This window comes from Heteronotia binoei, chromosome 8 (genome assembly GCF_032191835.1).
Source record: "Heteronotia binoei isolate CCM8104 ecotype False Entrance Well chromosome 8, APGP_CSIRO_Hbin_v1, whole genome shotgun sequence".
In the NCBI taxonomy this organism is placed as follows: domain Eukaryota; kingdom Metazoa; phylum Chordata; class Lepidosauria; order Squamata; family Gekkonidae; genus Heteronotia; species Heteronotia binoei.
Window position 1 is genome coordinate 119,755,692 of NC_083230.1, and position 71,515 is coordinate 119,827,206.

At 45.4% G+C, this 71,515-nt stretch overlaps 2 protein-coding genes across 2 annotated transcripts; both read right to left on the minus strand.

Moving 5' to 3' along the window:
* Window positions 1–4,727: 4,727 nt before the first annotated feature.
* Window positions 4,728–34,177, minus strand: CEP78 (centrosomal protein 78). Its single transcript, XM_060245999.1, has 16 exons — window positions 34,140–34,177; window positions 30,161–30,444; window positions 29,165–29,340; window positions 29,010–29,082; window positions 26,820–26,923; window positions 25,265–25,439; window positions 22,928–23,041; window positions 20,832–20,896; window positions 19,597–19,702; window positions 15,689–15,824; window positions 14,876–14,921; window positions 13,580–13,723; window positions 11,607–11,684; window positions 9,600–9,763; window positions 6,732–6,885; window positions 4,728–5,620 (listed from the first exon to the last, which is right to left on the minus strand). Exons 2-16 carry the CDS (start codon window positions 30,411–30,413, stop codon window positions 5,141–5,143), a joined length of 2,268 nt encoding a protein of 755 aa, XP_060101982.1. The 5' UTR covers window positions 30,414–30,444; window positions 34,140–34,177; the 3' UTR covers window positions 4,728–5,140.
* An 8,189-nt stretch (window positions 34,178–42,366) lies between these two features.
* On the minus strand, window positions 42,367–52,647 carry LOC132576641 (3-oxoacyl-[acyl-carrier-protein] reductase-like). Its single transcript, XM_060246007.1, has 6 exons — window positions 52,491–52,647; window positions 51,933–52,053; window positions 50,585–50,721; window positions 48,923–49,057; window positions 42,976–43,324; window positions 42,367–42,643 (listed from the first exon to the last, which is right to left on the minus strand). The coding sequence occupies exons 1-5, from the start codon at window positions 52,630–52,632 to the stop codon at window positions 43,146–43,148; spliced, it is 714 nt and encodes a 237-aa protein (XP_060101990.1). The 5' UTR covers window positions 52,633–52,647; the 3' UTR covers window positions 42,367–42,643; window positions 42,976–43,145.
* Between the last annotated feature and the right edge of the window lie 18,868 nt (window positions 52,648–71,515).

Below are 71,515 nucleotides of genomic sequence, written 5' to 3' on the forward strand. Positions count from 1 at the left end.
CTAAAATTACGTTCAAGTCTTAAAAGTGCAAGGGGGAACTTTTATTATAGCACACAAAGTAGTGAATTATCTTTAGAGGCTTCATTTCAGTAACATCAAAAACTTTGTGTTGTTTTAATTTTAGTGAAAGTAGTGATCTTTAACCCCCTGGTTCTCAAAAGTGAAACTTTTGGACCCAATGAGTCTTGATGGCTTTTTGCTGCTAGGAATCTGTTTTACTTTCTGCTAAAGAAATACTCAAGGCAGCTTACAGAATTTAAGCTATTAAACAAATCCAGCAATAAATATACTAAAATCAAAGGACTAGTTACTTTCAATTTAGTTGTACGTTAAAAGCACAGGTCAATAGGACAGGCTTCACATGATGCTTAAAAAAGAATAAAGTAAGCACTGTTTTTCAAAGGAGTTTAATAACTGGAGTGCTACTACAGAAAAGGTCTTCTTCTTTAGGGGAGGAACAGTGGCTCAGTGGTAGAGCATTTACTTGGTAAGCAGAAGGTCCCAGGTTCAATCCCCAGCATCTCCAACTAAAATGGGTCCAGGTAGGTAGGCGTGACAAATCTCAGCTTGAGACCCTGGAGAGCCACTGCCAGTCAGGGGAGGGATGGTGGCTCAGCGGTAGAGCAGGTCCCAGGTTAAATCCCCAGCATCTCCAACTAAAAAGGGTCCAGGCAAGTAGGCGTGACAAACCTCAGCTTGAGACCCTGGAGAGCCGCTGCCAGTCCAAGTAGACAAGACTGACCTTGATGGACTGAGAGTCTGGTTCAGTATAAGGCAGCTTCATATGTTCAAATGATGGTTCAGGGATGGTGGCTCAGTGGCAGAGCATCTGCTTGGTAATCAGAAGGTCCCAGAAAGTCAATCCCCGGCATCACCAACTAAAAAGGGTCCAGGCAAATAGGTGTGAAAAACCTCAGCTGGAGAGCCGCTGCCAGTCTGAGTAGACAATACTGACTTTGATGGACCGAGGGTCTGATTCAATAGAAGACTGCTTCATATGTTCTAATCGCTACCCATTTAACTTGTAAGTGCAGAAGGCATTTGGCACAGGACTTTTGAAGCAGGTTTTAAGCGATGGGCATATGGAAGAGGTCTTTAAGAGACCTTGGTGCAAGATCATTTCAGCTTTACAAAGCAAAGACAGCCCCTCGAATCGTGCTCGGAAAGAAACTGACAAGCTGTGTATATTCAGTATAAATGCCTTCTACTGAATCAGACCCTGGGTCCATTGAAGTCAGTATTGTCTTCTCAGACTGGCAGCGGCTCTCCAGGGTCTCAAGCTGAGGTTTTTCACACCTCTTTGCCTGGACCCTTTTTTGGAGATGCCGGGGATTGAACCTGGGACCTTCTGCTTCCCAAGCAGACGCTCTCCCACTGAGCCACCGTCCCTCCCCCAAGCTTTTGACACCGGGGCAATATATTTATGACAGCCAGTCCAAGTCACGTTCTGGCCCAGCGGAAGTTCCCACTCATCTTCAAAGGCAGCCTCATGTACAACCTATTGATGTAATGGAGCCTGGATGTCTCTGCAGTAGCAACAAAATATTCACGACATACAACATGCTCAGCTGGTGCTATAGACTCAGAGAATATATAGAAAGGCAGGCCCTGTTCAAACAGACCAACAAAATTACCACTTTATTTAAAAAAAAAGGGGGGGGATGAAGAGGCCAATCCTGGATTTCTCTGCACTCGGCAACAGATAAGCGAAATGGATTAACTGCCCGCTCTTCACTGCAGTCTCCAGCCATGTCAGAAATGCTGCTGGGGGAAGGGGACAGCTGGGAGAATCCACAGCTTAGTGATCATCATCGTGGTCTCTGTGCAGTCCCACACATGGGTCTTGCCGCAGGCAGGCAACGGATCCATTCCTCAGAGTCTCCAATAGCTCGCCTAGAGCGTTTTTTGGCGCGCTTTCCGCTCGCCCTGGGGAGCAGGCATCGACTACGCATGCCTGGAGCGAGCAGGAGGCGCCATTCCCACTCAGTTTCTTCCTTTCCACCACCCGGACAACACCTACCTTGCTGTGTTCCTCTCTCCTCAACTCGTCTTCTCCTATTGGTATCGTCGTCTTCTTTTTTCTCTTATGTCCATTCTTCTGTCATGTTTCGTCCTTAAAATTTTTTTTAAAAGCCCTTTTTCCTGTGCTTTCCTTTCCCTTTTTTCTCCCCTCCCTTGTCTGGAGTGTATGGAAGGGAAAATTACTTTCAAAGTGTCGGAGGTGTGGATCTAAAATCCCTACTTCAGACAGACATTCGTACTGTCTTTTCTGCTTGGGTGAAGCTCATCACGTAGATACTTGCCCCCATTGCGCCAACTTTGGTAAACAGGCGCGAAAAAACCGAGCGGCTAGACTTCAAAGTTTCCTGCTCTGAAAAATCTCTCCGGGCTATGCCCAGCTCTGATTTGCTGCCTCCCCCACACCGAGTGGGAGATTCGGCTGCGTTTTTCACAGGAACAAAGTGGTCCTGAGAGCGGATCCTGCTTTCTTACCCAAGGTTGTTTTGAAATTTCATCTTTCAACTTCTACTTCATTGCCCATGTTTTTTCCTAATCCTAAGGACTCTGGACAAAGAGCTCTACACACCCTCAACGTCAGAAGAGCTTTGTCTTTTTACCTCTCTTGTACACAACTTTTCCGTAAGGACCCTGACTTGTTTGTGGCCTACGACAATCCTCAAAGAGGATAAATTTTGGGTATCCATCGCAATCCGGTTGTGTTACGAAGTTGCTAAACAACCTTTACCTACCTACCTCCAGTAGAACGTCTGGAAGGAAAACTTTCTCCAGTAGAACACGGCACTTGAGCCCGAAAGATTCTACAAACCCTAATGATGTTACCAGCCGCGAAAACCTGAAATCTTTGTTTTAATACTGTTTTAATTGTTATATTGTTTAAGGTTTTAATTAATGTTTAATATCTGTAAATGTTTTTACTGTTGTGAGCCGCCTTGAGCCTGCTTCGGCGGGGAGGGTGGGATATAAGTCCAATAAAATAAATAAATAAATATAAAGCATCACCGAAACCTAGACAACACCTACAATTTTGTTGTGCTTTTAGACCAGGAGTCCCTAACATGGTGCCAGGTGGTCACCATGGGTGCCTTTCCTGGTACCCATCAAGAAGTTTTTGAGAGTGGGTGGGCTCAGGTGGGGCTTTTGCCCAAGAAAGCTTCTGGTGGACTACGGACATTTGATCAGATGTGAAGATTTTTAAAAAATGTTGCCTTGGCAGCTACTGTTACCATAAGAACATAAGAGAAGCCATGTTGGATCAGGCCAGTGGCCCATCCAGTCCAACACTCTGTGTCACAGAAGAACATAAGAGAAGCCATGTTGGATCAGGCCAATGGCCCATCCAGTCCAACACTCTGTGTCACACAGTGGCCAAAAAAACCCCAAGTGCCATCAGGAGGTCCACCAGTGAGGCTAGAAGCCCTCCCACTGTGCCCCCCCCAAGCACCCAGAATACAGAGCATCACTGCCCCAGACACAGAGTTCCAACAATACACTGTGGCTAATAGCCACCGATGGACCTCTGCTCCATATTTTTATCCAATCCCCTTTTGAAGCTGGATATGCTTGCAGCCACCACCACCTCCTGTGGCAGTGAATTCCACATGTTAATCACCCTTTGAGTGAAGGACTTCCTTTTATCAGTTCTAACCCGACCGCTCAGCAATTTTATTGAATGTCTGCGAGTTCTCCTATTGTGAGAAAGGGAGAAAAGAACTTCTTTCTCTACTTTCTCTATCCCATGCATAATCTTGTAAACCACTATCATGTCACCCTGCAGTCGACGTTTCTCCAAGCTAAAGAGCTCCAAGTGCAAGGGTCTTCACAGTGTGAGTGAGCTATTTTGTATCAGTCGTTTTGTGGTTTCAGCCACCGTGCTTTGTCAGAATTTCAAAGATGCCTGCAGGCTCAAAAAAGATTAAGGGACACCTATTTCGAGAGTCAGAAATCATTATTCTCTGTGGCTTGTCCAGTTTTCACAGGTACCAGCAATTTCTATCTTGGATGTGACTCAAAACATAACTATCTGGGGGGAAACAAGCACATTTCTTAGCTGTTCCTAACATCTCCAACATTTTGCCTCTTATCTATTCCAGGCAAAGACTCAATTGTAATACTAATACAACATCACACTGCAGTCTCTACCACTTTCGCTCTAAATTCTGCCTTACAGTTTCCATGGGGTATCCAGGCCCATCGCAAATTACATCATTCAATAACAAGAGTCTACAGAGAATTGCCATAGCTAATTAAATGAGGTGCTGGAGAAGAATCTTGAGAGTCCCTTGGACTGCAAGAAGATCAAATCAGTCAGTCCTAAGGGAAATCAACCCTGACTGTTCCCTGGAAGGCCAGATGCTGAAGCTGAAGCTCAAATACTTTGGCCACCCAATGAGAAGGGAGCACTCCCTGGAGAAGACCCTGATGCTGGGAAAGACAGAAGGCAAAAGAAGAAGGGGACGGCAAAAGATGAGATGGCTGGACATCGTTACTGATGTAACTAACACAAATTTGAGCAGACGTCGGAGGATGGTGGAAGACAGAAGGGCCTGGTGTGACTTTGTCCACGGGGTCGCAAAGAGTCAGACTTGACTGGACGACTGAACAACAACAACAAAATTAAATGAAGTGAAGACAATAACTTTGAAATGCTCAGTTTAAACAATGCAGCTCCTCTCGTTTAAAGATTCAGTCATGGAAAAAAGGCACAGTTTAAAAGGAAGTTACACCTCTTTAATCTTTACATTTGACACCCGATAATAATAAAAAATGTAGCTTGTAATTTAATACTCTAAAGTGTTATGCACTAAAATTGTTACCAAACTACTTGCCAACATGATTCATGGAAAAGGAAGAAAATACTCATTTCGCTCACTCAAACCTGTATCATTTAAAAAAAATCATGACTCATTTTAGAATCATCCAAGTAATAGTTTATAAAACCATTTAGGAAGTAAAATTGTTTTGGATACTTCCAACAAATATTCTTGCTCAAGTTACTTAGCAAGAACACAGACGCTAAAGGAGCTTTAAAGTTTTTAAAGCATATATTTATTTAAAAGATCTACACATCGAATGAATGATCCGCAATCCAATACTCCTATCCACTGGGGATTGGGAGTTTTCAAATACTTCCTATAGAATGGATGTTTTCTTGTATTTCAGAATCGGACTCTATCGTATCATTTCTGGACGGATCATTTTGATGTATACTTTGATCTCCTCTAGCAGAAAAGCTTGTATGGTGAAGTCTTTTGGAAGAAGATTTCTTGCTATCGCCACTAGCAACGACACTGTATTTGTTATTATTCCCGCTATACAGATTTACACTGGGCTGAGAGACTGAACGCTCAGTAACTGGCTGTCTAAGAGAAGACACTCTTTCTTCCAAATCCATGGGTTTGCTACTTTTCTCAGAGGATGCCGACTGGCTGTTTGGGGGTGCATTTTCCTCAACGCCTTGCTGTAAACTTTGCCGGGACTGACCGGTAACCTGATGCTGTTGTACATCTCCCGTAGCAAGTAGGAAATTATTTGCATCTTGAAATGGGACCAAATCAGTCTGAAAATGAGGAAGACCCAGAAGCGAAACTGAACCAGAATTCTAGGGAATAAAAATGAAAATCAAAGTTAGAAAAGTGACAGAATTCTTAATGAAAACGATAAACCAAATAGCTTCCTGCCTACAGCATACCAGGCTTGTAGATCTAACGGCAAATAATTTCTAAAAACAAGGCATTCTCAGTTAAAAAGGCACACCTGATAAGGTCAAATATAGCTACTACTTTGCTGTGCTGTTGTCTGCACACTAAAAAAGCGAATGCAGTTGGGAAGTTTGAACACAAATCCTCAAAAAGAAGAAGAAGATGAAGAAGATATTGGATTTATATCCCGCCCTCCACTCCGAAGAGTCTCAGAGCAGCTCACAATCTCCTTTACCTTCCTCCCCCACAACAATCACCCTGTGAGGTAGATGAAGATATTGGATTTATATCCCCCCCACCATTCCGAAGAGTCTCAGAGCGGCTAACGATCTCCTTTACCTTCCCCTCCCCCACGACAGACACCCTGTGAGGTAGATGAAGATATTGGATTTATATCCCGCCCTCCACTCCGAAAAATCTCAGAGCAGCTCACAATCTCCTTTACCTTCCTCCCCCACAACAGACACCCTGTGAGGTGGGTGGGGCTGGAGAGGGCTCTCACAGCAGCTGCCCTTTCAAGGACAACCTCTGCCAGAGCTATGGCTGACCTAAGGCCATGCTAGCAGGTGCAAGTGGAGGAGTGGGGAATCAAACCCGGTTCTCCCAGATAAGAGTCCGCACACTTAACCACTACACCAAACTGGCTCTTACAGATTATAAGTGGGAACCTAATAATTCCTTCTCAGACTTTTTGTTTCGTTGGCTCGATCTATTCCTAAGTGTGAAATGTTGACAACACCGCTGCCTTAATGAGGATTAATTTTTATTTGAAGTATTTTATCATTCTACCTATAGCTGTAACTCTAGTTTTTATAATTAAACTATGTTTGGTAATTGGCACAGTAAGTTGCATACAAAGATATTCCAATTTTTTTAAAAAAAAAAATATATATATATATATATATATATATATATATTTACAAAATGATGAAGCAAAAAGAGAAAGAATATCTTGTAGATAAAGGCAGAAAGGGAAAGGATAAAAATAAAGTTGGGACAACAGGCCGATACTTTGACACTCTGCATGTGTTTCTGTCTTTCTTCTTCAAATGAGTTCTCCTTTTGTGTTAGAGCAGGCCTATTCAAAGTAGAAGTCATTTGGGGACGCTGCAAGAAGCCAAAATCTGACTGGTCAATACCAGCCATTGTTGCAAGTTGTCCAAGTCTGCGAGATAAGATAAGAAAGACGTCATTACACAACTGTTCATAGTAGAAGATAAATGACACATTTTATGATGTTTGCAAGTCAGAACAGCGAGACCCTATGCAGAACTGCCCAAATTCAAGCTCAATGGTTTCAATGGATAGCCTAGAGCAGAGGTTCCTAACTTTTTTGGCACCAGCGACTGGTTTCCTGAAAAACAGGGGGCCTGTGCTGGGTTTTCTGCCACCCCAGGCTGCCCCCTCCACTCGTGCCCGTCCCTGACCACAAGAGAGTCTGTAAATGGGGGGGGGGGAGCCTGGGGCTGCTGCCGCCGCCTCCCAGCTAGGTGGCGAGGGGCAGAAGCAGTCGATCTGCCTCTCCTACCAATTTAAAGACCCTGGCAGATCAGGCAGGGGTCTTTAAATGAAAGGTAGGGAAGTTCGTTGACACAATGCCCCTTCCACCAGCCTTGGACTGGGCAGACGAAATAGCAGGGGTCATTTTGTAGAAAAATAGGTGGTGGAGCTCATTAGCACAACTCATTAGGATATGCTCCCCCGCCCCAACCAGCCAAAACCAACCTGACGCAAGAAAGGAGAGGCCCGGGGTGAGGAAGGCCTGCTTGGGCTGGCTAGAGATCCAGCCAGCCCAAGCAGGCCTCGCTTGCCTGGGGCTCTCCTGGGCTAACCCCCGAGTCAAAAGGCTAGCAAGCCACCGGTAGCCCCAAATCACATCAGAAGTGGAGAAAGGGTGGTGTGAGCTTCTCCAGGGGTTAATGAGGGCTGCTGGGGGTGTGGCAAAGCTCCTGGTGGCTGGCTGGCTGGCTGCTCTCCTAATCCGGGGATTGTTATGCAGCTGTACCAACTATTCCATGGACAAGGTAGGTGGGGAGGAGGGGGAACCCTCAGAAAGGTTCAGAAGCTGCACTCCTGTGAGCTCCTGCTAAATCGGAGGCCTGCAAAAGAGGCAGTGTGACCTTGCTCCTCCCCTTGCAGGGGAGGCAGGTTCAGTGTGAGGCTGCGGGTCCCGGGTAGGCGAAAGGGACGGCGGGGGCTGCTCTGCCTTGCTCTTCAGAGTGAGGCTGAGCCGCCTCTTTCATCCTCCCAGGTTCTGGGCAGGCAAAAGGGGTGCTGTGGCCTGGTTGTTATCAGGCCATGGACCGGTGCCGGTCTGCGGCCCGGTGGTTGGGAACCTTTGGTGTAGAGTAACTGTACAATGCACACTTACAATGTAGAACAACCCCCCCCCCACCAATTAGATTACTTCCCCCAGGTTGTACATGAATACACCTTTCAAGTATTATTGTTTGTTACTGGAAGCTAGAGATCACAGGCTAGAACGGGGGTGGCCTAACTGCGGCTCGGTAGCCACGTGTGGCTCTTTCACACATATTGTGTGGCTCGGGAAGCCCTCGCTGCCCCATTAGCTGGCTCGGAGAATGCACTTGAAGTTACTTTCTTTCCACCTCTCTCCTTCCTTCCTGCTCTCAAACTTCCGACGTTTTATTCTACGCGGCTCTTATGTTAAGCAAGTTTGGCCGCCCCTGGGCTAGAACCAAATATGGGATTGTCAGGTCTCCATTAGCTCCTTACACACATACCTTAAGAATATTATGTAGCATTTAAGCTCGGCTTCAATATGTACTGAAGAGGATTTTTGAACTCTGCTTGGTCTCAAATTTATGGAAAATTGCCTGGATTTCAAGACTCTTGCTAGAGAAGCAGTGTTCTCCTTCCACTTTTAGCATAATATATCCATCTTAGACTACAGCAGTATTTCCCAGCCTGTACGTTCTATTCTTAGAAGCAGAAAAATTTCTACAGCATCAGATACAGTGAATGCACCTGGAGAAAATTTCTCCTTTAAAAAGTGTGGCTGGAATAAAAAACAACTGCAAATGGAATAACGACAGTCACTGGTTCTGTTATGCAAACAGTTGCCCAACAATGTACTTGTAAGAGGGACGTACTGTAACAGATATTCAATTCAACAAACTGATCGTGCTTTTTAAAGACTTAAGACAGGGGTGTCAAACATGCAGACTGGGGGCCAAATCAAGTCCCCAGAGGGTTCCCATCAGGCCCCCCGAGCAACTGGCTCTTGCCTGCTTCCTTCTCCCTCTCTCGCTTCCTTCTGCATCACAGCTTGTTTTGTCAGGCTTTCCCACTCTCACAGCAGAGCTACAGAGTAAAACCTCTGTTTTCTCCATGGGCTGAGGTTCTTCCCTTGGGGAGGGAGAGGAGGAGGGAGAACTTGCTTTGCCAGGCTCTCTCAATCACACAGAAGAGCTACTGAGTCAAGCCTCTCTTCCTTCTATTGGCTGAAGCTCCTCCCCCTCCTGGCCCCTGACAAAGGAAGGAAAGAGCCAGAGCTTCCTTTGCCCAGTTCCCTGGATTGCACAGGAGAGATACAAAGAAAGCACCTTTAAGAGTGCTAATGTTTTAAGCATGTTTTAAGTTTTTTTTAAAAAAATTTAATCGTGTGAGCTTTATAAAGTTTATATCCCTGCTACCTGGCATTTTATGACACACAGGGCCCAGCCTGACAAGGTCTCATTTATGTCAGATAACAAATGAGTTCGACACCCCTGACTTAACACTTTCACAAGAAGTAGTACGCAACAGCCCAACGGAATATGAAATGTTGCTGGGTTCGGACAGCATTATGGCATTCTGATCCCTTTCTCTGAAAGCGACTGAGAAGGGGAACCCCATCCGTAATAAATCGTCTCTTACCCGGCATCTTTAAGAAGATCTAAAAAAGCATGAAATTTCTGAAACGAGTTCTCAATGCTATCCAGAACGCCATCTTCCAGAATTGTGCTGGCTGCTGATTGTGCATGCAGAACTTCTGACAAAGAGGTGTTGAGATTCCTTAATCTGGCGTTCTCTACCTCTAGCTAGAAGAAAACAGACTCACTTAAATAGCGAAAATTCCTTGTCTTAAACAGTAAAAACTCCCCTTTTGAAATATCCATATAGGTGCAAGACAATGAAATTATGTTAAAATTAAAATTTCTTCAAGGCTACAGTTGCACAGTAGTTTTCCTGAACTCCGACTCCTCCTGTATATAGTCCCATATGAAGTTTGTAATACGGGGAGTAAAAACAGAAGAGGCAACTAAATTAACAGACTCTATATAATCTGTAGGGTAATAATCTAAAATGAGACAATTCTGATGAGAAAGTTTTGGAAGGAAAACAGGTAGTTTATGGCTAAGGGCTAACTCTGAAGACAAAAAAAAAATGCATACATAGGTAAATGCATTATTGTGGCTGCAAATATTAACAGAAATATACTTGACCCATCACAAAAACCTTTGCTTCTGGGGGAAAAAAAATCACAATGAAGACCTACCTAGGGACCACCTTTGAGGGAAGCACTATCCAAGAGAATTTACCACTTACATATCATGTACTAGGAATAAGGCCCATTGTGGAGAGAAATATAATGGGCTCTAGAAAGATACTCTTGGTGAGTGCCCCCCCCCCACTGTCAAGCATGCATATTTCTGTAACATAATGGTTCTTTGGACAAAGAGGAGGTCATCCAATCTCTACTGCTCCCCCCTTCTTTACAACCTTTGGGCAAGTAATAAATCCATCTGGCCCAAGGATGTTTATGCTACAGCCTGGCTGGTACCATTTTCATGTTGCCTCTCCCCCAGGTTCACACAGACAATTCCTAGCTGAGATGAGAGAAGTATGAGAAAGGGAGATGTTTTTAATAGCCTAATTCCTTAGTAATAAAAGAGATAGTATGTAGTAACCTTTGAGCCGTGACTCAAGTTGCATCTGTATGGTACCCAGTTTGGTGTAGTGGTTAAGTGTGCGGACTCTTATCTGGGAGAACCAGGTTTGATTCCCAACTCCTCCACTTGCAGCTGCTGGAATGGCCTTGGGTCAGCCATAGCTCTGGCAGAGGTTGTCCTTGAAAGGGCAGCTGCTGTGAGAGTCCTCTCAGCCCCACCCACCTCATAGGGTGTCTGTTGTGGGGGGGAGGAAGGTAAAGGAGATTGTGAGTCGCTCTGAGACTCTTCGGAGTGGAGAGTGGGATATAAATCCAATATCTTCATCTACCTCACAGGGTGTCTGTTGTGGGGGAGGAAGGTAAAGGAGAATGTGAGCCGCTCTGAGACTCTTCGGAGTGGAGGGCGGGATATAAATCCAATATCTTCATCTGCCTCACAGGGTGTCTGTTGTGGGGGAGGAAAGTAAAGGAGAATGTGAGCCGCTCTGAGACTCTTCGGAGTGGAGGGCAGGATATAAATCCAATATCATCATCTTCTTCTTCTCCTTCTCCTCCTCCTCCTCCTTCTTCTTCTTCTTCCCTTTGAAGCTATCCTATATAGCAACTGTGTAACACTGTGTACGTCATTACTTCCAAAGCATGTGTCCTTGGTAAAGCTTCTGAGTTTCTTACAATAAAGCAACTTTTGATTCAACAACAAAAGACTGGTTATTGAGAAATATCAATGCATGACACCCACCCTTGCTGTCTTCCCACCCACCCAAGTGAAGGTATTCACTCCCCCAATACCTCAAGGCGAGCTGATCTCAGCCGTCTGGAGAGCAGTTTTAATTCGGAATGATCTCCAGCCCTCACCTGGGGATTGGCAACAGTGGTTCCCCAAGAAGAAATGGCCTACTCAAACCCCACCCTTACCAGATCCATGTGGAAAAGGTTAGACAACCCATTTATGGAGAGCTCTGTTAAAAACACGGACAGAACATGACTCCTACCTCCATTATACGTTCTTCAGCTGTTACTCTTGCTTTTCGCTCTTCTTTTAATCTGAGTTGACACTCTTCATAGTCTATCTGCCAGGAAGAACGGGATGTCTCTTGAATAACATGCCGATATCACACCGTGATTATCGGACTCTGGTCAGAATATATTTTGGGTATACTACATTCAGAATGTGAGTCCCGAAAATGAGTTTGGTAAAGTATTCAGTCTTCTCTCAAAACTCAGAGGAATTGAATCCAAAGAGATTAATGATGTTAACAGAAGGGCACTTTTGGATCTAGCCCATTTTTTTTTTTAAAAAGAAAAGTTCCAAGTGAAGTGACCAATTAACATGCTGCCATGATTCGACAGAGAATATTTTTGCAGAGGTCTTGGAAGTAGTAAATACATCCTTTCAAGTTTCAACTTAAAAGAACAGTGCCCTGAATACCATCGCTCTAATCGCAAGCCACTTTACATGGATGTTAGTCCAATTAAAACGTCACTCCGCCGGCTACAACTTTTCCTTCATGGCAACTGAAAGTTTTAAATCTTTCAAACAGGTTTGATTCCCTCTAGTGGCTCTTGCCTGAAATAGCATCGAAGATGAAGAAAGCCATTAATGGCTCAGAGAAAAATACAGGGAAGAACTGTAAAAGAAACTGACCATTTATCATATAGTTTGCTTTTTAGACAGCTCCAGGGGTCATTTTGTAGAAAAACAGGTGATGGAGTTCATTAGCATATGCCGTCACCACCCCAGCCAAAAGCAACCCAATGCAAGAAAGGAGAGAGTCATTGAGAGTCAGTTGCCTCAATACTTATGGGGGTTGTAGCAACAAAAGCAACAGAAAGTACATGTTACAAGGATGGTTTCCTTGACTAGATCAGTGATCATTTGGAATATTTATTACCTATTCATTTAATCCATGTCTACTGCACTGTTCCCATCTACAAAGGTTCCCTAAGGTACTTTGCAAATAGGGAAAAACAATAAAACTGGAAAATGTACACAAGCCATAACACAACAAAATTAACCATCAGCAGAGAACAGTCATCAGCAGAGAACAGTCATAATCACCACCCAGAACCAAGCCACCAGAGTTTAAATTCCCTAAACCGAATGAAAAAGCTGTCTGATGTGAGGTGAACCAAACTGACCTCAGCTGCCGAAGTCATAGCACTGATATCAGAAAGTTCCTCTCATGACCATCAAAAGTACTTCTGACCAGGGCTTTAGCTGTGGCACAGGGTTTTTGTAGAAAAAAGCCCAGCAGGAACTCATTTGCATATTAGGCCACACCCCCTGACACCAAGCCAGCCGGAACTGCGTTCCTGTGCGCTCCTGCTTAAAAAAAAAGCCCTGGCTGTGGGTTTCCAGGGTAGAATACTCGCTAGGCAGTTCTTACATCCATTCAGCAGAAACAAGTTGGCTCAAAGCATCAAGCTTTGATTTGCAAGGACACAGCTCCAAGAAGCAACAGCTTCTGCTGGCCGTAGGAACACTGGGAAATGAAACAAATTGCAGTGCAGACAAAACGGCAAGGAAAATGTGGAATGGATTTTCCATTAAGGTCTCTGGTATCTACTCCGTGTTTTCTTTGCAGCTTTGCTTCCTGCCACAGCCAGCAAAGACAAGGCAGAAAGAGTAACGAAGTTAATCAGCCTTGGATCTTTGAAGGGGGAGGACTGGAGGGGGGAGGAGAAAAGAGCCCCACCGGCTTGATTAAAGCCCTGGGCAGGCCAGACATTTGACACTCCTGAACTAAGGCTTTTAAAGAGTCAGAATCAGCAGCCCATATCTGATTTTTTTATGGCTGGAAATATTTTTAAACTGTATTCTAAATGCTGTGGAAAGCCTCAGTAATACACAGCACACAGTGGAGTGATTTGAGATCCACTGCATTCATTTAGAGCCAGACGGTAAAACCATATTACAAATTATCGTTGTCTTTTTAGGAAACTTAAAAAAGATCAGCAATCATACCTGAAACTGATGGTGCTGTTTTAAGTTAATTATTTCTGGAGGTTTTGTGGCATCAGCATCACAGACGTCATCTACAGCGTCATCCGTCTCTTCGATTTCAGATGCAGAAGCACTTTCCACAGTCACTTTCAAAGGAATGCCAGCCTGTTGACATCAAGTGGGAGCAACTGCATTATACAGTTATATCTCTTTATACCAGTTCTATTTTACAACGGTTAGGTATCTTTTCTCCAAATTAACAGCAAGTGTATGCCTCTTCCGAGAACGAAGATTGTGCTACTTGATCCTCCTTACTTGATCTGCTTATTTGATAAATATCTCCTCCCAAAACCTCAGAAAGGCATTCACTTCTTTACATTTTCAGACAATGCCAGCAAAGACGGCTTTGCTTACGGGAAGATATTCTTAAAATACCAATGGCTCTATGTGTTTGTATATGTGGTGCTTCAGAACGCCGGTGTTCACGGCTTGGAATTCTAATGTCGCTATAATGTATTCAGCACTATATAGTGGTTTTAATAATCTCGAATTGTAATACGTTTTTAAACTGAAAATGTAAATTATGGTTTTATATATTTTATTTGTTTCATTGTGTAGATACTGTGAGCCGCCCTGAGTCCGCTTGCGGAGAGGGCGGGATATAAATCAAATGTAATAAATAAATAAATAAATAGTTCCAGAGGATATATTACATTACACTTTATTTCGTCCTATGTATGCAGAAGTTAGAACTAAATTCCTTGAAAACCTGTTAAAAGGACAAAATATTTCCTCTGCTCTCGACAAGCTGGTTTTTTCACTAGCTGACACTGAGCCTTTCGTTACCTACAGGGCGTCGCTCTTTGCCCTGGCTGCAAAAAAAAATTAGGGCCAAGGCTGCCGTTTCAGTAAATAAACCTTATGACTAACTGGTTTTATTTTAGGTGTTCATAATTTTATCACATATTAATATCTGTAACTCATTAGGTTTACTATGGTTACTGCATTTCTGTAATTCAGTATTACTTGCTTCTATATCTTATCTTGTAACTGATTTCTTTTTATGATGCTTTTAGTCTTTCTTTTAATCATTAAGTCCTTAATTTTCTATCGCGATGGCCTTTGGCTATAAACAACAAATATTTCTGTTTCTTCTGTGCTACTTGTTACTGATTTTAAATCATAAACACCCTTCCCTAAACTGAGGACAATTCTTTGAAGAAAGCATTGTTGAGATAGACATGAGCTGTCCTCCACTAAAAGCAACAAGAAGCTTTTCTTTGGTTTCAAGACTGATGTAAAAATCATAAAAGTTACCTGAATCTGCAGTGGCAGCTCATGGATATTATTCACTGATGAAGCCCTGAAAAGAACAGAACGAATTAGAAGGAAGTATTAGCTAAATCAATTCGCAGATTTACTTCTATCAGTAACTCAAAGCAAATCTTATTTCAGTTTATCCAGTTATACAACTTTATATCCTTTTGGCATAAGGGCATGTAATTCTAAGAAATAATATCATTTAGAATATAACAACATAAGAGAAGCCATGTTGGATCAGGCCAATGGCCCATCCAGTCCAACACTTTGTGTCACACAGGGGCTAAAAAACCCCAAGTGCCATCAGGAGGTCCACCAGTGGAGCCAGGACACTATAAGCCCTCCCACTGTGCGCCCCCCAAAGAACCCAGAATACAGAGCATCACTGCCCCAGAGAGTTCCAACAATATGCTGTGGCTAAGAGCCACTGATGGACCTCTGCTCCATGTTTATCCAGTCCCCCCCTGAAGCTGGCTATGCTTGTAGCCACCACCACCTCCTGTGGCAGTGAATTTCATGTGTTCATCACCCTTTGGGTGAAGTCCTTCCTTTTACCAGTTCTAACCCAATTGCTCAGCAATTTCATTGAATGTTCATGAGTTCTCGTATTGTGAGAAAGGGAGAAAAGTCCTTCATTCTCTACCTTCTCTATCCTGTGCATAATCTTGTAAACCTCTATCATGTAAACCTCTATCATGTCATTCAGAGAAAATGTATACCTTGTTATCCAAAAATCATTTGACTGTCCCACATAAGAATCGTAATAATCGATAGCGATGGATTGCATTTCCCCCCTTTCATTCGTACTACCTGTGCCGTTTTGCACGTTCCGCAGTCCGCCAAGGCAGGAAGCCACGTGCTCCTGGGGGCAACGGCTTTGGGGCGTAGCTCTCTGGATCGCATGAAGTCACCTTATCAGGACTTATGGACTTTTTGGATGCAAATCCTATATTAAACAAGAGGAAGCCATGAAGGAATTTTTTAAAAATATAATGCAGAAAGATTCCCCCCCCCCCCCCGAGAGCGTATTTGGTCTTCCGATAACCAGCTCAGAGCAGGGGACAACAATTTCAAAAACATACATTCTAAAACCTTTTTGAATATCATTTAAAAATCAATTTCAATAAATACAACAAGATCGGTAAAAATAACTACTGTGCAATCTACGATGGCATAAAACTGATACAGAGGAATACATATATATAGGTGCCTGTAGTACTGGTCCAATGCTGCCTGCTGCCCCCCTTTGCTGCTGTGAAAAATAAATTTGGCAAAGTTCCAGAAATATTGTTCACAGACAATGGAATGGAACACAGCAGCAGTGAGTTCCAAAGGTTTATGCAACAATAAGGCATTCAACACAGAACCACTACATCCACAGCAGAATGGTGCAGCTGAGAGACTGAACTGAACAATTCTAGAAATGGCCAGAGCAATGCTAATGCAATCTGGACTGCCAGATTATATGTGGGGCGAAGCTGTGAATACCGCTGTTTATTTGCATAACAGGCTTCCATCCAAAGTGACAAACAACTTGCCGTTTGAGATTTGGTATGGCAAACGACCCGGTTTGAAACGTTTAAGACCTTTTGGTTCCAAAGCATGCGCATCTGTACCAAAGGAGAAAAGGGGAAAACTAGACCCCAGAGCAGAACTTGGTATACTTGTGGGCTAGGCTAACGGTGGAAGAGGATACAGAAACCTAGACCCTAATGCACGTACTGTCAAAGAATGCAATGTGGTGCATACAGATGGCAACAGTGTTTTGCGAGCTCCTATGCAAGCTGAATCCACAGAACAAACTGTTCAGAATCGTATACAGGACATCACCTTCAGTGACTTTGCTATTTGGCAACCTGCAGAGACCACCTGTGAGGAGGCAGGTCCACCTTCACAAGAACGCAATGAGTCAGAAGGGGAAGAGGAAAGTTCCTAGGCCAAGAGAAGCAGAGACAACAGCAGCACCTATTCAGGTATATGTTGAGAAATCAATGATCAGATACTCTTTAACGGGCAGTTTGGCCTGGACGGTGCCATCTAATGTCTCGTAAATGTTAGTTTTTTAATATGCTTACCTCTATGTCTCCAAATTACTGAAGCAGAAGTAGAAAAAATAGCCACATACATAAATTAAGCAAGATTCACAAATTGCATTCCTTTCAAGTAGCATTTCAACATCTTAGGCCATACTGACATAATTTACTTGTGAATTACTGAAACTGTTACAAGGCTTCCATATCAACTATAAGAGAGCCAGTTTGGTGTAGTGGTTAAGTGTGCGGACTCTTATCTGGGAGAACCGGGTTTGGGTCCCCACTTCTCGACTTGCACCTGCTAGCATGGCCTTGGGTCAGCCACAGCTCTGGCAGAGGTTGTCCTTGAAAGGGCAGCTGCTGTGAGAGCCCTCTCCAGCCCCACCCACCTCACAGGGTGTCTGTTGTGGGGGAAGAAGGTAAAGGAGATTGTGAGCCGCTCTGAGACTCTTCAGAGTGGAGGGCGGGATATAAATCTCACATTTGGAATATATGCAGGCCTTTTACCTGAAAAATCTGAACATCTATGACGAGTCCTATGAAGAGAGGTTGAAGGAGCTGGGCATGTTTAGCCTGAAGAAGAGGTGGCTGAGAGGTGATAGGATCACCATCTTCAAGTACTTGAAGGGCTGTCATATAGAGGATGGGGTGAAATAGTTTTCTGTGGCCCCAGAAGGTAGGACCAGAACCAACGGATTGAAATTAAATCAAAAGAGCTTCCGGACAGTTTGGTGTAGTGGTGAAGTGTGCGGACTTTTATCTGGGAGAGTCGGGTTTTATTTCCCATTTTTCTACCTGCACCTGCTGGAATGGCCTTGGGTTAGCCATAGCTATCGCAGGAGTTGTCCTTGAAAGGGCAGCTGCTGTGAGAGCCCTCTCAGCCCCACCAACCTCACAGGGTGTCTGTTGTGGGGGGAGAAGACATAGGAGATTGTAAGCCGCTCTGAGTCTCTGATTCAGGGAGAAGGGCAGATATAAATCTGCAATTCGTCTTCTTCTTCTTCTCAACATTAGAAAGAACTTCCTGACCGTTAGAGTGGTTCCTCAGTGGAACAGGCTTCCTCAGGAGGTGATGGGCTCTCATTCCTTGGAGGTTTTTAAACAGAACTTAGATGGCCATCTGACTGCAATGAAGATCCTGTGAATTTAGGGGGAGGTATTTATGAGTTTCCTGCATTGTGCAGGGGCTGGACTACATGACCCTGAAGGTCCCTTCCAACCCTATGATTCTGTGATCTGATCTAGCCAGCACAAACCACACCAAGTCACCCAGGGACAGAGTGACGATTTCCCCATTCCACCCTGCCCCTCCACCCACACATATTTTTGAAATGGGATTACATTGTGAAAGTTTTTAGAATGGAATACTGAAAGGTATTTATGCTGAAAAATTGCAAACTGCACTTAGGAGCACGCAAACAACATAATTCTTGGGTCTCAAAGCAGTAACCAGAGATGGGAGTACTTCCCAGATGAACTACTGAAATTTGGACTGCATTTAATTACTTGAACAGTACAAAAACACAGCAGTTTTTAAAACAAAGGTTCCCTGTTTCTTAACTAATGTATAAAATCAACTGCTTTAACCAAGAAACTCTTTAAATAGACCAAGAAACTCTTACGATCTACTGTACAAAAAAAGCAGCAACTGATTATATTATACAGAACATTCACAATTATTTATTCTCTGTTGTGTCTGCCCTGACCCCTCAAGACAAGATACTCAAGAACATCAAACTGCTAATGCCGCCATAAGAAAATGACTTACTGCACGCAAATGACCTCTGAGCATTGGGTGAGTGTATTTGTGGATATAAATTTAGTTTTGCTTTTATTTTTGTTTCTTGATTCTTTTCAGCATCTTTGCATAAATGTGTTTCAGTTCCAGATTATCGAAGTATATTGATCAGAAGAAGTTATTAACCGAAACACGAAATTTTACCTGGGAACCGCGCTATCAATAGTACTTCTCTTCAATATCCGAAACCTTTCTACAGAACATTCGTAGCATCATTTAATATCCTATCTATTTTTGCAAGGAGAAGTCTGTGTGTCAGCAAAAAACTACTTTTTTGGACTCTTTTATGGACTCTTATGTGATGGACTTTTCTACCTCATACTGAATTCTTTATTGTTGTTTTGTTTATATAAATATAGTTGTTTTGTGAATGACTTTAAGTGCTCTATTGAAAGAGTGGTTTAGTTCTCTTAAGTAATTTTCATTTCATAATTAAGATTATACTGAATCAGACCCTTGGTCCAACTCAGACTGGCAGCGGCTCTCCAGGGTCTCAAGCTGAGGTTTTTCACACCTATTTGCCTGGACCCTTTTTAGTTGATGCCAGGGACTGAACCTGGGACCTTCTGCTTACCAAGCAGATGCTCTGCCACTGAGCCACCGTCTCCCTGCCCCAAAACAGGCTAGCCAGCTCCTGACCCTTTAAACAGAACATATGAACATATGAAGGTGCCTTCTACTGAATCAGACCCTTGGTCCATCAAAGTCAGTATTGTCTACTCAGACCGGCAGCGGCTTTCCAGGGTCTCAAGCTGAGGTTTTTCACACCTATTTGTCTGGACACCTTTTAGTTGGAGATTCCGGGAATTGAACCTGGGACCTTCTGCTTACCAAACAGACGCTCTGCCACTGAGCCACTAATTTGAAAAGAGGAGCTAAATGCTCACCAATACGAATCGTAGCCTTTCCTTTCCGACCGTTCCCTAGGACCACCGTTCTCTTTTTGTGTTTGTTTTTAACATCTTTTGAGGATGGAGATAGAAGCCACTTGTACTGGAATGTCAGGGAAGGGGAAGAAAACACAAAATATTTTAGGTGACTGAACTTGATTTCCAAGTTTTTTTTACTCCCACCAATCCCAAAGGTTAGGCAGGCAGCATTAACTTTTAATCAAAACCAATATGTATATGTATTCCACACTGATATGCATTTGCAGACCCTACAGCTCATTTTGTCATTAATTCTTAAGAGGAGCCATTTTCTCATGCCGTAACCACTAAGTGTACTCAGGAGTCTATGGTGAGGTCTTTTGGAGGTCCAAAGATATAACGTCTACCACATGGGTGTCAAACATGCGACCCAAGGGCCGAATCAGGCCCCCGGAGGGCTCCTATTAGGCCTCCGAACAACTGGCTCGTCTGCTTCCTCCTCCCTCTCTCTTGCTTCCTTCTGCATCTCAGCTTGCTTTGCAAGGCTTGCTCAATTGCACAGGAGCTACAGAGCAAAACCTCTATTTTCTCCATTGGTAGAGGCTCCTCCCCCTCCTAGTCCCCCTGGGGAGGGAGGGAAAGAGCCAGAGCTTCCTGGGCCCAGTTCCCTGGATCCCATGGGAGAAATACAAAGAAAGCAACTTTAAGACCAAAAAAGTGCTAATGTTTTAAGCATGTTTTAAGTTTTAAAAAAAATCTTTAGTCATGTTTGTGTCCTTTAAAAAGTCTACATCTCTGCTACCTAATCTTAAATAGGTACACACATGGCCCGGCCCAACACGGTCCAGCGCGGCCCGACAAGGTCTCATTTATGTCAGACCCCACCCTCATAACAAATGAGTTCGACACAACTGGTCTACCAGATCAATCTTATCCACATGCTTGTTAACGCATTCAAAGAACTCCAAAAACCATCCCCTTTGCAGAAGCCTTGCTGCTTTTCCTTCATCACGCTTTGTCCCTCAGTGTGCTCAATAGGTCTATCTTTCATAACAGTTTTTACCAGGAACAAATGTTAGACTAAGTGGCCCGTAATAACCCCTTTTTAAAAACTGGTATGATGTTTGCTGCTTTCCAGCTAACTTTAGCAAAAGGTTACATATACCGGTTAGTAAATCAGCAATTTCATATTTGAGTTACTGAAGAACCCTCAGGTCTAGGCTGTCTGAAACGGTTGACATATTAAAACATACCTCCAAGTTTGCTCCATTTGCATTCACGAGAACCTTTTCAATTACAGCCTTCATTAAAGCATGATCTGTAAAGAAGCATTGATAAAGATGTTGGAACGTTGCATGATTTAGCACTTAAAAAACTCAAAAACAGTAAACCCATCACCTCTGCTATGTTATTTGCCAGGTTCTCTTCCCTCATTCTGATTACTGCTGAATAAAGAGAACTATGCAAGAAGCCTCCATGGTTTGTTATAGTCATGCCATAGGGGCTACACACATTTCTCTCCCTTGGTGTTACAGAGTTTTGTTGTTGTTCAGTCGCACAGTCGAGTCTGACTCTTTGCGACCCCATGGACCAAGTCACCCCAGGCCCTCCTGTCTTCCACCATCCTCCGAAGCCTGCTCAAATTCGTGTTTGTTACATCAGTAGTGCTGTCCAGCCATCTCATCTTTTGCCATCCCCTTCTTTTGCCTTGTCTTTCCCAGCATCAGGGTCTTCTCCAGGGAGTGCGCCCTTCTCATTTGAGTTTCAGCTTCAGCATCTGACCTTCCAGGGAACAGTCTGGGTTGATTTCCCTTAGGACTGACTGATTGTATCTTCTTGCAGTCCAAGGGACTCTCAAGAGTCTTCTCCAGCACCACATCTCAAAAGCATCTATTCTTCTGCGCTCGGCCTTCCTTATGGTCCAGCTCTCACAGCCATACGTTACTACAGGGAATACCATCGCTTTGACTATGCGGTCTTTTGTTCGCAGGGTGATGTCTCTACTTTTTATTATACTGCCCAGGTTCGCCATAGCTGTCCTCCCAAGGAGCAAACGTCTTTTAATTTCATGGCTAGTCACCATCTGCAGTGATCTTGGATCCCAGAAATGTGAAGTCTGTCACTACTTCCATGTCTTCTCTTTCTATTTGCAAAGGTGTGATGGGGCCAGATGCCATGATCTTAGTTTTTTTGATGTTGAGTTTCAAGCCTACTTTTGTGCTCTCCTCTTTCATCCTCAACAAGAGGTTCTTTAGGTCCTCCTCACTTTCTGCCATTAGAGTAGTATCATCTGCATATCTGAGGTTGTTGATGTTTTTCCTGGCAATCTTAATTCCGGCTTCTGCTTCATCCAGGCCAGCATTCCACATGATGTACTCTGCATATAAATTAAATAAGCAGGGTAACAATATACATCCTTGTTGAACTCCTTTTCCTATTCTAAACCAATCAGTTGTTCCATATCCCGTTCTGACAGTTGCTTTTTGACCTTTATATAGGTTTCTCAGGAGACATGTGAGGTGGTCTGGTACTCCCATCTCTTTAAGGACTTGCCACAGTTTGTTGTGATCCACACAATCAAAGGCTTTAGCGTAGTCAATGAAGCAGAAATAGACGTTTTTCTGATACTCCCGTGCTTTCTCCATAATCCATCGAATGTTGGCAATTTGATCTCTAGTTCCTCTACCTCTCCGAAACCCAGTTTGAACTTCTGGCAGTTCCCGATCTACATACTGCTGAAGCCTGACTTGTAGGATCTTTAACGTGACCTTGCTGGCATGTGAAATGAGTGCAATGGTGCGATAGTTTGAACATTCCTTGGCATTACCCTTCTTTGGTATTGGAATATAAACTGATCTTTTCCAATCCTGTGGCCACTGTTGTGTTTTTCAAATTTGTTGACATAATGTGTGCATCACTTTAACAGCATCATCTTTTAGGACTCTGAATAGCTCAACTAGGTTACCATCATCTCCACTTGCTTTGTTGTTAGTAATGCTTTCTAAAGCCCATTTGACTTCACACTCCGGGATGTCTCGCTCAAGGTCATCGATTTCACCGTCATGGTTGTCCGGGACATTGAGATCCTTCTTGTAGAATTCTTCTGTGTATTCTTGCCACCTCTTCCTCAATCAAACAGGTGCAACTCAATCAGACATTTATCCTGCAAAGACAGTACTGAACCTCTAGAACTCGACGAAATGAAGCTGGGAGTCAAATTCTCAAAACAGGGTCCAAAACCAATTTATTTAAACTCCCATTATTAACCTTAATATTAACCATAATAATAATAAAGCACATTAAAGTCTCTTTTCCCATTCCAGGATAGTGAAACAAAAAACGTACATACCCACTAATGGATTTTTTCTAATGTCCAGCACCACTAGTGTTGTGTTGGTCTTAAGGGCATCCAAGAGCGATCTTGCCCCATCATTGGAAATTCCACATTGCTGCAAATCTAGTGCTAGAATATTAAAAGAGGGTAAAACATCACCAAACAGCATAATATATTTACGTTCAACCATAACACCTACGCAAATATCCATTATTTCAGTGAACAATTACTGCCGAGTGTATAAATATTAAAACTTGGGAATTTTTCTCAGCATCCAACTATGTGAAACATATACATATTTTTGTCCATTGAAACCCATTGGTCAGTCACCTTGTCATTCATACTCATTGCCCTTCAGGACTGTCAAATATACAAGTATCATAGAAAGCCGGTTTGGTGTAGTGGCTAAGTGTGCAGACTTTTATCTGGGAGAACTGGGTTTGATTCCCCACTCCTCCATTTCCAGCTGCCGGAATGGCCTTGGGTTAGCCATAGCTCTCTTATCTGGGAGAACCGGGTTTGATTCCCCCCTCCTCCACTTGCAGCTGCTGGAATGGCCTTGGGTCAGCCATAGCTCTCTTATCTGGATAACCGGGTTTGATTCCCCACTCCTCCACTTGCACCTGCTAGCATGGCCTTGGGTCAGCCATAGCTCTGGCAGAGGTTGCCCTTGAAAGGGCAGCTGCTGTGAGAGTCCTCTCAGACACACCCACCTCACAGGGTGTCTGTTGTGTGGGAGGAAGATAAAGGAGATTGTGAGCCGCACTGAGACTCTCAAGATTCGGAGTGGAGGCTGGGATATAAATCCAATCTCATCATCACTTGCATTATGAATGCTGACATACCATCTCACTCTTCCAATATCAACTATTTTATTCATTGTTGGCCCAAGGAAGAAGACTGCAGATTTATACCCTGCCCTTCTCTCTAAATCAGAGACTCAGAGCGGCTTACAATCTCCTATATCTTCTCCCCCCACAACAGGCACCCTGTGAGGTAGGTGGGGCTGAGAGGGCTCTTCCAGCAGCTGCCCTTTCAAGGACAACTCTTGCGAGAGCTCTGGCTGACCCAAGGCCATTCCAGCGGCTGCAAGTGGAGGAGTGGGGAATCAAAGCCGGTTCTCCCAGATAAGACTCAGCATACTTAACCATACATCAAACTGGCTCTCAAGACATCAGTGCAAAAGTTCAAGGGTAGTGAAATGTTTCTTAGGCTTTATTTTCCTCAGCGTTTTGCTCTTATAAATAAAAGTTTATTGCTTTGATTAAACCAGTGGGCTGCATGTCTACAGGGAAGAACTGCACGCACAGAGGATGCAATATTTTTGTCTATGTACATGTATTCTAAGATATGAATGAGTGGTGGCACTGAGTGATTGAACAGTGTTTGAATCCCAATCCGAATAGCTCCGTGTGAGTGAAGGCTGATTATAAGGGGGGAGGGGGCTACCCTGTCTGCGGATGTCTCCGGAACTAAGAGAACGCACCACATTTTAAAAAGGATATAGAAAAGCTGGAATGGGTCCAGAGGAGGGTGACGAAGATGGTGAGGGGTCTGGAGATCAAGTCATATGAAGAAAGATTGAAGGAGCTGGGCATGTTTAGCCTGGAGAGGTGATAGGATCACCATCTTCAAGTACTTGAAGGGCTGTCATAGAGAGGATGGTGTGGAATTGTTTTCTGTGGCCCCAGAAGGTCGGACTAGAACCAATGGGTTGAAATTAAATCAAAAGAGTTTCCGGCTCAACATTAGGAAGAACCTCCTGACCATTAGAGCAGTTCCTCAGTGGAACAGGCTCCCTCGGGAGGTGGTGGGCTCTCCTTCCTTGGAGGTTTTTCAACAGAGGCTAGATGGCCATCTGACAGCAATGAAGATCCTGTGAATTTAGGGGGGAGGTGTTTGTAAATTTCCTGCATTGTGTAGGGGGTTGGACTAGATGACCCTGGACGTCCCTTCCAACTCTGGTTCAAAGATTTTAAAAGAGACAAGTGAGTGTGATGACCTGACATACATAAAACCCATAACTTAAAGAAGAGATTGTAGAAGGTGGTAGGCACTCCATGTTAGTGGAGAAGGGGCGCCACAAGGAGTACGGAGGAGTGATTTGTGATTGCGTCAGGCTATGTAAAACAGTGGTCTATCAATATCAGAAGACGTGAACTGAGCTATTACTCACATTAAACATTAAAGGATCATGCTGGAGCCTGAAATCTCTTATTCTACAATAGGAATTTGGTCTTCAGAAATATGCAGAAATTCCAGTATCTAAGGCGAAGGTACTATCCTCCCAGAAAGGATACCACACAGCTCCTGAAATAATGAATCCCTCTACTCACACATGTACACACCTACCTTTAAGCCACAAGTCTTCTGCAAGGTATCCTGCTAGGAAAGTAGCTCCTTGGTCACCAATAAGCGTGTTGCAGTTAAGAGTGATGCGTCTCAAGCCAGCCATGCAGTCTAAATCAGGTGTCCTGTATCGCAAGCTCTCCGCCCAAGCTTCACCGTGTCTTTTAATTGCCTGGTGCTTTGAAATACAAGACCATTAAGAAGAAGAGGGAGAAGATGGAAGATTTATACCCCACCCTTCTCTCTGAATCAGAGACTCAGAGCGGCTTACAATCTCCGATATCTTCTCCCCCCACAACAGACACCCTTGCAAGGAGAGTGGGGTTGAGAGGGCTCTTTCAAGGACAACTCCTGCGATAGCTCTGGCTGACCCAAGGCCATTCCAGCAGCTGCAAGTGGAGGAGTGGGGAATCAAACCCGGTTCTCCCAGATAAGAGAGCTCTGGCTGACCCAAGGCCATTCCAGCAGCTGCAAGTGTAGGAGTGGGGAATCAAACCCGGTTCTCCCCGATAAGAGAGCTATGGCTGACCCAAGGCCATTCCAGCAGCTGTAAGTGGAGGAGGGGGGAATCAAACCCGGTTCTCCCAGACAAGTCTGCACACTTAACCACTACACCAAACTAGCTTTCAGATTTAAAGGGGGTGGGTGGGTGCTGAAAAGGTTACGGTCAGAAGAAATAAATTTTATTGCCAACTATAGCAGTATTTCAAATAATATTTAACACGTATGGGAAGGAGTTATTTATTTCCAATTCAATTTACTGTCTCAATATATCAATTGCTAACATTATTTAAAGAACTCCTGTTCAACCTTAACGGCTTTTCTTTCTCCTGCATCACAAGCAATATAAACACCAAGTTAATTCAAAAAAATGTAAAACTCAGTAATGAGAATATGAACATTTTACTGTTGCCAGAAATAGGAATACACACTTAAAGACAGAATATCTTTCAAACTGCAATATTACACTAGCTGGTGAGCAAGTCACTCGGAGCGCAAAGAGTCGTAAAGCTGCAGTACTGCAGTCTGAACTCTCTGCTCACGATTTGAGTTCAATCCCGGCGGAAGCTGGTTTCAGATAGCTGGCTTCAGGTTGACTTAGCTTTCCATCCTTCTGAGATTGGTAAAATGCGTACCCAGCATGCTGGGGCGAAAGTGTAGGTGACTGGGGAAGGCAATGGCAAACCACCCCATTTTAAAAAAAAGTCTGGTGTGACAAAGTCGTGATGCAACGTTACCCCAGAGTCAGAAATGACTGGTGCTTGCACAGGGGACTACCCTTTTTAAAAAGGTTATTGTAGAAATGAAGGAACGGCTTCTGCACATGTACCATGATTTATAGTTGCTCTTAATTTTAAAATAGCTAGTAATGTTCCAAGATGAAACTCTCTTAACAGGTAGGCTAATAATCTGGATTTAACAAAACAGATGATGCCTTGCACAAAAGGTTTTTAAGTGTAACATCCAAATCTCGTTAGCATTCATATACAAAAAAAAAACTTTAGCATCGATCATATTACAAAATTATCAGAGGCACTTCTGCCAAAGGAAGTTTTACCTTTAAGACACTGCCTATGTGTTCCACTCCCCGCCAGGTCAAACTGCACCCCGTCAAGTCTATCGCTCTGATGCAGGCTGAATTCTTGACACTTCGACAGATTACTGGAAATGAAAATTAATCGCAGCATTGAAATAACTATGGGTGCACCTTAGATAGTTTAACATTAAACACACCATAAAAGAAATCTAAGTACAGTGTTTCACAATTTCAGGTCTTAATCCATTTGCTCCTATGCTAGTCACCTTGTCATACTACTGGGGGAGGGGTCCTACTCTACTGGAGGATCTGATTTATAAGAATTGCTTGTAATGACAAACATACATATTAAGCTACCCTAGTATGCAACAAGGAACCCTGTGGCGCAGAGTGGTGAAGCTGCAGTACTGCAGTCCAAAGCTCTGCTCACGACCTGAGTTCGATCCCAGCGGAAGCTGGTTCAGGTAGCCGGCTCCAGGTTGACTCAGCCTTCCATCCTTCCGAGGTCGGTCAAATGAGTCCCCAGCTTGCTGGGGGGAAAGTGTAAAAGACTGGGGAAGGCAAGGGCAAACCACCCCGTAAAAAAAGTCTGCCGTGAAAACGTTGTGAAAGCGACATTACTCCAGAGTCAGAAACGACTGGTGCTTGCACAGGGGACTACCTTTACCTTTATAGTTTAATATGTAGATAACATATTATTAGGGCTTTTTTTGAGCAGGAATGCACAGGAATGCAGTTCCAGCTGGCTTGGCATCAGGGGGTGTGGCCTAATATGCAAATGAGTTCCTGCTGGGCTTCTCCTACAAAAAAGCGGTGTGAAACAATGGTGATGTCAGGGGTGTGGCCTAATATGCAAATACATTCCTGCTAGGCTTCTCCTACAAAAAAAGCCCTGCATATTAGTCAGGTGGGGAAACTAAGGTGGACTGTAAAATGCTACAGAAAGACATCTATAAACTGGATGAGTGGAAAACGTGGCAATTGAAGTTCAATAAATGTAAGGTGCTCGCTGGAATTTAAAAAAAAATTCCTAACTTCAAATATAAGGTTGAGAATGAGAAGGAATGAGATCTTCGTGAACAGCTAGATGTAAATGTCAATTCAATACGCAGCAGTGGTGAAAAAAAGCAAATTCCACGTTTGGGATCATTAGCAAAGCGACTGAAAATGAAACTGCCAATATTTTAAGGATCCTATCCAGATCAATGGAGCAGCCTAAGGACTACAAAAATTGCTACAAATTAGCAAAGTGTTCATAGAGTTGGAAGGGACCTCCAGGGTCATCTAGTCCAACCCCCTGCACAATGCAGGAAACTCACAAACACCTCCCCCTAAATGAACAAGTTCTTCATTGTTGTCAGATGGCCATCTAGCCTCTGTTGAAAAAACTCCAAGGAAAGCGAGCCCACCACCTCCCGAGGAAGCCTGTTCCACTGAGGAACCACTCTAACGGTCAGGAAGTTCTTCCTAATTTTGAGCCAAAAACTCTTTTGATTTAATTTCAACCCACTGGTTCTGGTCCTACCTTCTGGGGCCACAGAAAACAATTCCATACCCTCCTCTATATGACAGCCCTTCAAGTACTTGAAGATGGTGATCGTATCACCTCTCAGCCACCTCCTCTCCAGGCTAAACATGCCCAGCTCCTTCTAAGAACTTACACCAGAAGAAACTAAAGATTTTAACAAAGCATTGTAATTCCATTTCAAACATGGAAAATACTTCAGCATATCAAAGGAAATACATGTTGGCTAAACAGTGGTAACACTGAGTGTCCTTATTACCAGTTTGGTGTAGTGGTTAAGTGTGGAGAGCCAGTTTGGTGTAGTGGTTAAGTGTGCAGACTCTTATCCGGGAGAACCGGGTTTGATTCCCCACTCCTCCACTTGCACCTGCTAGCATGGCCTTGGGTCAGCCATAGCCCTGGCAGAGGTTGTCCTTGAAAGGGCAGCTGCTGTGAGAGCCCTCTCCAGCCCCACCCACCTCACAGGGTGTCTGTTGTGGGGGAGGAAGGTAAAGGAGATTGTGAGCCGCTCTGAGACTCCTCGGAGTGGAGGGCGGGATATAAATCCAATATCTTCTTCTTCTTCTTAATAAAACTATATTAGAATAAACCAGCATTGATTACAGCCAGAAAATATACACAACAACCACACAGTTTACTAGGTCCATTTTGTTCCTTTTTTTTCCTTTAGAAAATTTAAAACTTACTTTCCAAGCCTCCATCGCCAATTGGTGAGTGTGCCAGAGACAGGTGCTCTAAAGACGATGTGTTCACCAATCCCTTTAAAAGAAAGTACGTATTTTTAAACGGAACTGCAGCGTTGCCCTGAAAACGCACATGAATTACAATTAAATAAACTTACTTTTCCCAATAATATTAAGTCTCTTTCCCTTAAAAGCAGCCCCTGAAGTTCCAAATTTCTCAGGACACTGGATATCATCAGGCATCCTTTGATTGCTTTACAGAGTTGGCCAGACAGGTCTTTGGATCGAACTGCTGGAATTCTTCTTTTGAAATAAGTTCCCTGTCTTTCAGCACCTATGAGACAATAGCAAGCCAAATTATCTTCAACGTTAGAAAAATGTACATGTGCAATGTATGCATCATACATCATAGGCCAATGATGTCAATAACACCGAAGCCGATGTTGTTTACTTAGCACGCTAATTTTGCTTACCACACTGTCTTTTCTTGGCAGTCAAATGAAATGTCAATTGAGACAGTGTGGCGAAAGGCGTCCCAAACGTAGCTCCTCCTATTGCTTTCGTTGCTAGAGACGTTAATACAAATGAACAAGGTATTCTACTGAAAAACACGCAGGCAAAATTCAAAAGGGAAGTAACCACAATCCATATTTTTTTTTCAGAACTACAGAGCCAATCAAATCAAATCAATTTAACAGTTAACTCTAGGATGCTAAAAAAAGTTGCCATTTACCTAAGAATGGTCCAGTTTGACCATCTCTACATAAATTCTATACCAGGGGTGGCCAAACTTGCTTAGAGTAAGAGCCACATAGAATAAATGGCAGCTGTCTGAGAGCCGTAAGAGGGAAGGAAGGAAGGAAAATAGATGGGATAGAGTGAGGAGAGAGGGAGAGATGAAAAGAAAGCCTTTGGCTGGCTTGGCGAAATGATTTAAAGAGACAGATGCCTTCTCCAAGCCAGCCACCTTGGGGGAGGGGGCTTTTGAGAGCCACACAACCTGTGCAAAAGAGTCACATGTGGCTCCCGAGCCACAGTTTGCCCCCCCCCCGTTCTATATTGTGGTGACAAACACTTTTTTAAAAGGAAGCCCACAAATCAAAATCACTTATTGCAGCTAGCAATGGTATGAAGAATAGCATAAAGGTCTCTACCTGAATCTCCATGTCCCTGGTGGTACAAGGTTCTTATGGCAATAGAAGTCAAAGTCTTGTTGTGTCTGACGGCGTTTAGAAGGGGTGCCCAATCAGTAGCTTTGATACGATCGGCATTTATATCAAGAACATCATGGAGCTTTCTCGCCTTCACAAACGATAGAGGCGCACACCCATGAAGTGCACAGAGATGCTCATAATAAGAGTAAAAATCCAAACTGCACTGTCTCCTTATTTTCACTGAGTCGATCATTTCTAGATATTGCACCAAGCGAGCATCCAAACTAAGATGAAAAAAAAACAACCAAATTAAATTATTATTTAATATACAATATTTTTCAGATGCTATACTAAACTCAAGAGAACCACAGCCCTACACAGGATTTCTCCAAGACAGGACCCTGGGTGATGTGGCCATAAAAAGGTAAAGGAAGTCCCCTGTGCAAGCACCAGTCGTTTCCGACTCTAGGGTGACGTTGCTTTCACAACGTTTTCACAGCAGACTTTTTACGGGGTGGTTTGCCATTGCCTTCCCCAGTCATCTACGCTTTCCCCCCCAGCAAGCTGGGGACTCATTTTACTGACCTCGGAAGGATGGAAGGCTGAGTCAACCTGCAGCTGGCTACCTGAACCCAGCTTCCGCTGCGACTGAACTCAAGTCGTGAGCAGAGGACTTCGACTGCAGCACTGCAGCTTTACCACTCTGTGCCACGGGGCTCTTGATGCTGCCATACTCCCTTCCCATTTCTCTCATTCAGGGAGAAGAACCAGAAAAGTCTGCACTTAGGTGTGGAGCTTGCTTTTAATTTCAAAGGATTAGTGAAGAACTTTAAATAAATGCAAAAATCACTCGATTCATTTCTCCATAGCTTGGGGGGGGGCCCGGGGAGCCAGGCTGTTCTATTAACCCCCTCTTCCCTATGTAGGGCCCCTCCGTTGGAGGGCCTGCAGGACCAGCGAGGGGGAGAGTGGCAGATAAGAGAGCAAGAACAGCAGCACAAAAGACGGGGACAGAGAGAGCGGCAAAGAGAGAGACATAACGGCAGCACGAAAGGCAGGGACAGAGTAAGAAAGCAGCAGAGCAAGAGAGAGAGAGCAGCGCAAAAGACGAGGACAGAGAGAGTGGCAGCGAGAGACAGAACGGCAGCACGAAAGACAGGGACAGAGTAAGAAAGCAGCAGAGCAAGAGAGAGAGAGCAGCGCAAAAGATGAGGACAGAGAGAGTGGCAGCGAGAGACAGAACGGCAGCACGAAAGACAGGGACAGAGTAAGAGAGCAGCAGAGTAAGAGAGAGAGAACAGCAGCACAAAAGACGAGGACAGAGAGAGTGGCAGCGAGAGACAGAACGGCAGCACGAAAGACAGGGACAGAGTAAGAGAGCAGCAGAGTAAGAGAGAGAGAACAGCAGCACAAAAGACGAGGACGGAGAGAGTGGCAGCGAGAGACAGAACGGCAGCACGAAAGACGGAGACAGAGTAAGAAAGCAGCAGAGCAAGAGAGAGAGAACAGCAGCGCAAAAGACCAGGACAGAGAGAGTGAAAGAGAACGGCAGTGCAAAAGAGGCAGACTGAGAGAACGGCAGAGTGAGAGAGAGAAACAACAGCAGCGCAAAAGACAGGGACAAAGTGAGAGAACGGCAGAGAGAGAGTGAGAGAGAAAGGCAATGTGAAAGACAGTGGGACAGTGAGAGCGGGAGAGCGGGAGAGAGAATGGCAGTGCAAGAGAGAAGGGGACAGTGAGACAGTGGCAGAGACACAGAAAGCGGGAGAGCGAGAGAGCAAAAGCCAGAGAGAGAGTGTGCAAGACAGAGCTGGGGCCAGGTGGGCTGACCACTGGAGGGAAGAAGCAGCCAACCCACGCAACCCCACCTCCCCAAATTTTTCAGCTCCTGAGCCCCTCCCACCCCAAATTTTCTGGCTATAGGCCTGCCCTACACTAGAAGGGAATGGAAAATCAAAAGTCTGCTTTCTTCCCAAATACAATTCCAGCAGTCAGGAAACATCTGGACATGACTGTTAGAGGTTTTTTATATAGCAGAGAAAACTTTACAGTATTTTATTTATGGCCTCCAATTAAAACTTGACTTTCTCCCCAAATGGTTTTCAATCAGGCTTTGGAAGAATGTCATATTTTTGCACTACATTAAACCACAGAAATCTATTCAAAGATAAGTGTAGTTACAGTACATTCATATTAATCATAAAGCTATCACAAGAAAAAAATCCATTACGATATATACCAGGGATGGCCAAACTTGATTACTGTAAGAGCCACAAAGAATAAACATCAGATGTCTGAGAGCCGCAAGACACGAATGCCAGCTGTTTGAGCGCCAAAAGATATCAGGGAGGGAGGGGTGGAAAGAAAGCAACTTTAACTTTAAATGCATTATCCAAGCCACCAGCTGGTTTGGCTTCAAGAAGTGATTTAAAGAGAGAAATACATTCTCCAAGCTGGCCAACAGGAAGGGAGGAAAATGGGGAGAGAGGAAGAGATGGAAAAAAAGCAACCTTAAATGCATTGCCCAAGCTGCCAAGTCATTTAAAGAGACAAATGCCTTCTCCGAGCTAGCTGATGGGGCGGAGGGGCTTCAAGAGCCACACAATATGCGTGAAAGAGCCACATGTGGCTCCCGAGCTGCAGTTTGGCCACCCCTGGTATATACAGTGTGCTTCCCCATTAGGAAACTAATTTCAAGCCCAGACACAAATAAACAGCTGACCAACTCATATTCCCAGGCCATCTTTTAATACATACAGATACAGATTCAACAGTTCACTCATGTACTCAAAGGAGCAGCTCCTCAAGGACCTGTATGTAAACTTTTCAAATCCTATGCACTTCAAGGCAGGATTTTCTGCCCTTAAGGCATTTACTCTACCTCTGATGCAGTTTTCCCTCCCCTGCCTATGCATCCAAAGAAAAAGCAACATGGTGTAGAGAAGGGGTGGCCACACTTGCTTAATGTGAGAGCCACAAAGAATGAATATCTGATGTTTGAGAGCCACAAGACACAAATGTCAGATGTTTGAGGGAGGGAGGGAGGGAGGGAGGGAGGGAAGGAAGGAAGGAAGGAAGGAAGGAAGGAAGGAAGGAAGGGAGGAAGGGAGGGAGAAAGAGAGAAAGAAAGAGAGAAAGAAAGAGAGAAAGAAAGAGAGAGAGAAAGAAAGAGAGAGAAAGAAAGAGAGAGAAAGAGAGAGAGAAAGAGAGAGAGAAAGAGAGAGAGAGAAAGAAAGAAAGAAAGAAAGAAAGAAAGAAAGAAAGAAAGAAAGAAAGAAAGAAAGAAAGAAAGAAAGAAAGAAAGAAAGAAAGAGAGAGAGAGAGAGAGAAAGAAACTTTAACTTTCTAATGCATTCTCCAAGCCACTGGCTGGCTCGGCTTGAAGAAGTGATTTAAAGGGATAAATGTCTTCTCCAAGGTGGCCAATGTGGCAGTGGGGGCTTTGAGAGCCACACAATACACGTGAAAGAGCCACAAGTGACCCCCGGGCCACAGTTTGGCCACCCCTGGTACGGAGTGCCATCGACTACAAAAACCAACCAAAGCCTTCCCCAGAAGAGAAATACTTCACTCAGGCCAAACTTTACCCGCTGAACCCCTTTCCCCACCAACTCACGATTCTTTTAAACCTGCTAAAAAAACATCCCCCCGATTCTGCATCCGAACTCACAGCCCACTTTCTCTATACTTAGGACCGCTCGCCATTCCTTGCTATTGTCTGGTGAAGTGTGCTTGGAGCACACGAAAGCTTCCATTCTGACTAAAACTTGGGTCTTAATAGGTGCGAACTTGGCTCCTGCTTTGTTCCTTCCCCACCAAGTTCACCTGCAGCGGACTCCTGCAGCCCCCGCCTAGGAAAAAAAAGGGACCCGAGAAGAGGAGAAAACCAGCGGATGCCAATCAACGTAACCAGGGCGACCCCCTCGCGCCACGCTCAACTCCACCCCCCCCCCTCCAACGCCTTCCCTGGTTCACCCACCGCTCCCCTCCTGCGCGTGCAGCCGTTCCCTTGGTTTCTCAGCCGCCTCCCCCCGGGCACGCCAACCACTTCCCCCACGTGACCCAGCAAGCGAGCCTTCCGATTGGTTGCCCACAAATAAGCGGTTGGGCTCCAACGACACACCTCCTTTCTTTCACTCCTCCCGCCAAAAATGGGCTTACGTTGCTTACGCCTAAGGTTGCCAATCCCCAGGTGGGGGCAGGGGATCCGCCCTCCCTTCAGGGTCATCAGAAAGTCTGCCAGGAATTCTGTTCTTCCCTATGGGGCAGGGGTGGGGAACAGTGGCTCTCCAAATGTGTTGTTGTTTTTTGCCTACAACTCCCATCAGCCCCAGCCATTGGCCATGCTGGCTGGGGCTGATGGGAGTTGTAGGCAAAAAAAAAAAATCTGGAGCGCCACTGACTTATTCCCATAGGAAATAATGGAGAATTGATCTGCGAGTATCTGGGGCTCTGGAGGGGCTGTTTTTTGAGGCAGAGACACCAAAATTTCAGTATAGCATCCAGTGCCTTTCTCCGAAATATCCCCCAGGTTTGAAAAAGATTGGACCAGGGGGTTCAATTCTATGAGTCCCCAAAGAAGGTCCCCCTAGCCTTCATTATTTCCTATGGAAGGAAGGCATTTAAAAAGTGTGCGTTCTCTTTAAATGTGATGGCCAGAACTCCCTTTGGAGTTCAATTATCACACCCTTGCTCCTGGCTCCAACCTAATGTCTCTTGGCTCCACCCTCGAAGTCTCCTGGCTCCACCCCTAAAGTCCCCAGATATTTCTTGGACTTGGCAACCCTAAGCTCAACTACAGCATTGCGGGAGGTGCACAATTTAAAAACAATTGAAAGCCTTGCTCAAAACTTGGTTTTTAGGTGGGACGTACTAAAACGGATGACATGATTGCCCATAGGAAACAATGGGAGAGCCTGGATTGCCCATGGGATATAATGGGAGACAAGATTGCCAACTGACTTGCATGGGCTTCATTGAAATACATTGAAGCACAGAAATGGCTGCAAGCAAAGTCTGGAATGGATTTTCCAGGAAACTCAACACAACCTACAAGTGTCCTGGAATCGGATTGCCGGGGGGAAGGGTAGATTTCCAGCCCCGGGGACTGGCACCGGCGTTATGGGTTTGAATTAACAGGGGGAGGGTGGGTTGCCACCTTCTGGGACTGGATTGCAACCGGCCAGGGGAAAAGATCTTGGGGTCAGGCAGCTCAATGCAAATGTCATCCCTACGTGCTGTAGTAGTGTGCTGTTTCTTGTGTTTAAACAATTTATTGGTAGCATATGGTTACAAAACTTAACTATTTCTTAATTTTTTTTCCCTCGCATTAACCCATATGACATTTCCATCCCCCCTCCCTCCAATGTTGACTTCCCCGAGGTTATAAATTCAAAATCAATATTAAAGGCACTTCTAACTGCTAAAGTTCAATGTATATATTCTTACTACTAAAAAATTGTCCAATGTTTCTTTACTTTCCAAGTTTTCTCCATATATCCTTTAAATTTTCTCCACTCCCATTTGAATATCTCTAAATCATAGTCTCTTAGTGTTCTAGTTAGTTTGTCCATTTCACACCACGATAAAACTTTCATGGTCCAGTTCATTTCTCCGGTACTTTTTCTTGCTTCCAAAGCTGCGCGTATAATGTCCTAGCAGCTGATAGCAGGTACCAAACTAGAGTCCTGTCTTCTTTTGGAAATTTTTCTAATTGTAATCCAAGTAAAAACGTCTCTGCAGTTTTCTTAAAGTCATAGCCCAAAATTTTGGAGATTTCTTGTTGTATCATCTTCCAGAATTCTTTCGCTTTTTCACATGTCCACCACATATGAAAGAAAGAACCTTCATGTTTTTTACATTTCCAACATCTATCCGACATTTTCTTACTTATCTTAGCCAGATCTATACAAGAATTTTAGCAGAGCGATTGAAACAATACTTGATCAACTTTATAAACAAAGACCAAGCGGGATTTCTTCCTAAAAGACAAATAAGGGACAATGTAAGAGCTGTGGTTAATGTCGTGGAATATTATGAGAAGCACCCAGAAAAAGAAGCGGCCTTATTTTTTGTCGACGCAGAGAAAGCCTTTGACAACTTAAATTGGGACTTTATGTTTGCGGTAATGGAAAAAATTAATTTAGGGGAACAATTTATAAAAATGACAAGAGCAATATATACAGATCAGCATGTTGTGAGCCGCCCTGAGCCTGCTTCGGCGGGAAGGGCGGGATAGAAATAAAAAATTATTATTATTATGCAAAACTGTGTATAAATGCAGACCTTACCAAAGAATTGAAAGTGAGTAAAGGAACAAGGCAAGGATGCCCGCTATCACCATTGTTGTTTATAGTGACCCTTGAAATTCTGTTACAACAAATTCAAAAAGATGAAGAAATAGAAGGTCTAAAAATCAGAAGATTCTCTTATAAATACAAAGCTTTTGCAGATGATATAGTGTTCATAATGGAGAATCCGATTCAAGTGTCACCATTGCTGTTAGCTAAGATAAAAGAGTACGGAGAACTAGCAGGATTATACATAAATAAGGAGTAGTGTGCTGTTTCTTACCCACTCCCCAAGTACTTGCTTCTGGGCTCCATTGTTCAAACCCCCTGTGAGAATTTTGCTGAACTCTAAGATTTGACAAACTTTCTAATATTTCCCCCCACTAAAAAAGGAAAAATAACCAAAACATATGAAGCAGACAGATGGAAATCTTCATCGTGCCACTGCGATCACATAGGAGAATAATTTGAAAAGTATGAAGGGAGCAATGTTCTCTCTAAGCTGCAGAGTCTTGTGAGCAAAAAATTCTACCTTGGGAGCTACTGGTATTAAAGTTGTGAGCTACTGCATAAATTATGGTGCTTTGGGGCCATTTTTCCTGAGCTAAGACAAAAATAAATGAGCTGGAGCCTAAGAAACTGCAAGCCAGCTCACGCTAACTCAGCTTAGAGGGAACACTGCAAAGGAGAAAGGTTTTATTGGAAAGGAAAGATCCCCTGTGCAAGCACCAGTCGTTTCCGACTCTGGGATGACGTCGCTTTCACAATGTTTTCACGGCAGACTTTACAGGGTGGTTTGCCATTGCCTTCCCCAGTCATCTACACTTTCCCCCAGCAAGCTGGGGACTCATTTTACCGACCTCAGAAGGATGGAAGGCTGAGTCAATCTGAGCCGGCTACTGAAACCAGCTTCCGCTGGGATCGAACTCGGGTCATGAACAGAGCTTAGGGCTGCAGTACTGCAGCTTTAACACTCTGCGCCACAGGGCACTATTATTGCCCATTATAGTAATTCAAGAAGCATTTTAAGGTAGATACTGAGCTGATATAATTTAGTGCACCTTCTGGTGATGTCGGCGGTGTGTGTGGCATATGCAAATTAGTTATGCACGTGAGTTGTGCTAATAAGCTCTGGCACCTCTTTTTCTATGAAATGACCCCTGCATAGAATAGTACTTTTCAGTTTTATTCATCTTATTTAATGGAGATGGAATATACACAAACCCTTTAGGTGAACCCTTTTACTACCTTTTGACTTGTTTGGGGGATAGTAGTTACGTTCTGTCATGTTTATAAATCACCCATATTTTCTCCTGAGACCACTTTCACTGTTCTGCCTCTCCTTGTTCTACTCAAAATTCATCCTGTTACTTGGAATTGTAATACTCTTAAATACAGGGGTCGTTTTGTAGGAAAAAAGGTGGTGGAGCTCATCCAGGGATTGTTATGCGGCTGCACCTACTATTCAATGGACAAGGAGATGGAACTCTCTGAAGGAGGAGGAGGAACTCTCAGAAAGGTTCAGGAGCTGTGCTCCTGTGAGCTCCCACTGAATCCGAGGCCTGCTTAAATATATGTTTACCTGTGTAATCACAAAGTCTTCTCTTTTGTTCTCCTTCTGCCATTTGACTTTGTTGTAGAAGAAGAAGAAGGCGACTGCAGATTTATACCCCGTCCTTCTCTCTTAATCAAAGACTCAGAGCGGTTTACAATCTCCTTTATCTTTCCCCACAACAGACACCCTGCGAGGTGGGTGGGGCTGAGAGGGCTCTCTGCCCTTTCAAGGACAACTCTGCGAAAGCTATGGCTGACCCAAGGCCATTCCAGCAGGTTTAAGTGGAGGAGTGAGGAATCCAACCCGGTTCGGGAAGCTTTCCAGATATGCAAAAGGGACAGTGAAAGCCAATCCATCAGACTTGGTGGGGAAGCTGACATAGGATATGGCATTGGTATTAATTGCATGTTGTATTTACCAACCTGTACTACACTAAAGCTACAGAAATATGACAATCCATTTATTCACTTCAGTGGGATGGTGCTTACATCCGCCTTTCCTGTCTCTTTTTTAAAAAGTCACTTTTCAGTGTTTCTTTAAATTAAACTACTGTCTGTATTTAAAGGCTCTCATTTATTCCAGGTTTGTTTTGCAGCCTGGGATTATGGAAATAAAAGAAAACCTTGGGATCTCTCAGGCCATGTATTCAACTAAGCTGTACATGGATGATAGGAGGTCCTGCCCTGCCTTACCTATTGTTACCAGGTTTAGGGCTTTCTACCTCCAGGTAAGTCCTGGGAATCTCCCAGAATTACAACTGATCAGACAAGAGAGATTAGTTCCCCTTAAGAAAATGGTTGTTTTGCGGGGAGGGCTCTAGGGGTATTATACTCCACTGAGGTCCCTCCATACCTCAAACCTAGGGTACCCATTCCCCCAATAGGGGTAGCAACTCCCCCACTTTCAGAGCCGCCAATCCACTGGCAAGGAGTTGGCCAGCAGGGGAGCCCCACCCCCAAAGAGCTCCGTTGCACCCAATATGGCCAGTGTGATGATGTTATCATGCCAGGCATGTCACCGGGGAGGGGGGGGAGGGATACTCTATCGTTTGGGGGGAAACTCTATGATGACCATACAGCCCCCCCCAAATAATAGAGTGCCCAGCACAATGGTGGCACTTCCAGCTGACGTCATTGCAGCGTGTGCAAAGAGACCTCCAGATCCCAGGACTAAACTCTCCCACCTGGCAACCCTACTTAAACCTCACTCTCCCAGACTACCCCCCCAAATCACCTGGCATTTCCCAACCCGGAGTTGGTAACCCTAGCCAAATACTGCCCATATACAGGGGTGGGATTCTAGCAGGACCTCCTTTGCATATTAGGCCAAACACCCCTGATGCAGCCAATCCTCCAAGAGCTTACAAGGCTCTTTTTTTGTAAGCTCTTGGAGGATTGGCTACATCAGGAGTATGTGGTCTAATATGCAAAGGAGCTCCTGCTAGAATTTCACACCTGCCCTTATATGTTTGACTTTTTCCTCATCTGGTCACTTTTTGAGATTATCTATTTTTTTTTATTAAAATACACTGTCTTTTGGTTACACTTTTGGTTAAACAGTTAAGATATTACATACTTTTCATTCTGTCTTACAATCTTTTCTGTGTAACATTCTGTGTACTTGGCACAGTCCTGCAGAGTGACGCAGACTTGCTCATTAATTCCAATGCAATCATTTTCACTTCATGAAATGACTCAATTAGTTTTTTTATATTCATTTTTACACTATTAAATCTGAAAGCTACATACCAATGAATTTTAGTGTAATGCTTTTTCTTTGAGAGTTAATCTCACTATTTAAAATGAACATCGAGTTATTCAAAGCACAGTAGTATTTATCAGCCTTTGAAAATTCAAGCAAGACATAAATGGAATACAGAACAACATTTGTAACTTCCAGCAACTCAAATAAGCTTAATTAGATATTATTCTTTAAGTTATACTGACCTCAAGAGGTGAAAAGGAGACCTGTTCATGAGAAGAAGAAGAAGATATTGGATTTATATCCCGCTCTCCACTCCAAAGAGTCTCAGAGCGGCTCACAATCTCCTTTACCTTCCTCCCCCACAACAGACGCCTTGTGAGGTGGGTGGGGCTGAGAGGGCTCTCACAGCAGCTGCCCTTTCAAGGACAACCTCTGCCAGAGCTATGGCTGACCCAAGGCCATGCCAGCAGGTGCAAGTGGAGGAGTGGGGAATCAAACCCAGTTCTCCCAGATAAGAGTCCGCACACTTAACCACTACACCAAACTGAGCTAAAACTACTGATCATAATGGCTTTTCTCGGCATGAACATTCAGAGGGCGCGAATGAGGGAGATTTTTGTTTTCCAAATAATATTGTCTCCAACATTGCCAGATATGTCTTACATGACGATAAATAGTATATTGATTCTGTAGTTATCAACAGGGCTCAATATAGTTTACTGTTTTCATTTTTGAATTGATCATTGACTTATTTATTTCATTTCTAATCTGCCTTTCTCACTGATACTGAAGGCATATTTCTATACAGGCTATGGGCAGTTCTAAAATAATTTACATACAAAGATCTAAACTTGGCATTTGGATGCAGCTCATTTTTCAATCAATTTAGCAGTCTGACAACTACCAAAGTACAGGAATAGTATGGATTGTGAAGGGATAGGATTGCAGCTCAGGACTGGTAAGAATTTGGTCAGGGAACACCTAGCTAAGTTAAATTAGTTCAGATTTTCTAAGCAGGCTGAACTGTATCTAAGGATCTGAGCCTCCAGGTGGGATCTGGGAATCCCCCAGAATTACAGTTTATCTCCAGGCTACAGAGATAATTTCCACTGGAGAAAATGAATACTTTGGATGGACTCTCTGGCATTGTACCCCACTGAGGTCCCTGTCCTCCACAGGCTCCATTCCCAAATCTCCAGGAATCTCCCAACCTAGATCTGCCAACCCTACCCCCAATCCCTCACCAGTGGCCAAGGGCGACCTGGTAACCCTAACTGTATCCTAAGATACTAAAGGAACTATAAGGGTAAGCTAGACAGCTTCGTACATTCAAGAGAAACATATCCGTGTACTATAACACACACACAGCATGCTACCTACCAAACTCCTGTATTATCCAGACAGTAAACATTTTCCTGCAATAAACAAGTGTCTAATTAAGATCAGGAGATATAAGACAAGCTTACAGTAAGGAAGAACACACAGCTTCTAAACAAGCAAGCAAACAATGCTCCTTTGCATACAGGGAACAGTATCGGTATGGATGCTTTCTCCTCCACCCCCCATCTTAAAAACTACTCCCAAGGCGCTGCAGTCCCCCCCACCCAAAGCATCTCTGATGGTTTGCAACAAAATGAATATATTTTTTTTAAAAGTCAACCAGAGACCCATTCTGAAGTGCTTGATAAAGGTGAATATTTATGTTTCAAGAGATAGCCATGAAGTGTCACATTTAAATTATACACAATCATTCTTTCAAATACTATGAATGGAATAATGCATCAAAATTAGGCTTCCCAACCCCCCTGCACTGGCAGGGGACCACTGAATTCGCAGCCTCCTCCCCCACTCTCCAAAAATCTGGAAGCGGTGGAGGGGGGGGGAGAACATACGTGTAGGCTTCATGTTGTTGTAGAGCTCCTGATCCGTTTGTAAAATGTGTGCCCCTTTAAGTCTGCGCAGGAAACAGGAAGGGCTTCATTGGAAAGGGTCAGTAACAGTTTCCATGGAGAACGGCCCCTCCCTTTCTTTTGCTTTCGTTTTCACAGCAAGCAAAGTTCTGCAGGAAGATCTAGTAAGTATTTGTGTGTGTGAGAGAGGGAGGGGGCAGGGGATTTCCTGGTTTGGAGGCCCTCCCCCCCTTTAGAAAGCATGGGGGAGGGAAATGTCTACTGGGCACTCTTCCCTATGGAGAATGATTCCCGTAGGGAATAATAGGGAATTGATCTGTGGGTATTGGGGGCTCTGGGGGGGCTATTTTTTGAGGTAGAGGCACCAAATTTTTAGTATAGCATCTAGTGCCTCTCCCCAAAATACCCAAGTTTCAAAACGATTGGACCAGAGGGTCCAATTCTATGAGCCCCAAAAGATGGTGCCCCTATCCTTAATTATTTCCTATGGAAGAAAGGCATTTAAAAAGGTGTGCTGTCCCTTTAAATGTGATGGCCAGATCTCCCTTGGAGTTCAGTTATGCTTGTCACATCCTTGTTCCTGGCTCCACCCTCAATGTCTCCTGGCTCCACCCCCAAAGTCCCCAGATTTTTCTTTAATTGGACTTGGCAACCCTAATCAAAACTATCAGCATTAGTGTTATATATATTTTTCCTTGTTAAGAATCAGTCATGATCCTGCAAGTGCTCTTACACAGCCTTGGACTATTTTTAAGTACTTTATTGTCAGATTGTTTTGCCATTCTGAATAGAACGCTTCGACCTTCCTATGAGGCATAATTGTGAATACAATGTCATATCTTTATGCAAACAAAGTGGAAAAAAATAGGCTGTTTAGAATATTCATATACCAACTCTCCAAAATACAGTTCTCAGTGTCTATCATTCACACATTCACAGAATACAGGAGTCGCATTTTTCATTTGGTGTCACAGGCGCAAAACTTTGTTATCCACATACAAAAAAGCAATGCAAGCACATGGTCCTTTGGGGGCGGGGCTGGGCTCCCCTCCCTTCACCCCTCCCTTGAACAGTTCCGCAGGGCCTGCAAGACCACCCTTTTTAAATTAGCATACTCGGACTGCTAGGAAAAACGGTAACCAAGGGTCCACCAATGCGGTCTAAAGATCTATACCGCATCACAACTGTATTACTGGATTGGTTTTAAGTTAATGTTTTAATGTTTTATTGCTCTATATTGTAATTTTAAGGTTTTACTTGTTATTGTATGATTGTAGAATGTTGTTAGCCGCCCTGAGCCTGCCGTGGTGGGGGAGGGCGGGATATAAATGAAATAAATAAATAAATAAATAATACAAGCCGCCCTGAGCCTGCCTTGGCGGGGAGGGCGGGATATAAATAAAAAGTTATTATTATTATTTAAAGTTTTCCAGACAACCAACCATTTGTACTTCTTTGTATCATCCTCCATTTAGCCAGGTGGCTGAATTATTCTCCCCAAATTCAAAACTGCGCTGTTACAAATTTTAAATCATAAGTTGCAAACCTCCATCTGCAACCAGAACGTGTCCTGTTATGTAAGGAGACTCCAGAAGAAATACAATTGCGTTGGCAATTTCTTGAGGTTCCCCAAACCTTCCGAGAGGAATCGTTTTCTTCAACTGATCTTCTTTCAAATGTGCCGTCATATCCGTATGAATGAAACCTAAACAGAGAAGTGGGGGAATGTTATGAAGAAAAAAATTAGTAAAATCCTGACATAGCTCCAGCGACACCTGCACAGCTTCCTGAGAATCAGTGTCACAATTTGCCAAAACTTATACACTACAGTCTGCATAACAGAGAATTGAAAGTTTGTTTGTATACTAGGCTTCCCAAATCCCCCGCCTGGCCTGGAGACCCCCGATTTGGAGCCTCCTCCACCCGCGCGCCAAAAAAGGGAAAGCGGGAGGGGGGAGAATGGCAGCCCTTCCCACCCAGCCCCGATCGCAGCAGCCAGAGCTCTTCGGTTTTCTCAGGCTGCTTCCTGCCCCCAGTCAGCTGGCCGGTGAAGGGAGGGGAGCCCAGCCCCGCCCCCAAAGGACCATGTGCCTTTGCACCTCCGGAGGTGAGTGAGTTCTGCTGGCTTCCTATTCCATGCCATAAAGTGCCCAGCTGGTGTGCCTGTGTTGCTGTGAGAAGCTGGCAGCAACTCGTGAGTAGAGAGGCCAGTCCCCTGCATCAGATTTGCCAGAAATGGGGGGGGGGCGGGGTGAAGAGGGAAACGTCTTCATTATTCCCTATGTGGAGATCGATTTTCATAGGGTATAATGGGGAATTGATCTGGAGGTTTCAGGGGCTCTGGGGAAGCTGTTTTTTGAGGTAGAGGCACCAAATTTTCAATATAGAATCTAGTGCCCCTCCCCAAAGTATCCCCCAAATTTCAAAATGATTGGACCAGGGGGTCCAATTCTATGAGCCCTAAAAGAAGGTGCCCTTATCCTTCATTATTTCCTATGGAAGGAAGACATTTTAAAAGGTGTGCTCTCCCTTTAAATGTGATGGCCAGAACTCTCTTGGAGTTCAATTATGCTTGTCACACTCTTGTTCCTGGCTCCGCCCCAATGTCTCCTGGCTCCATCCCCAAAGTCTCCTGGCTCCACTCCCAAAGTCCCCAGATATTTCTTGAATTGGACTTGGCAACCCTATTGTATACTCAGCTTCATCTGAAGTTTCTTGAAATAAGGACCAATGTGAGTAAAACTGGATGTGGATGAAACTGAGTTTTCTTGGTAATATCTCATTATTGATCTTTAGTAAGATATACTTTAAAAATGTATCAAAACAAGCAAAAACTAAAGGCAACATGGATTTCTTTGACACAAGAACCCCCACCCCATCCCAGCCTGACGAGCTGTCATTTCTCACCTTCATCATGCCAACCTCTATGTATGATAAGATAGGGCAAGCAGCCTTGTATGCTTTCCATATCCAGAAGACAACTGCACCAGAAGATAACTAAGCTAGGGGTTTACAGTGCAAAAGTCAGGGAGCTCCTGTGTCCAAATAAATTCATGATCTCCCAGGACAGGGTTGTGTTGGATACTACTACCACAAACAGGCCAAGCCCAAAACCCATTCCCATTTTTACAGTATGTAAAGGATGGACTGTGGAAAAAGTAAACTTTGAACCGCCCCTGGGGGAAGTTCCCATACTTAAGACTGTTAGGGCCCCCATACCTTCAACTTTGCTCAACAAGAGAACCCTTTTAGCTAAACCAAAATATTTCCATTGTCAAAGAATTAAGTGGTTCCAATCTAAATATAATCAGTGAAAACACACTCTGCCGTTCACTATACAATTAGCAGAAAGCAAGTCCCAATAACACCGGTTAGATAAAACGAAAGAATATCAGAAATGAATAAAATGAACACAGACAGTGCACGTGAATGCATTTCTGCCTTAGGTTAGCTTGGTTAAATACCCACATCCAGAGTCTTTTATTCAGTGTATTACTGGGGACAAGATGGAATGTCAGAAGGTGTTAATGTTCAAGACAAAATCTTTATTTAGCTAGAAACTTCAATTGAGTTATTCCTTGTTTTATGTATGCAACCGTTTGTGTATACAAAAATAGATTATAGCTCTTTACGCTTGGTAAAATGCAATTACACTTTTAGAAAGAAGAATGATGAAACACTTGCTATTACTACAGCAAATCTATAGTTAGGAAATTATTTCTGCATGAAGAAAAATTATCCACAGAAGCAGAAGAAATTGGAGAAACATTTCTATAACTAGAAAAGAATACAATTAATATTTATTTTGGAATTTGGAAGTGAGCCATGGACCCTTGCATTCCTTTTAACACTCTCACATATGGATTTACTTTCAATTTCCTGAAGTACAAACCATTAGGGATGGGTACAAACCTAAAAATTCAGGTTTGGCCGGCCCCCAAACCAAATCAAGTCCAAAATGTCCTATACTGAACTGGACAGAGAAAGGAGAGGGGGATTGCTCAGAAATGTTAAATGGCTACAATCATTTAACCTGTCTATTTTGCTTCGAAGAGGGGAGCAAAATAGATGGGTTTAATAGCCTAAAGCCATTTAAATCTAACAGCTGACAGGTGGATCCACACAATGGTAAAGTTTAAATGGCTAACAGCTATTGCATCTGTCAATTTTGCTTCTCCGATTTCAAGCAAGTGCGCCCCATTTCAAAACAGGGGGAAGTGAAACAGATCAGTGAAATGGCTCACAACCATTTAAACCTTACAGGTCAGCTGCAGACCCACACTGCTCAGCTGCTAGGTTTAAAAGGCCCAAACAGTTGAGCCAGACAAAAATCCAGCAAAAATTCGTGGAAGGTGCCTTCCCCAAACATTAGTTTGGGGGCCCCAAACTAGGCCAAGTTTGTACTGAATTTTGGCTCATGAATCAGTTTGTGCCCAGCCCTACAAATGACACTTTGAATTGAAAGAAAAAGCATGAACAATAGGGCAGAAAGAAAAAAAGGAACAGGAGATGCATAAGCTTGTTCATGCCTGAAGTGAGTCAACAGCATTAGATCTTAAGTCCTTGCATGCTGAAGGCAGGGCCAGCCCGATGCCCTCGGGCGCCCTAAGAAGACTTGCTGCCTGGTGCCCCCCCAAAGCCCCCCATGGCTCTACGCCCCCTCCCCCCTCACATGGTGTCCTGCCCCCCTGGTGCTTTGCTTGCCTGCCGGTGCTCCATTCACTCCCTTCCCTTCTCCCTGGAGCTCGCCAGCTAAAAGTAAGCTTAGCCGGTGAGCCCCAGGGGGAGGGGGAGGGAGTGAGTGGAGCACCAACAATTTTAGCTGCGGCGGGCAGGCAAGCGGAGCACCGGGGGGCAGGGGCGGGCGGCGGCAGCCCAGAGGGGGCTAGCGGTGGCAGGGAGGCAAGTTAAGTGCTTGCCTGGGTCACTGGAGGGAGGGGCAAGAGCCCAATTTGCCGCCCCCTGCCTCTCGGCGCCCTAGGCAACTGCCTAGTTTGCCTAGTGGGATGGCCGGCCCTGACCGAAGGACAACTAATATTGAGAACAAGTAGTCAAAGTTCCGCATACACAGCAGCACCCTTTTCATGTAGAAGAGCTACTTCTGTATTCCTAATCTTTTTTTTTTTAAAAAGGATTCAACAACTCCTAAGCAGACATGAAAAGTATATTATGTGAGATGCTGAATCCATAATAGAACAAGCTGCTGAAAATACTGACACACAACCTGATGTTATTGTTGCTTTACAAAAATATGTGTTCTCAGGCTTTAACTCAGTCACAATCCTTCAGACTATTCTCTATTGGTTGTTGGTATCAGAACAACCATGCCCCCCGGACAAAGATCTTGTCTGCCCCCCCATATGACCCTGATCCAAACCAAATATTGTAACAAAATGAACAAATCACTTGGCTTGCTGTTATTGTGAATTTATAGTCATAGCGGAATTGCTTTTTTGTCCATGTTTGTTTATCTATTTACTTTATTTACATCATTTGCCATATAGCAAAGTAGCCTATACAAAGCACCATTAGATATTCCACCAGCACAATAATGATTAAAGATCCAGTGCCTAACTGGGAGTTGTAACTTTTGTTCCACATGTATAGCCAGTAAAACAGATTAATGTTCCTTTATCATACATGTAAAGGGTCAAGAAGAGGGAAAGCATCATGGGGAAAGTTTGTTAGATCATGGGGAAAGTCTGAGCACAGTAAAAGGCACTCCCCCCCTTCTGTTCATAACATTACCTAAAGGTCTGCTAATATACTACTCTTAAATACATTATGTTGCCAAGCAAGAAATATAAGAAGGTCTTAAGGCCAAAAAGTGAAAATAAAGGAAGGGGGGAAAGAAAAATTAGTGGAAGGAGACAGAAATGAATAAGAAAAGTGTGGAAAAGAGGAAGAGAAATCAAGGAAAAGAGAGGGAAAAGTTGCTTTATCTTGCTGCAACGCTCTTACTACTGCTTTGCAAGATTTGGCTGAGCTGGGTGCAAGGAAAGGAAGACAGAAAAGCTAGATTGTTATAGAAAATGACCTTGGTTAGCAGGCTGCAGGCCAACATTTAGTGTAGCTGCCATCAGCTGGCTTTTCCTGGTCCATTGTTGGATCAGTTGATGGGTTTAGCATGATCTGTTAGGCAAGTTTGCTTAAGTCCTGGAGAAAGGATAGCTGATATTGGGAGTGCCTTTTACTGTGCTCAGACTTCTCTGTGCTCCTAGTGGCTGCAGCCAGAACTTTATTAAAATAAATGGAAAGCTGTTTGGCTGGATACATCATGAGCAGGGGTGGCCAACGGTAGCTCTCCAGATGTTTTTTTGCCTACAGCTCCCATCAGCCCCAGCCATTGGCCATGCTGGCTGAGGCTGATGGGAGTTGTAGGCAAAAACATCTGGAGAGCTACCATTGGCCACCCCTGACCATGAGGGTGGCTTCAAAAGCCCTCCAGATGACTTGGAACGCTCATATTTTGTCCTTACAGTCCCCCTCTGTCAGCAGCCTTGGTTGGTACTCAGGCCCGTAGCTACGGGAGGGGGCTCGGAGGCCCAGCCCCTCCACCCAACCCCCCCTTTTACCTATATGGCCCCTCCTTTCCTTGCCGCTCTCGCTCTCCCACGGCCTGTTCTTGCTGCTCTCTCTGAGTTCTCCTCACCCCTTTCTTGCAGCCCCACTCTCCCCACGGCTCTTCCCACCCCTTTATTGTTGTCCCCACTCTCCCCACCCCTTGCTTGCGGCCCCCACTCTCCCCGTAGCCCTGTTCTGGCCACACTCCCCAAGCTCTGCCCACCCCTTTCTTGCCACCCCCACTCTCCCCGCGGCCCCGTTCTTGCCGCCACCGCTGCATTCCCCAAGCTCTGCCCACTCCTTTCTTGTCACCCCCACTCTCCCCGCGGCTCTGTTCTTGCCGCCACCACTGCATTCCCCAAGCTCTGCCCACCCCTTTCTTGTCACCCCCACTCTCCCCATGGCCCCGTTCTTGCTGCTACTGCTCTCCCTGGGGTTTCACCAGGTGGGTTGGAGGGAGGGAGGGGGAGGCACCACAGAGGGCGGCTGCCAGAGCTGCAGGGAGATCAGGGGCTGCCAGAGCAACGGCAGTGGAGAGAGTGGGGGCTGCCAGAGCAGGGAGGCCCCTCCACCCAAAATTTTATTCCATGGGCCCCCCCATCTGATTTTCTGGTTATGGGCCTGTTGGTACTGTAACTTTATATTATAATTAATACGTAACTAGCCAATTTAGACTTAATATGGAACTGTCAAATTCCAAGTGATATTCAGAGAATAAATAATTTAATTCAGAACGAACCGGGAGCAATCATGTTGACTCGAATGTTCTTTCTTGCTACTTCTTTAGCAAGAGAGCGTGAAAATCCAACTAATCCCGCTTTGCTGGCACTGTATACCGACTGACCAGAATTGCCCTTCAGTCCAACAATGCTTCCTAAAACCAGACAAAATGAAATGAAACTAAATAGCAGGCAGAGCCAAGGTTTAAGAATTCTTACAAGACAGACTGCATTTCCCAACCGATGTATTGCTCTCTGATAAATGTAGAGCTTTTAACCCTAATATTTTAAAATAATCTGCATCAGTGGTTTAATGTGCACTGAAAAAAACAACAGTATGGATTACAGTGAAATGCATTAAGGAGTCAGTTTAAAAAGTTAAGCAGGAACCTAACAGATGCTTGGAATGGGCAGAAGAAACAGGGCAGGGTTACTATATACAGATTTAGCTGCAACCTTCATTGAACACATTTTCAATGCACATTTTTAAAAAATACAACGAATGCACCTAAACGCATATAAGAACATAAGAGAAGCCATGTTGGATCAGGCCAACGGCCCATCCAGTCCAACACTCTGTGTCACATAAGAACATAAGAGAAGCCCTGTTGGATCAGGCCAATGGCTCATCCAGTCCTACACTCTGTGTCACATAAGAACATAAGAGAAGCCATGTTGGATCAGGCCAGTGGCCCATCCAGTCCAACACTCTGTGTCACATAAGAACATAAGAGAAGCCTTGTTGGATCAGGCCAACGGCCCATCCAGTCCAACACTCTGTGTCACATAAGAACATAAGAGAAGCCCTGTTGGATCAGGCCAATGGCTCATCCAGTCCTACACTCTGTGTCACATAAGAACATAAGAGAAGCCATGTTGGATCAGGCCAGTGGCCCATCCAGTCCAACACTCTGTGTCACATAAGAACATAAGAGAAGCCATGTTGGATCAGGCCAATGGCCCATCCAGTCCAACACTCTGTGTCACACAGTGGCAAAAAAAAAGTTATATATATATATATATATACACACACTGTGGCTAATAACCACTGATGGACCTCCGCTCCATATTTTTATCTAACCCCCTCTTGAAGCCGGCTATGCCTGTAGCCGCCACCACCTCCTGTGGCAGTGAATTCCACATGTTATATATATCACTTCTTGTTTGGCGTGGACAAATTAGCCTCCTGGCTTCATGGATTTTTGTGTAAACATTTGTATAAAGATTCCTCATCTCTCCATGGTTCCAGTGTGCAGATTTTTTTTTTTTTTTGATCTGCATGCTGGGGCCATATTCAGAATTAGACATACAATGTTAAAAAATTGAAGCTTTTTTCCCCCATTATAGCCCAAGAAACTATAGGTCATTGTCCAAGAATCAATATTGTGTCATTTAAAAGGGGGGGGGGGGAAGGAAAATTGAATTTGCTCGGTTTGACAAAATACTCTGAACCTATCAGTGATACTGAGTGGCTCAGCAATCACTCGTGGCTCTTTGACGTGTCACCTATGGCTCTTCTGGGCACCCACCCCAAGTTCCAGGAAAGTGAGCAAGGGCATCTCTGTATCCAATCTTTCCAATAATGTTAAACCATTTTCAGTAGAACCTTCGCTACCGTTTAAATTATTTCTAGCCAAATAAGCATTAATGAAATAGAATCACATTTGCTTCAGGAGACACACCTATGTTAACGATAGCACCACCCTGCTGTTGAATCATACCCTTCACAGCAACTTTGCAGGTCAACATCGTTCCCAAAAGATTGGTGTGGAGCTGGGATATCATATCATCAGCCTTGCTTCGCAACAACAAGCCATCCCTGTTGAAAACATGGCTCAGGTTACCAGTAATTCCTGGAAAATTGTCATTAAACTCAAGAACAAAATGGGACAATGTGTTCTGGCAAAATTCTTTACCATCCAATAGCAGAACACTAAAAGCACTATGAGAGCTTTAGCTTATTTTACTGATGATATAGTCTAGTCAGTCAACATTTGAGTTTGCAAAGTCATAGAAGTGTAAAGCCTGATGAACTCTGGGTTTGCGCGTCTGATCAACATTGCTCATTAAGGACTAATATAATCAATGCTTTGTTTTCTTGATCAGGGAACCCTAAAAAGCTCTACCTGCATTCCTTTATTCACTGTGTCACTCGGTGATTGTTGTAAGTTGCTGTAACGCTTTAACGTTTTTGCAAGAACCCCTCATTGATGGTGAGAACACTGTAAATGAAGAGCCCTCAAATACCCAAGAATCACATTCAGCTTCTGAGCAGTTAAGAGACTAAAGGCCAAGCCAGACATGACAGCGTCCTGGAAATTTAAAACGCTGCAATCCTGTTCAGGCCCGCATCAAGGGAAGGTGATCTTGTTCCCTCCGCTACACCTTTCCCAGTGCCAAAACAGTCACAGGGGGTGCAGGTCAACCCATGGACACCATCACACCAAGGCTACAGTTGTAAGTGTAAGTTGGGGAGGGACGGTGGCTCAGTGATAGAGCATCTGCTTGGTAAGCAGAAGGTCCCAGGTTCAATCCCTGGCATCTCCCAAAAAAGGGTCCAGGCAAATAGGTGTGAAAAGCCTCAGCTTGAGACCTGGAGAGCCGCTACCAGTCTGAGAAGACAATACTGACTTTGATGGACCGAGGGTCTGATTCAGTATAAGGCAGCTTCATGTGTTCATATGTTCAACTGCTAGCACAATCAAAGGGACTACCTTCTGAGTTGATAAACTGTTGTATTGTTGTTAACTGTTGTGTTGTTGTGATTATATTCACTCTTGTGTGTTTTAATTGTCGTTAGCCGCGCTGAGCCTGATAGGGCAGGATATAAATATAATAAAATAAAATAAAGGCTCTTAAGATGAAGACAGGCCAAACTTGTGCATATATTTTTTCCTATCGTTCCAAGATAAAACCAATACATTAACTCTCTAGTGAGAAATGAACACACTATCTTCTCTCAGTCATACTTGCACGTTTGATATTTTCAAAAGAAGTTACTGTTGACTGCTACTAAAAACAGACACTAACCTGTTGACCCCTGCAGCATTAACCAGGTAGTTTACATAACCTAAACTCTTTTCCATTTGGCTAAACGTATTTTGAACGTCTTCTTCTTTGGAGACATCACAACGAAATGCTAGATGACCTGCTGCGATAGAATAAAGTCCACAATGAAATATAAACTTCCTGAAGACCACAGTTAAAAGCAAACGGTCATAAAACAATCCGTTGGCATGCAGTCCCAAAAAAATCAATATCAACAAAACTGATTATGTTTCTTTTTTCACAAGCAAAGGAAGATATTGGCAGAGATGCAGTTTTTAAAACTACACATAATCCTTACTCGGGAAAAACAATGAAATTATAAACAGGAACAAATGAAAGCCAAAAGCGTCTAGCTAGTATTTATCAACTTAGAACCAAATCCTTAATTTACACAATTTCATGCTATGAACGACGGTTTTATTTACAATGTTTGAAATAATTTTGCCACTATTTTCTTCAAGACGAGAAAAGGTATTTTATTTGGATAGTTCCATCACCTTTTCTGAGATGTGCGAAGAGCAAACATCAGGGTGAACATACCTCCCAGGTTTTTTGCAGTGGCTTGAGCGATATCCAAATTTCTCGCAATAACAGCTATACAATATCCTTTCTGCGCTAGCAGCCGGGCAGCAGCCTGTCCGATTCCCCGAGATCCTCCAAAAATGGCACAAACCTTTGACATTGCCAAAGAACAACTGGAAAGCAGAAGGAAAACATTAAATCACAACGTATGTATTTGTCCTGTACACAAAAACATTGATATGAGAAGCAGCTGAACAGAAGTCCACATTACAGTCATTAGAATAAGAGCTGGTAGATGAAAAAGCCAGAACATGCTCATTTGATACAAATTCAGTAGCTTCAGACGAGCCCAATCTGCGTTGTCCCCCAAAGCAACAATCTGGAATAAATTATAAATCCATATGGGATCCAAATTTGTAATATAGCACATCAGTACACTGTAACACACAATTCAGAATTAAAGTTCAGAACCTGAACTAACGGAGCCTTGAAATACAGATTCTGATGACATGAAGTTGTTATGCTTTATTCTTCAAGAATATTGATTTGCATTTTAATAGTACATATAGACTGCTCTGATCCTGTGTTTTGCAGGCAAAAGACAGTCAAGACCGATAAATATGTAAATCAAACAGATACAGATCTGTAAATACACAAGTAGCATTCTTGGAAAAGCCATTTATTTCATTACTAACATTAGGAAGCATGTGCATATGAGGGTTTTGTTTGTTTGTTTGTGTTTGGGTAAGGGTTCAGTACCTGGAAACAAACAAGTAAGAATCCCTTACTGAAGACCCTCCACAATACATTAACTAAGCAGATGTAGGGCTGTGCCCCCCCCCCCCCCCGGAGCAAAAATAGCAGAGACCACAGATAGGGTTGCCAAGTCCAATTCATGAAATATCTGGGGACTTTGGGGGGGGGGGGTGTGGAGCCAGGAGACTTTGGGGGTGGAGCCAGGAGCAAGGGTGTGACAAGCATCATTGAACTCCAAAGGGAGTTCTGGCCATCACATTGAAAGGGACCGCACACCTTTTAAATGCCTTCCTTCCATAGGAAATAATGAAGGATAGGGGCACCTTCTTTTGGGGCTCATAGAATTGGACCCCCCTGGTCCAATCTTTTTGAAACTTAGGGAGTATATTGGGGAGAGCCACGGGATGCTATACTGATAATCTGGTGCCTCTACCTCAAAAAACAGAGCCCCCAGAGCCCCAGATACCCATGGATCAATTATCCATTATTTTCTATGGGAATAAGCCTCTTTAGGGAATCATGATTACCCAGCAGACATTTCCCCCCCCTTCCTGATTACCCTGAAGCAGGGGGAGGGTCTCCAAACTGGGGGATCCCCTGCCCCCACCTGGGGATTGGCAACCCTAACCACAGAGCACAACCCTGTGCTCCATTTATCGCTCTTCCACTTAAGTTCTGCTGCTGTCTCCGAATTTCTGCATTAAACGTCTCTATTAAACGTGCTGTATTAAACGTCCTCTCCGTGTCTAATATGACGGTTTATGTTCCTAACTTGGTGTTCTTCTGTAAATTACAAGAGAACAGCAGCCGAGGTCTCCATTAAATACTGCAAATTGCAACCAAGCATAAACAGCGGCGGAGGGAGACTACGAGCGGAATGCTAGCTCCTTCCCCAAGCCCCTCCGCCTGTGCCATCAGCTGAATGGAGGGCGGCCGCTCCAGCATTAATAAAGGGGTGTGGCTCGAAGCAATTTGTGACGGGGAGAATGCGAAGCTTCTGCCTCCGCGCTCCACAAGGGGGCAGCCATAGCCAGCCAATTAGGGATTTTTTGTGGGAGGAAATGTCTGTTTGGACGGACAAAGTTCAGCTTAGCTCGCTTTGTGCTGGGTTGTAAATAGCAATGCGCTCTAAAGCATAAATCTCAAGCCACCCGAAGTAACCCACCCTTAAGTCTTTAGCAGCTATGTCCGCGTCCCTTACCTTCCTGCGCTTACAGTATAAGGTGCGCCGGACCGAAAGACCTTTCTGTCTCGCAAACTGCTTGGACTACCATTCCCAGGATGCATCGCGGCAGAGTCTACAATAACTCCTACTATGCTGCAGTGCATTCTGGGACTGGTAGTTTCTGACATCTCTTGCGCTGAAGTATGTGCTGAGATATTATTTATTGACTTTTTATTTCAGAGGCTCTGGACTGGAGGCGGTTTCTAATTTGTATTTCCAGGCCTAGGACCAGAGACGCTAAAAAATTTTTTTTGGGGGGGAGGGATGGAGGTAGGGTTGCCAAGTCCAATTCAAGAAATATCTGGGGAACTTTGGGGGTGGAGCCAGGAGACATTGGGGGTGGAGCCAAAATCAAGGCTGTGACAAGCATAATTGAACTCCAAAGGGAGTTCTGGCCCTCACATTTAAAGGGACGGCACACCTTTTCAATTCCTTCCTTCCATAGGAAATAATGAAGGATAGGGGCACCTTCTTTTGGGGCTCATAGAATTGGACCCCCTGGTCCAATCTTTTTGAAACTTGGGGGGTATTTTGGGGAGAGGCACTAGATGCTATACTGAAAATTTGGTGCCTCTACCCCAAAAAACAGCCCCCCCCCAGAGCCCCAGATACCTGCAGATCAATTCTCCATGATTTTCTATGGGAATAAATCTCCATAGGGAATAACAGAGTTCCCAGAAGACATTTCCCTCCCCTCCCCCTGCTTTCTGACGACCCTGAAGTGGGGGGAGGGTCTCCAAACCGGGGGATCCCCTGCCTCCACCTGGGGATTGGCAACCCTAGGTGGGGGTGATCCACTTGGAGCTGTCTGCCATAGTCTGCAATAGACAAGTTACAGCACAAGGGCCTGGATGCTGTCATTGCCGCAGCCCTCCGTGTGCTTACTCAAGGGTAAGTCCTCTTAAATTTAGCGGCACCAACTTCTGAGCCACTTGGTTGTTTCACCTTCCAATGGCTGCCATCATACCCCTTCAGATACCCTTGTATAGCTACAAGTAGTAGCATCAATGATCTTACGGTCTGAGCTTTATCATTATGTGTGTTTCTCTGTTGTAGTTAGGGTTGCCAATCCCCAGGTGGGGGCAGGGGATCCCCCGGTTTGGAGGCCCTCCCCCCGCTTCAGGGTCGTCAGAAAGCGGGGGGAGGGGAGGGAAATGTCTTCTGGGAACTCTGTTACTCCCTATGGAGATTTATTCCCATAGAAAATCATGGCAAATTGATCTATCTGGGGCTCTGGGGGGGCTGTTTTTTGGGGTAGAGGCACCAAATTTTCAGTATAGCATCTAGTGCCTCTCCCCAAAAGACCCCCCAAGTTTCAAAAGGATTGGACCAGGGTATGCAATTCTATGAGCCCCAAAAGAAGGTGCCCCTATCCTTCATTATTTCCTATGGAAGGAAGGCATTGAAAAGGTGTGCCGTCCCTTTAAATGTGATGGCCAGAACTCCCCTTGGAGTTCAATTATGCTTGTCACAGCCTTGATCTTGGCTCCACCCCTAATGTCTCCTGGCTCCACCCCCAAAGTCTCCTGGCTCCACCCCCAAAGTCCCCAGATATTTCTTGAATTGGACTTGGCAACCCTAGTTGTAGTCCCAAGTTTGTAAAAACACTGGGGAAATTATGCACTGAAACGAATGTTTTGTAATCAGACAATAAGCTTCGATATTCATCTGCCTCCCGTTTCCTTGAAATCTTTAGGTGAGCTTGTGAATGTCCGGGTGTAAAATTGTATTCGCTCCTTCTAACCTTGAGAGCAGAACAGAAGCGTCCCAAGAATTACCGCATAACTGGTCTATCGTGGCTGGCTCTAGTACAGCTAAAAATACCACGTTAAGAGGCAGGCTTAGGTCCTAAGTGGAACTGCCTTTCTCTTCACATGAATGGAGGTGTCCTCTGGGATATACTGGCTTGGTGATGGTTAGGATTCCAATATTGTTAAGTAGATGTGCTGTTCAAGTTGTTCTCTGCCTTGCTGTTCTGCACATTAAAGAAGAAGGTTTTGAAGACATCTTGCCTGTTGCATCTCTCTGGCCTTAGGGCAGACCATCTACCCACCTCTACTTTACAGAGGAGGCAAACTACCCCACCCCACACACAACTTCCACCCTGGGGCAGCTCAAATACTGAGCTGCTCCAAACTTAGTCCATTGCTGGGTCCCCCTGGCCACCAGGGGGTTACCAGCTCTGTGTGAGAAAATGTCTGGAGATTTGGGCACGGCTTGGGGAGAGGAGGAACCTCAACAGGGTACTATCCATAGAGACCACCTTCTAAAGCACCCATTTCCCCCATAGTCTGGAGATGAGCTATAATTCTGGGGGATCCTTGGTCCTACCTAGAGGTTGGCATTCCAAGCACTATCCTCCTGGCGGACTCCGAGGTAGTGAAGAACTTCTGCAGCCTGCCTTGTGGATAGATTCCAGGTAGAACAAAGTTGGATGGATCCCAAATAGGCAGTAGCAGCAAAGCATAGCAAAAAGCCCTTCTTCTAAAGAACTCATGCTGAGATACACAGATCTCCTCCACTGTGTCTTTGCAACCACCCTGTAAAACAGCTTTCAATTTCTGATCATCCACAAGAACAGCAACACAATCCTTTATGTTTCTCATTGACGAAGTTACAGCCTTGTCAGTTGACTATCCTTTGCTGCTGTTTTGTCTTCAGAAATCAAATTTGTCTACCAGTGCAGGTGGCCTGCACTGGTAGATACAATATTAAACACAATATTACTTTGGTAGACACAATATTACTTTCAAAATTCATTTTACAAACAAATTATGAGACACTGGTGAAGGTGATAAGGGTTCTAATGTGTTAGTATCACTAGAGGTGAACAGTTAAAACATGTAGGGTAGGGTACAGGCAATACAGGAGCAGCGGGGTTATGCAATGTCAGATTGTTGCCAACCTCATCATGAAGAGGTTGTATCTGAATTTACACTGGGTTACATAGGCCAACATCCAAGAAATAATTAGAACATTTAAAATTCATGCGTAACCTTGCCCATATACAGAGGGTTTGTTCCATGGATTTGGCAGTAAAAAGACCAAGGACATAGAAGACATTAGTCTGAAATATATAATGACTGTGCAACCTTTTAAGAATACAACCACCCTAGAGGTGCTTGAGGATGATGGAATTTGTGAGTATGTGACTTCACTTCTGTATAATGCTTTACGAATTTCCCTATGGTACCGTTAAAACAGAATATGGAGAAACAGAATGGTTTCCAATTGGCAAAGGTGTCGAAAAGGATTTCCTTTTATCTCCTATCTGTTTAATCTATATGCAAAACATATAAGAAAACTGGATTAGATTTAACTGAGGTAGAGTGAAAACTGGTGGAAATAACATTTAAAAATGGAGATATGCAGATCATACCGCATTACTGGCAGAAAACAGTGAAGACTTGAAATGACTACCAATGAACGTTGAAGCAGAAAGTGCTAAAGCAGGATTACAGCTGGCCATCGTGAAGACAAAAGTAATGACGACTGTGGAATTATACAACTTTAAGGTTGGTAGTGAAAGAACGGAAAATCTTCAAAGATTTTCTATTCACTGGCGCCATCATTAACCAAAAGGGAGACACCAACCAAAAAAATCAAGAGACTGAGATGGGGAGGGCAGCCGTAACGGAGCTAGAAAAGATTCCTAAGAGTAAGGATGTGTAACTGGCCAAGATCAAGATTTCATACCATAATATTCCCCATTACTATGTATGGCTGTGAAAGTTGGACAATGAAGAAGAAGAAGAAGATATTGGATTTATATCCCGCCCTCCACTCCGAAGAGTCTCAGAGAGGCTCACAATCTCCTTTACCTTCCTCCCCCACAACAGACACCCTGTGAGGTAGATGATACTGGATTTATATCCCGCCCTCCACTCCGAAGAGTCTCAGAGCGGCTCACAATCTCCTTTACCTTCCTCCCCCACAACAGACACCCTGTGAGGTAGATGAAGATATTGAATTTATATCCCGCCCTCTACTCCAAAGAGTCTCAGAGCAGCTCACAATCTCCTTTCCCTTCCCCCCCCCCCACAACAGACACCCTGTGGGGTGGGTGGGGCTGGAGAGGGCTCTCCCAGCAGCTGCCCTTTCAAGGACAACCTCTGCCAGGGCTATGGCTGACCCGAGGCCATGCTAGCAGGTGCAAGCGGAGGAGTGGGTAATCAAACCCGGTTCTCCCAGATAAGAGTCCGCACACTTAACCACTCCACCAATGAAGAAGGTTGACAGGAAGAAAGTAAATTCCTTTGAAATGCGGCGTTGGGGAGAAGAGTTTTACAGATACTATGGACTGCCAAAAGACAAATAGGTGGGTTCTAGAACAAACCAAGCCTAACTCTCCCAAGAAGTTAAAACGACTACACTGAAGCTATTGTACTTTGATCATATTATAAGGAAACAAGAGTGCAAGGAAAGGCGAAAGCAGCAAGAAAAGACGAAGACCCAGCATGAGATGGATTGACTCAATGAAGGAAGGCACGTTCCTCAGTTTGCAAGACCCAAGCAAGGCTGTTCACAATATGACATTTTGGAGGTCATTGGCGACTCCTCGAGCGCTTTCATCAGCGCTGCCTTCGCACCATCCACAACATCCACTGGAGTGACTTTGCGAACAACACTGAAGTCCTCAAGAGGAAGGAGGTTACAAGCATCGAGGCACTGCTGTTGAAGACGCAGCTGCGCTGGGCAGGGCATATCTCCAGGATGGAAAACCACCGCCTTCCCAAGATTGCCCTGTATGGCGAACTTTCCACCGGCCATCGAAATAGAGGGGCACCAAAGAAGAGGTACACGGACTCCTTGAAGAAATCCCTTGGCACCTGTCGCATCAACCATCACCAGTGGTCTGACCTAGCCTCAGATCGCAAAGCATGGAGGCACACCATCCACCAGGCTGTCTCTTCCTTTGAGAACGCACGCATAGCTGGTCTCGAGGACAAAAGGAGATTGAGGAAGAATCGCACTGCTACAGCACCAACCCCAAATCAGACTTTTCCCTGCAGCCACTGTGGCCGGATCTGCCTGTCCCGCATTGGTCTTGTCAGCCACAAGCGAGCCTGCGGCAGACGTGGACTACTGCACCCTTCTTAAATCTTCGTTCGCGAAGTCAAGCCGAGAGAGAGAGATTCATAAATAAAAAGTGACTTGATGGTGCTTAACACACACAAAGACCACTGAGAGATGAGGAAATCTCTAGAGTTTCACTTTGGAGGCTATTTTCTAGCCATTTTTTCTCCGATTACTCAATTTCTTGAGGGTGGGATATTGGGGGCAAGGGTGGCGGTTTGCCTACCAGGGCAGGCAAATGGCAAGCCTTTATAAGCTTATAATGAAAATCCTTTCTCCTGAACACTTCACCCAATCTGTTATCTTTAGCAAAGAACTACTTTAACATTACAAATATATTTGCCCCAGTTTCTTGGACGGAGACTCAAAATTGAAGAATTTACAACAGGCGTTGTTGGGATTATGCTACCCACCCAATGAAGGTGGGGAAAACTGATCCACAAAGCCAGATTGGTACCCTGAAACAGCCTACTGTAAGAGAAGTCCAAAAGAGATAAAAGCAGAAGATCATTAGTTGTAATTTACAGGTTCCAGCTCATAGCAATCGAGCTCATCAATTATCTACAGCCCATCCTCAAAAGACAGTGATGCTTCAGCTTTGTCTGCTATCCTATGTCAACAATGTCCTTCTGTTCTTTAACTTTGACTAACAGGCAGTACCTGTGTAAACAAATAATAAGTGGACATATAACCGGTTTTTAATTTATTATTTTGCTTTGATTCATTATTTTTAAATTACAATATTCCGAAATTACCAGAACGTTTAAATCTCCTCAGGCATTGCAGAATTTCTGAAATCAAAGTCACAATTCTACAACAAAAGATCACCAAAAGGAGACTTCAGCATAGAACTACTGAACTGGAACCCAAGAGTTCCATAGCGCCTCCCGCCAGCACGAACAAAGAGTTGGGATCTATTCATTATGTAGGTTAACTCTTTTACCAAAAGCTGGAACTGCCTACCCTTTGCAGGTATCCACTAAGTTTGGTGTAGTGGTTAAGTGTGCGGACTCTTATCTGGGAGAACTGGGTTTGATTCCCCACTCCTCCACTTGTACCTGCTAGCATGGCCTTGGGTCCGCCATAGCTCTGGCAGAGGTTGTCCTTGAAAGGGCAGCTGCTGTGAGAGCCCTCTCCAGCCCCACCCACCTCACAGGGTGTCTGTTGTGGGGGAGGAAGGTAGAGGAGATTGTGAGCCGCTCTGAGACTCTTCGGAGTGGAGGGCGGGATATAAATCCAATATCTTCTTCTTCTTCTAACACAGCATAGGGGTCTCTGTATTTTTCTTGATTAGATCCGAGTTTGACATAATTATGCTTCATGCAGTACTTCCCACACTTGGCCTCTTGACCCTTCTGCCCCTAATCCCTACCTAAAATATCTGCATAATGAGGATCTAGTGACTGCATCTGGAAAACTGGGCTCCAGTCCACAAAAGTTTATGCTGGGATTTTAGGCACCACAAGACTTTATTTTTGCTGGTACACAAGATCACTGAATCTTTTGTTTTAGAAAAAAATGTTTAGAGCGAAACTTCTGTTTCGTTAGAGCAGCTTAAAATTTACAGGAAATAACATTATTTTGGGAATTCTTTGAATGATTCCTTAGTATTACATGCAGCCTTCCCACAGAGTATTGCTGGCAAAAGATAATTAAGCTGTAATTAAGTCATTTTACAAAGGTTTTTGCACGCTGGCTAGCAAACATCCCAGAGTCTATCATTACTGCCCACAAGCATTCGCAAATTAGCCATATCCCTTCCCAGCAGGGATCGTGTCTATTCCTTGAAGTCATCTTGCTTCTGTCTCTTTCGCTTGAATGAAAGCTGCCTCTTCCAGCCAAATTAAGTGCTCTTATGGCAAAAAGCCTCACTAGAGTTGACAGAGTTACTGGCAGAAAGCTTATCAGATCTGAATAGTGCATGGTTCTACAAAGAGAATACATTTTTGACACATTATTCTGACAGCAGATATCAGTTCTTTAAGTATTTGCATTACTCCAGTCACTCAAGGCTGTGCCACAGCCACTACTGAAGATTGTTTTGATGCCTATGAAGAAAGGTTGAAACGCTTGGGGCTCTTTAGCTTGGAGAAACGTCGACTACGGGGTGACATGATAGAGGTTTACAAGATAATGCATGGGATGGAGAAAGTAGAGAAAGAGGTACTTTTTGTCATGGGTGCTGGGGACCCTGTAGAGGAAGTTGAGCCTGCAGCAGAAACTGTGCCCCTGCCACCTGCACCAGTGCCCCTGCCTCCTGCCGGAGAAGATCCCAGCCCCCCTGCCTCGCCCTCTCGGGTGGCGCGTGTGCGTGACCGCCTCCGTCAGGACCTCAGGGATCGGAGGAGGGCGGCACGCTCACAAGCAAGACGCTCCCTGAGCCCTGAGTTTTGAGAGGATCCTGGCCCTTCTAAGAGCAAGGATGCTTGAGTTGCAACAGGATCCTGGCTGCCTCTCTGAGCCAGCAATTAGCCCAAATGGGCAACAGCCAGCAGAGGGCTATATAGCTGTAGGCTTTGGGAGGAGGCTTTGTGGAAGCAACTAGTCATCTACCTGACGTCCTAGCATCCACTTCGCTTTTGACTTTGGAGCTCCTGACCTTGGCTTGACTTCTGGACCCCCTGACTACGGCTTCTGAACCTCTGACCTACGATACCTGGACAACGATTTGGCTTTGGCACCTTGGACACTCTTGCTCACCGGTTACAGACCTTGGACTGCCCCTGGACTTCGCCTGGCCTGGCCCCAGCTCGTGACACTTTTCTCCCTTTCTCACAATACAAGAACTCGTAAGCATTCAATGAAATTGCTGAGCAGACAGGTTAAAACGGATAAAAGGAAGTCCTTCTTCACCCAAAGGGTGATTAACATGTGGAATTCACTGCCACAGGAGGTGGTGGCGGCCACAAGCATGGCCACCTTCAAGAGGGGTTTAGATAAAAATATGGAGCAGAGGTCCATCAGTGGCTATTAGCCACAGTGTGTGTGTGTGTGTATATATATATATAAAAAAATTTGGCCACTGGGTGACACAGAGTGTTGGACTGGATGGGCCATTGGCCTGATCCAACATGGCTTCTCTTATGTTCTTATGAATAGCGGGCGGAGGGGGAGGGGTGGCATTGTTCATACGGGAGGGTTACTCCTTCCAGGCTCTCCCGGCCCCAACGATTGATGGTATTGAATGTGCCGGTCTGGTGTGGGATGTCGGAGGGGGGTTGGCGATCTGGCTGGTGTACCGTCCGCCTAACGCACCAGCTAGCGCCTTACCATCACTAATGGAGGCGGTGGCAAGCTGGGCATTGGAGTACCCAGGGCTTATGGTCCTGGGCGACTTCAATGTCCATGCCGACAACACGGCCTCCACTCAGGCGATGGGCCTAGTGTCTTCCATGGCGACACTGGGACTCTCTCAAATTGTCACGACAATTTGTCACGACGCACCAGGCCGGGCACATATTAGACCTGATCTTTGCATCCGGGATTTTGGTGAACGATATCGCAGTAGAAGTGGTTCCATGGTCAGATCACCTAGCCCTCAAGGCCCGTATGGAGGCACCGCCCCAACCCTGTACGGGCAGAAAGCCTATTTTGGCTCACCCCCGGAGCCTGATGGACCCGGAACGGTTCCAAACGGCTCTGAGGGATCCCTGGACCTCTGGAAATTCCCTTGATGACCTGGTGGAGGCCTGGCAAGGCCGGCTATCCAGGGCTATCAATGAAATTGCACCTCGACGCCCTCGTGTGAGGCTGGCCCCATGGTACACCTTGGAGCTACGCCAGCTGAAACAAGGGCTCAGACGACTAGAGAGGCAGTGGAGGCATACTTGGAACGAAGCAATGAGAACATCCTATAGAACGTTTATGAAGTCTTATGAGATGGCAGTCAAGGCTGCAAAGAAAGACTACTTTGCAACCAAGATTGCATCTGCAAATTCACGCCCGGCACAATTGTTTAGAATAATTGGAAACCTCACTACATTGCCACAAGGCAAATCAAATGTTAGAGAATTAGAGATAGGCTGCGAGGCATTTGCTAAACACTTTGCAGATAAAATCTCGTCGCTCCGCCAAGACCTGCCTATCACATTGGATACAGTATGTGAAATTGAGGCTCCATGCCTGTCTTCAGGCTTAGTGCTGGGCCACTTCGACCCACTCAGCTTGGAGAAAGTCGACGGAATTCTCTCTGCTGCTTGCCCAACAACTTGTGATTTGGACCCTTGCCCCTCCTGGCTGATCAAATCTTGCCAGAGGGAGCTTAGATGTCCTTTACGGGACATCATAAATAGATCCCTCCTCGAGGGGCGCTTTCCAACACCTCTGAAAGAGGCTTTGGTCCGCCCCCTCCTGAAAAAATGTACAGCAGACCCGGCCGAATTGGCAAATTACCGACCGGTGTCTAATTTACCGTTTTTAGGTAAAATTATTAGGAGGGCAGTGGCATTGCAGCTGCAGAGGTTTCTGGATGACGCTTCCGTCCTAGACCCGTGCCAGTCTGGTTTCCGGCCAGGCCATGGGATGGAGACAGTGCTGGTCGCCTTGGCAGATGACCTCCAGCGGCAACTGGATCGAGGTGGCGTCGCGATGCTGATGCTGTTAGACCTGTCGGCGGCATTTGATACAGTCGACCATCAGCTACTGACCCGCCGCCTCGCCGACATAGGGGTTAGGGGGTTGGCCTTACAATGGCTTTCCTCCTTCCTCAAGGGTCGGGGACAAAGGGTGGCGATCGGGAGCGAGCGGTCCCAGAGGCACACACTAGACTGTGGGGTGCCCCAGGGAGCAGTTCTCTCCCCAATGTTATTTAACATCTATAAGCCCCCCCTTGCCCAGATTGCCCGGAGGTTTGGGCTGGGTTGCCATCAATATGTAGATGACACCCAGCTCTATCTGCTAATGGATGGCCGACCTGGCTGCGCCCCAGGGAATCTGGATCAGGCATTGCAGGCTGTTGCAACGTGGCTTAGACTGAGTGGGCTGAAGTTGAACCCGATGAAGACAGAGGTCCTTTGCGTGGGCCGCGGCGCTCTGGGGAGGGAAATACCTCTCCCAGTTTTCGACGGTGCGCCATTGAAAGCAGCGCACCAGGTAAAGAGCCTGGAAGTTCTACTGGAGCCTTCATTATCAATGGAGGCCCAGATAGCAGCCACTGCCAAGTCAGCATTTTTTCATCTGAAGCGGGCAAGGCAATTGGCCCCTTTCCTAGAGCGTCGGGATCTAGCAACTGTGATTCATGCGACGGTCACCTCAAGATTGGACTACTGTAATGCCCTCTACATGGGGCTGCCTTTGTGCCAAACCCGGAGGCTGCAGCTAGTGCAGAACGCGGCGGCTAGGCTGTTGCTAGGACTCCCGAAGTGGGAGCATATACAGCCAGGGCTACGCGAACTGCACTGGCTGCCGGTTACATACCGGGTTCGCTACAAAGTGTTGGTTATTACCTTTAAAGCCCTATATGGCCGAGGACCGGCCTACCTACCATATGAGCCCCAGAGAGCACTGAGGTCAGCAGGGAAGAACAAGCTGACCATCCCTGGGCCAAAAGGGATCAAACTGCAGAACACTCGTGCACGGGCCTTTTCCATCGTGGCCCCATGCCTATGGAACCAGCTCCCGGAGGAGGTGCGGGCCCTGCGGAGCCTTGACCAGTTCCGCAGAGCCTGCAAGACCACCCTTTTTAAGCTGGGTTTTATGGACTGCTGATTTATGATTGTTAAATAAATGGATCCGCCAACATGATTTTGCTTAGGGACCCTCGCTATCATGTAAACTGACAGAAATAGCGCCAGGAACATCACTGTCACTGTCAGATTAAGTTAACTGTGAATTGAATTGCTTTTAAATAATGTTAATTTTAAAGCTTTGATGATGGTTTGGTGTGGTGGTATTTGATTATTGGTGCCAGTATGATAAATTCTTATTTTTACTTTTAGAACTGCATGTGTGGTTTTGGCATCATCCAGAGGTCTTCAGTTCCTGTTGATCTTTAATACTTCGGGACAGTGACAGTTTTGGACCAGATTCAGCCAGTGTTAACTTAGCACCCCGGCCACCCAGTATAACGAAGATGAGCGTTCCAAAGAAGAGCAAAACCTACCACTTTCATGATGAATGGGAAATGGACTACTTCTTCATCATGGTGAAAGACAAGTGTTGTTGTCTACTTTGTGATGCCGCTGTATCCTTGCCCAAAAAGGGTAATTTGGAGCGTCATTATAAGGCTCTGCATAGCAATACGTTTGATGTTGATTTTCCACCCAAAAAGTGAAATTCGTAAACTGAAGCTTGAAGAACTTAAATCTAAATTAAGCTGGATCAGGGCGGCTCTGCGGTGCTGTTGTTATTAGATCTGTCAGCCGCTTTTGACACGGTTGACCATCAGCTACTGACTAGCCGCCTTGCCGATGTGGGGATTCAGGGATCTGCCTTACAGTGGCTGACCTCCTTTCTCCAAGATTGGGGACAAAGGGTGGTGATAGGGGAGGAAGCATCCCAGAGGCACTCTCTTAGTTGTGGGGTGCCGCAGGGAGCGGTCCTATCCCCGATGCTATTTAATATCTCTATGCGCCCCCTTGCCCAGATTGTCAGGAGGTATGGACTGGGTTGCCATCAATATGCGGATGACACCCAGCTCTATCTATTGATGGGAGGCCAGTCTGACTGTACCCTGGAAAATCTAGACCTGGCGCTACAAGCCGTGGCTTCTTGGCTCAGACTGAGTCGGCTGAAACTGAATCCGACGAAAACGGAGGTTCTCTACCTGGGTCGAGGCGGTCCGGGGGGGGGGGGGGGGAGATCCAGCTGCCGGCTCTTGACGGGGTACCACTAATACCGGTCCCTAAGGCCAAGAGCTTAGGCATGCTTCTTGAGTCCTCCCTTACAATGGAGGCCCAGGTAGCAGCCACGGTTAGATCTGCCTTTTTTCATCTTCGGCAAGCGCGGCAGCTGGCCCCTTACCTGGAGCGCAACGACTTAGCGACAGTAATCCATGCTACGGTCACCTCAAGAATAGATCACTGTAATGCTCTCTACATGGGGCTACCCTTGACGCTAACCCGGAGACTACAACTAGTGCAGAATGCTGCGGTACGACTGTTAACGGGGCTGCCGCGATGGGAGCACATTCAGCCAGTGCTGAGGGAGCTGCACTGGTTGCCTGTTGTGTTCCGAGTTCGCTTCAAGGTGTCGGTATTAACCTTCAAAGCCCTTTATGATCAGGAACCTGCCTAGGGACCGCCTTTCCCCATATATCCCCCACAGAGCACTGCGATCAGGGACAAAAAATCTGTTGTCCGCCCCTGGCCCCAAAGAAGCCAGACGGTGTGTGACGAGATCCAGGGCTTTTTCGGTGGCAGCACCAGAACTTTGGAACACCCTTCCAGAAGCCATAAGGGCCCTGCGGGATTTGTCTGCATTCCGCAGGGCCTGTAAGACCAAATTGTTTAAACAGGCTTTTGCGGTTTGAAAAAGGCTGCCACCAGACATCTTACAGAATGCTGTCTATCCAACATCAAATAAACTTATTACTTACAGAGGAAGTGGAGAAGAATTTGAAATGTTTAAAACAAAACTATTTTGAAAATGCAAACAAGATTAGCAGATAGCTAGCCTATAAATTGAAGAAAGAAAGGGGGGAAAAGATTATAAGATCTTTAAAAAATGAAGAGAAAGAGGAAGTTACACAAAAAATACAGATGAAAATAATTATTCAAGATTTTTATCGAAAGTTATACAAAAGACAGGAAATCTCAAGTCAATTACAGGAAGATTATATCGAAAATGTCAAGATTAAGCAGATAACAAAAGAACAGCGGGAGAATTTGGAGAATCCAATTACGATGCATGAAATCGTGGAAGCAATAAAACAGCAAAAACAGAATAAGATACCGGGACCAGATGGACTCCTTATTGAATTTTTTAAATCTTTTGAAGACATCCTTTTGATACCATATAAAAACGTAACAGATGATATTCAAAATATCAATGAGATCCTGGCATCCTGGAAAGAAGCACTGATTTCCTTAATCCACAAGGAAGCTACAGACCCATCGAAAATTAAAAATTATAGGCCAATCTCACTGTTAAATAGCGATTATAAGATCTTTGCGACGATTCTTGCAAACAGACTTACAAAGGCGATCACTACAGTAGTTCATGAAGACCAAACAGGGTTTATCCCAGGAAGACTAATGAGGCAGAACGTGAGATTTCTATTAAATATCATTGAGTACTATAGAGAACATCCAGAGAAACAATTCGCCGGTATAATGATTGATGCTGAGAAAGCATTTGATAATGTCAACTGGAATTTCATTCTAAAATCACTAACTGCGATGGGTTGTGGAGAAAATTTTAGTAAACTAGTAGAAAGCATTTATACTAAACAAAGTGCAAGAATAAATTTCAATGGAAGTATAACAGACTCGATCCAAATAGAACAGGGTACTAGACAAGGATGTCCTTTGTCCCCATTGCTTTTGTCCATGTCGATGTTAAAGTCATGATGCGGAGGGCTCCCGGCTCTGCCACCGCCTCCAGCGTCGACCGTCCTCCCCGCTGGCCTTTGGTTGTCCTCACCTTCGGCCATCCACCCCGCATTGTCGCCAGGCGTTTTTCGGCTGTGGTAGGTCGGCGCGAGGATCTGGCGCCTGCTGCCGTGGCCGAACATCGAGCTCCACCTCCTGAAAACAGCCCTGCCAGATCTTGACGGTGGAATGGACACGCCACATCGCGTTCTCCCAGCACAGCAGCACCGCCGTCCCGGTGGTTGATTCTCTTCCGGACCGGCTGCTGCTCAGCTTCCTCTGCTCGGGGCAGCGCGAGGGACCACAGGGAGGGGCCCCAGCACCATGCCCGCTGCACCACCACGCGCACCTTCTGTGTCACCACGGCTGTGTTTTTGAGCAGGATGTCATGATTGAGGTGGGCCGCTGCCTCAAGCAGGGCCTCACATCGGGCGCTCTTGCCTAGGCCTGCACGTCCCAAGTCCCGATAGTGACGTCGGCCGGGCATCATCCATGTGTGCTCGTGGCCTCGCCGTGCTTGTCGTTGGTGGTGTCGGGTTGCAGTGCTGTCCTGCCTGTGGCTCCTGGGATGGCGCGGAGTGTGGTTTGTGGCATTGCGTGTGTTCGGCCTTCCGCCTCTGGGCCGCCCTCTCCTCCTTGACGACTCTCCTTCCCGGCTCTATGATGGCGGCGGTGTGGGGGCGGTCATCGCTGTCGCTGCTGTGCTCTCCCTCCCTTCCGGTATGTGGGATCGCCGAGGGCTCTTCGCTACTATCCTCTGTGATCACGCGCTCCTCGCCATACTCTTCCGCCCCCTTCTCCATCAGCGTCCGTCTGCGAGAAGTGCGGACTTACGGGGTGGCACCGCCGGCGAGCCAGGCAGGCCGGTCCCTCCCCCCAGGTCATCAGCTGACACCTCCCTTCCCTGCTCTTTGCGTCTCACTGCTGGCCGCTGCGACGTCGGGGATTCCGGGACAACCATACACGGGCCGCCTTTGTGCAGCATGGCATCGTTGTTAATTTCGCCTCCCGCGGCGTCCTGGGCGTCGGCTCCCTCGCTGTCCCGCAGGCTTTGCGTTTGACAGGCTTGCACTGCGGTCGCTTGTCTTGGCGGCGACGTGGGCGTCCGCCTGTCTTGTTGCGTCGTCGGGCCATGGCGCTGGGCCTCCTGCTGCACCGGCGGAGCCTGTTGTGGGTGCTGCTGCTGCTTGTGTGACTTGCGTTGCTCCTGCGGTGGCCGCTGTTGCTGTCGGGGCTGCTGGCGGCGGCTGCTGTGGCTGTTGGTGTGGCTGTGCGCCAGCCACTGTAGCGGGTGCTCAGGCAAGCCTCCTGCTCGCTGCAGGTGGCGACAACGCGCTGGTGCTCCTCGCCACGGCGTTCCTCGCATCACAGGCTTTCCTCCTCGGCTTGGCGTTTGTGAGCTCGAAGCGTTCCAGGTACTTCTGGTTGTAGGCCCACTGGGCGCAGAGGCAGTACTGATGCCCTTCTTTGCCGTAGAGGCTGCAGGTCACTTAGCGTGGGCAGGCCTTGGTCCAGTGCCCCCACGCGCCACACTTACTACAGAGGCTGGTGGTGCAGTCTCGGCAGATATGGTGGTACGAGCTGCAGAGGAAGCAGGCAGGCAGCTGTCCGCTGTAGTGTACGGTGCCACGCTCAGTGCCGAGGAAAAACTACCGCGGCAGGTGTCGGAGTTGTCTGCCATTGTCCTTGTCGAGCAACACGATGAGCTGGAACTCACTCGACGTCACACCCAGGTGGTCTTGCCAGCGGCGCAGCCCAAAGAGCATGTGGCACTCCCTGCTCAGGCACGCCGCCAGGTCCCACTTCGACACAAAACATGTGCAGAACCACACGGTCTCGATCCGCACATTCCCGCGGAAAAGTGGCTGCACATCGAAGTCTTCCAGCAGGCTATTCGACCAGTCCTCCACGTCTCGCCGGCAGGTGGCCCAAAAACAGTGATAGGTGCGCTCTGAGCAGAGGATGACATCCGCCTCAAGGATGCCAAGTGGGATGCTCACGGCACGCAGGTCTTCCGGTGGTGTCTGCAGGTGGTGCACGAGGAGCTGGTCGACGATGAAATCCTAGCCCATATAGAGCTCCGGGAGGCGTCCTCGATAACGCAGCCGCACAACGAAGCATCGCCGCCCACCACCGCCCCCCTCGCCATCCTCGCTTTTACTATCGGTGTCCTGCGGCACGCAAAGGTTGACGTCATGGTCGCCGGCCACGCCGCTCGTGGCATCCAGGTAAGCTTGGAGCATTTTGTCATCGGCGACGTAGTCAGCCTCGCGTTGGCGCACCTGCGCGCTCCTGGCGCCGGCGGTGGTCGCTGTCCCCGCGCTCGATCCCAGTCGCTTGTCACCGTCGGCTCCCCACCACCGATGTCGATGCCACCGTGGCGTGTGGTGCGCGGTAGCGGACTGCCATGATGCTGCATGCCATCTGCCCCGCTGCCGTAATGGTACATGCGAGTCGGAAGGCCACTGTGTAACACAAGAGTGTTGGACTGGGTAGGCCATTGGCCTGATCCAACATGGCTCCTCTTATGTTCTTTTTACTTCCTTCCTTCTGCTGTCTCCTTGCCAAGAATAGTGTTGGCCTTTTCTTCAGGAAATGGTCAGATCTGTGAACTGCTGGGGGAGACAGTTCAAGATGTGTAGGGTGTGTGTGTGTGTGTGTGCAACCGATGAGGGAAGGAAGCTCTCTGTGGGGTAGCCAGTAGCTATGATAACTTGGCCTGTCCCCTTCTGTTTATATTGTTGATAAGAGAACAGTACCTGTTCAGGTAACAAGGATGTATACATTTACTTAAGAACATAAGAATGTAAGGGAAGCCATGTTGGATCATGCCAATGGCCCATCCAGTCCAACACTCTGTGTCACACAGTGTCCAAAAAAACACCAAGTGCCATCAGGAAGTCCACCAGTGGGTCCAGGACACTAGAAGCCCTCCCACTGTGCCCCCCCCCCAAGCACCAAGAATACAGAACATCACTGCCCCAGGCAGAGAGTTCCATCTATACCCTGTGGCTAATAGCTGCTGATGGACCTATGCTCCATATGTTTATCCAATCCCCTCTTGAAGCTGGCTATGCTTGTCGCTGCCACCATGTCCTGTGGCAGTGAATTGCATGTGTTAATCCCTCCAAATGGGGGAGGGGAAGAGAGGAGCTGCATTTCTTCAATTGGATAGCAGGTGTCACTGCAGCTAACCAAGACAGCTTCCCGAGAGTCTCTGGAAAGAAACTGACCCCCCAAAAGGTGTAGAATGAATATTATTATATCTTGGGGTGGGCCAAGCTTGCTTAACATAGGAGCTGCAGAGAATAAACGTCGTATGTTTGAGAGCTGCAAGAAGGGAAAAGCAAATAGGAAGGGAGGTGGGGAAAGAAAGCAACTTTAATTTCAAATGCATTCTCCAAGCTGGAAGGAAGGAAGGGAAAAGCAAATAGATGGGGAGGTGGGGAAAGAAAGCA

Bases quoted from the DNA above. Each gene is read 5' to 3' on its own strand.
- CEP78 (XM_060245999.1), bottom strand. From the start codon at position 30,413: ATGATCGACTCAGTGAAAATAAGGAGACAGTGCAGTTTGGATTTTTAC. The intron at 13,724-14,875 runs GTAACTTTTATG...TGATGTCAACAG, and splicing joins AGCTGCCACTGCAGATTCAG to GCTGGCATTCCTTTGAAAGT. The intron at 5,621-6,731 runs GTATCGGCCTGT...TTTATTCCCTAG, and splicing joins AACACATGCAGAGTGTCAAA to AATTCTGGTTCAGTTTCGCT.
- LOC132576641 (XM_060246007.1), bottom strand. From the start codon at position 52,632: ATGTCAAAGGTTTGTGCCATTTTTGGAGGATCTCGGGGAATCGGACAG. The intron at 50,722-51,932 runs GTTAGTGTCTGT...TGTTTTCAACAG, and splicing joins AATGCTGCAGGGGTCAACAG to GGATGGCTTGTTGTTGCGAA. The intron at 43,325-48,922 runs GTTCGTTCTGAA...TTCTCTGTTTAG, and splicing joins AGTCAACATGATTGCTCCCG to GTTTCATTCATACGGATATG.